Below are 72,089 nucleotides of genomic sequence, written 5' to 3' on the forward strand. Positions count from 1 at the left end.
CCTAAGGCTTGCAGCTTCTTTGGGAGAGAATTAATGCTTCCAACAAATCTGTGGTAACTTAGACCAAAGAAAACAGTACTTTAAAGAAACGTGTGAACTTTTCTCAGCTGTCCTGATGCATATTAACTTTAAAGGCTCATTATAACCACATAAATGCCCCTGTTTATAGTACTTCTTTGAGCTTTTCAGCAAGATATTCAGCCAAATCAGAGATACAATATTTCTGTAGAGGTCCACTTGTGTGCAGATACTCTGTTCAGATAAGGTAGCAATCTGTTAAAATATTAGTTGATTGTAATGAGTAGTTTTAACTGAAGCCTTAGTCATGCTTGTCCAGCAACAAGTTTATTGTTCACTATAATTAAATTCATATAGTTACAAAATTTTATGCATACATTTTTACCAGCCAAAGGTGTTATTTTTAACTTGAAAATAATTTAAATTATGTACTCACATATTTTTTTAAGGAATTGCATATATAATGTAAGAAATTTATAATTAAATAATGAAAAAAACCCCTACGCTTAGTTGGTCAAGCTTTAACCAATGTATCTAAACTATTCACTATTTGTTTTGTCTTCCATAATTCCAGTTTCTGTGTATTGCAGCTGACAAATCTACCTGTACTTTAAGTATTGGCAGATAACTGACATATAAATCTAACAAGTCCAATAAGACTGCATCTTATACAAAATAGTTTTGGAATAATCATTTCTGATCAACTGTTTGTGAAAACCTAAGCAAGTCACAGATCTAAATTAAACTGATTTCTAACAAGAGTATTCTGAAAGTGGCCCACAGACTTAACTGGTAAAAAATTCAGACTAGCTTTTTCCTCCTAGACCTGAATGCATGTATCAATTGATTTTTCTTTCTAATTAATTCTAACTAGTTCTATAAAATAATTTTTTTTTTTTTTTTTTGCCACTGTTGTTTTCCTGTAGATCTTACCTCTCTAATCTTTAGCCCTGTGCAGCTGGCTGGTTGGTTAGGCCCAACTGAGGACATGATTCTGGGTGTGGTAAAAGCAAAAGGGGTGTCAGAGGAAAAGAAGTCAAGGAAGATCTGTGTTAACTTACATAAATTACTACTGCTGGCTTCTTAGTAAAAGAGAGAATGTAAAATTAAATGGAATAACAGTAGGGATACAAAATGAATAAAACTAGACCATATCTGCAGCATTTAAGAGCTACTCAAGAGAAAGAAAATCTTTGCTATGATCTGCTATTTATACCTCAAGTTGTGATCTTTGAGTTCTTCAGGACATGTTTTAGAATTACCTGAAGGGTAGAAGCAGAAAAATCAAAGTACTAAGTGTGGTGAAAGAGATGTGCTAGTTTTGGCTGGGATAAAATTTGTTTTCTTCACAGTAGCTGGAATGGGGCTATGTTTTGCATTTGTGCTGGAAATAGTGTTGATAAAACAAGTATGTTTTAATTACTGCTGATCAGGGCTTACACAGAGTCAATGCTTTTCCTGCTCCTCATCCCACCCCACCAGTGAGGAAGCTGGAGGTGCATAAGGAGGTGGAAGGGAACACAGCCAGGATAGTTGAGCCCAAACGACCATAGGGGTATTTCAGACCATATGGCATCATGCTCAGTATATACTGAGGGGAAAGGATGGATGGTGGGATATGTGATAGGGCACTGTTCCCCTAGGGATGGCTGAGCAACCACCTACCTGCGCGAAGGGCTCAGGTATTTTATTTTTAATTTAAAATTTATTTTCATTTTGACACGCTTCAATTTAAAGTTCAGTCCATTGCTCTTTGCAGCACTCCTATCATAAAATATTCTCCTTTAAGATGGCTTAGGCAAACTTCAGTGCTTCAGTAAGGAACATAGCATAATTATACCCATGTAAACTTTCAAGCTGTTTTCTTCTCCAAGCAATTCCTAGATGCATTTTTCTTAACTCTAGAGGGAATTTTTTTTTCTTTGCCATCTATCACTGATATTTTGTGGTAATTTCCTATACAATGCTTAAGAACTGAGCCAGTGTCTATGTCTCATCTGGCCTCTGCAGCTCCTCAGACAGGGAATTGTTGAGTGTGACAGCCAATGATGCCAATGCCATCATGCTTGGTGCACTGAAGGCTCCTTACTAGGCTCCAGGAAACCTAACCAACTCAGCTGCAGGGTGGTGTGTACATCAGCTGTCCACACGTCACTGAGCACCAAGGCAGCCAGCATTGCTCACCCTGGAAGAGCAACCATGAGTTAAGATAATGGCACCAAGAGGTCTCCAGCTGACTGACTGTGGCTTACATCTGGGTCCTGGCCAACACAACTCTTCAAGCCTGAATTCATTTAACAACTGCTGTGACCATCTTCCTCCCGTATACCCACACGGTGAGTAGCTTCCTTCAGCATCTCCTTCGTTGATGAGAAAACTATGTTTTTCTGCTGATCTGACCTCTTTCACCCTTGCAGGGTGTCCAAAGATCTGGTGCCAGACGTCAGTCAGTAATGTCCGCACAATCCTCTAGCAGAGTAACAGAGCCCTACAGCACAGGTGTGCTTTCCCGGGGAAGAAGGCAGGTAAGCTGCTTCCACTTTCCAGCGCCGTGTTGTGTTGCTTACAGCACACTCTCACTCTGCTGCTACTTTCCGTTACCACTCTGGGAACATTTGGACACGCAAATGACTTTTTTGCTCGTGGTTTGTTGTTTTTTTTTCGGGGTTGGGTTGTTCTTTTTTCAATAACTACCGCGCATCTCCTTAAAACCACGCCGATCACTGGCTAGAAGCGGGCATAAGACCGCGCGTAGATGTTTGCATCCAAGGAGGAAGGCCAGCTCCCTGCCAGGGGATAGTCCAAACCTCCCTAAGTACGCCCCAGGGCCGCTTGTGACCGCGTAAAGTGAGAAACGCCGTCGCGTTTGTTGTCGGGCCGTGATTTTATACCGAAAACCGCCAACAAAACCCCTGCGCACCGCGCAGCGCAGTGCCAGGTGGCCCGCTCCGGGCTGTGACCACGGCGCTCAGCTCATGGCAGAAGAAAGGTAAAGGCGGATGGCGGCAGGAGCTGTGGCCAAGCGCGCCACAGCGCGACCGCACTGCTTCCGCCGCGCGGAGCGAGGCCCGGCGGCGGCGCTGCTGCTGCTCGTCGCCCCCGCCCGAGGCTCCTCCTCCCGCTGCCGGTCGGTCCCAGGGCGCAGGGCTGACATCACGCCCGGGGTTTCCATCCGACCGCGGGAGGGGGAGGCTGAGCGGAGCGGCGGCGTGATGGCGGCGGTCGGCAGGATTTAGGAGTCGGCGGCGGAGCGGCGCCAACTCTGTTCTCCCTGCACCCCTCCCAGCGTGGTCCGGACCCCATTGTTCGAGTGGCGGAGCGACCAAGCCCGTGGCCCGGGCAGCGCGGAGCCGGCAAGAGCAGCGGCGGCCGCCCAGGCCCGCCGCGGCCGCGGGAGCCGCCCGCGACCCGGGGCTGCAGTACGAACGGCAGTACGTCCCGGGGGGCGCAGCGAGGCCTCGGGCCGTGGGGGGGGCCCGGGGAGGACTGGGCCGGCCGGGCCCCACGCACCGCAGGTAGGCAGAGGCCGCCATGGCTCCCTTCGCCGACCGGGAGCCGTGCAGCTGCCGGAGATGGAAGCCAGAAGGGGGGCGGGCGGTGCGGAGGAAATGCGGCCCCGCTGCCGGTCGCGAGGGGGGTGGATGCCCTCCGCCGGGCTGGCTCCTCGGACCCGCTCCCTGTTCTCCGCTGAGAGAGGGAGGGATTCTCCGGGGCCGAGGTGGGCAGTGCGGTTGAGCCGCTCCCGCGCTCTCCTGCGGGGGGAGCCAGTGCGGAGCCGCCCGGGCAGCCCGAGAGCGGCCGCGTCTCCGCTCCGGGCCGTGGGGGGCGCCGGGGGAAGCGATCGTGGAGGGCGGCGGCGGTGGCCTTGGAAGCGCTGCTAGCGAGCGGCGCCCGTGCAGGCCGCGCCGATAGCGGAGCGGGCGGGCGGCCCTGCCCGCACTCCCTGTGGGCGGGCAGCGAGAGAGCGGCGCGGGCGGCAGAGGATGAGAGTCGAGATCGGGTCAGCCTGGAGCAGAGAACGGGCGGCGGGGAGAAAGTTTTGCCGCCGCCCGCGGTGTTTACCGGGTGCCCAAGGCGCGGCCGTTCGTGCCGGCGCGGGATCGCCCGGCGCGCCCCCTGCTCTCCCGCGGGGTCCCCGGTCACGCATCGCGACCCCGCTGTGGCTACGGGGCTCCTTCCGATCGCGACCCCGTCCATCATCGCCATTGTTTGCTGGCCGTAGCAGCCCGGCCGTGTGAGAGCAGGGCAGTGCCCGCCCCAGAGCGAGAGTTCCCTCACCACCGCCTCGATGGCCTCGGGGTTGGGCTGTGGCTTGTTCCTGGGGAGCACCCCGGGGCAGGTAAGACCCTAATCGCCTTCGCTCCGCTAAGTGTTTGGGCGCAAGTTGATCTGATTATCACTGAGCTTACACTTGCGGCCCCTTTACCGTGCGCCTAAACTTTCTCTGGCTGAATCGCATACTGACTGTGTAGTGATCTGGAGTAGGAGACTGATGTATATGGAATAATGATCATTCCATCTTAGGGATCTTGCTGGTTTGATTTAGTGGGAGCTCGTGTTAAACAGTACAGTCTTTTATCTTCCTGCTCCTTCCCACAGCTGCAAGTGGGTAGCATTACGTGTGTTCCTGGAAATGGTTTGTGCATGTTCCACTATGTTTTGTGCATGGAATACATTTCTCTAAGCAGATCTTAGCAGAACATTAATATTACCTATCTTTTCAAGTAAGCATTTTTTCTTTAATATTTAGATCTGTTTTGTCCTAAATTCAATAGTATGCCCAAAGTTAAGACATGACGTACAGTGGAGATAGCCAGTAAGCTGTTCTCACCCTGCAGTACTAAAGAAAATGTAATTTATGTATTTTTTCCTATTCTGCAGCTAGTAGTTCAGCAGAAATTGCCATCTTAATAGCACCATCCATGAAAAGTTGCATAAAGAAGTATGATGGCAAAAAAAATATATGCTAGGGCCCCACTGCAGTCAAAATGCAAGACATTTTCCCTGCATTTTGTGTATTTTATTTAGATCTTCCAGTTTTTTAAAAATAACTAACATGATGACCTGCTGTTCTCTGGACATTATTTTCTGTTGTTTTCACAGAGAGCAGGAATTTATTTTTTTTTGTCTCAGAAAGGGAAATGGTGATAAAATGATCAGCCATGAGCAGGTAACACACACAAAAATGCTATTTTTGAGTTACAGACATGATGTCAAACATAACCCCCTTTCAGTGTTAGTGGAAAAAAACCCATTTTATTTTTGGTATGTCTTTAATTGCACACATGCTTTAGAATTGTGTTAATGTTTTCTTTTCTGATTTTAGGTATTTTGGGAGAAATCTTGAGTACCCACTGAGAACACTAAAGCAAGCACGTACAGCATCTGGAAAACATACAGAGTAGCAAGAAGTGGATTCCTGATATCTACCTTGTAACTTGAGTGGACTTTTATTTATTTTTTTAAACTTTTTAATATTTACAATGAATGGGCACAGTGATGAAGAAAGTGTAAGAAACAGTAGTGGAGAGTCAAGGTAAGCACTTGATTATTTCAGTTATTCTTGGCTGTGTATTTTCTTATATTTTGTTTACTAAAACTAATTTATATTTGAATGCTTATATGTGGTGGTTAGCAGGTAGATCATAGTTAGGAAGACTGACTTTGCTTTCTTACAGGTGCTTAATCTGCTTGTTACTTTCACATCATTTCAGCTAAGAATGGGAGTGATCATGTGTGTGTCTTACATAATAAAGCTAAAGTAGTATTAAAGCCATGTCGATATCCAGCAGAATAGTATCTCTCTTGAGGAAAAAAGTTCTTGAAGTATCAAAAACATTGAATTAAAAGGTTAAAGCTATCCTCTGTAAAGTGCAAGGCACACATGTGTAATAAATGTATAAAACCCTAATTAGGGTGTCTTCTAAGAGGCAGTGGTTCACTCCGGTTTTTGAAATTAAATACTTTATGATTCAGTTGTTCTTCAGAGCTGTCAGACTAGTATAGCTGAAAGTGTTAACTTTGTATTTGTTTTTGGAAGTGAAAGGGCTGTTTTCCAGCCATGTTCTTAACTTAAAAAGAAACCTAAAATCAGTCCTCTAATGTCAAATTATAGTTTCCATCAAGTGTTTGGAAGAGCCTGATTAGAATGTCCTTGCGTCCCTGCAGGGTGACAGCCAGTTTGTAGGGGTGGAATAAAGTTCACTTACTAGAACAGTTCCAAGTTCAAAAAGCCCCTCCTGCACTACAAAGTTTATATTTCTAAAACTGGAAATATGATGAACCTAGATGTTTAATAATCAACTTGGCAATAAAAGGTGAGTCTTAGACTTCTCCTGCAAGAGGTGGTTTGTGACTGTGCTATTTTTCTGCCCCTCTTCCTGTCAGATTATAGCCTGTTGAACTGGTTAGTTAATTCTGTCAGTCAGAGGGCCATAAAGAAGACTGCATTCTGCAGACTATGAAACTTCTAGTTGGGTAGAACGAGATCTGAATGATTGCCTCAAGAGAAGAAATGAAGAGCATATACCTGCCAGCTAATCAGCCAGCATGTGCTGGCCATCAAACTTGTGCAATGTATGATGGACTGGGAAGGCAAGGAAGAGAGAATTGTTTTAGGTGACCCTGGGTGCAGATCACAAAGAAATTTACAAACAGTGAAACTAAAGAGACTTTTTAAATTCTTGTGTATATTTATGTCAAACTTCCTCTTATACATGGAAACAGTAGTTAAACATGGAAAGACAGTAGATTTTCGATTTTGTGAATAATTCATAAGCTCTAGCATACAGTAATTTTTGAAGATTTCTGCTTCCTATAAAGCTGATACTGTTACAGTTAACAAACAAATTTGGATTCTCTTCTGGGGCAAAATATTGCTTGTTACTTAAAAAAGACAAAGCAAAATGTTCCAACAAACATGAACCTACCTGGGACAAGTAGTGTGTGAATTTCCCTACTACTTGAGAGAAACCACCTTGCTAAAGGTCTATGGAGAAACTATTTTGTATTGAGCTATGATTGCCCATAAATATCTGTATATCAAAGTTATTCAAAAGCTGCAGCAGATCATAAGCCTAAAACAATTCAATGTCATAAAGCTCCCATGTATTTAATGAAAAGTAAGTATCAGGAGGATGCACAGTACTCAAAACTTCATATTTGCCTGGGAAGCGAGACTTTATTCTTCATCTTAAATGTCCTGTTGAGCACATCTTAAAATTAAAAAAAAAATTAAAATTGAAACAACTGTTTTTCCTAGGCTTGTATCACTTGATAACCCCATAGTCTAATTCACAGGCAGGCCTTGGAAAATTTGTTTTCATGTTCATTATCAGAAAGCTGTTCATGCAAGTGAAGCGAGAAAACTTGCTATTTTGAATCATGGAACCCTCCTCTGTCTAACCTAGTTCCATTATTAAAATAATGCAGAATATTTTTATATGACTTATCTTTGGGTTATAGCTGAGTTGTTCTTTTTACTTTAATTTGTAGTTTTCCAGTACTCTAGATGATTTTCACTGTGAGGTGAGGTGCCTTAGCAAGCTGCAGTTATGGACAGATAGTTAACTGTAACCTGGGAAGTGTTGCTGTAATTGTCCTTCAGATCTGGAAATGTGAATTTCAGAGAGTGCAGGTAGAAATTTGCAACAGAATAAGTTTACTAATCTTATAGTGATCCCATTCTGTTCAGAATGCTAAGGGTGGAAGTGAAATTAGTGAAGAAAGCAATTGAGAATTGCTGCTGGAGAATAAATTGCATAGGGGATCAAATTCAAGAATTAGTAGGAAAAAAGAAGTGAATAGTAATTATCTACCAGGAGCATTGGTGTTAACTAGGAGAAGTCTTTGAAAATTTGTGTCAGTTTGCAAATTTGATACTTTGCAAGTGCAGTAAAGCCATTTCCTTTGGTGCATGGTGTCAACTTCAATTGCTGTCATTTTGGAGTGATAATAACAATGGGATGTAGGGGAGTCACCATGATTACTTCAGAAAGTTAAGCAGTGGATCATGGCTGCATTTAAAAAAATACAGCACATGGTGTGTTATGGAAACACCATGACTTGAAAAAGTTGTGGAAAGCTTGTGGTATTCTTAGCACTGGGAGGGCTGGAGCAGAGACTGATCATAGACCTTTGACTTGATGCACTGTGGTAAGGGATTGTAGTTGTCTTTTATTCACTGTATCTAGCTGTGGAGGTGATTTTTATTTTTTTTTTTTCGGAAGTGAGAAGAATGAACAGTTTGCCACAGTGCTTCATAGCTTTCGCCACACTGCTTCATACCTTTCCAGAGTTACATCTATTAATCTGTCTGCTAGATCACTAGAAAACTTTCTGTGGTTGCATGTGTTGGTCCTGACATTGTTTTGCTGCAGGTGGAGAAGTGCACAGCCATGCCATTTGGACTTTCCTTGCCTATTCCAGCAACCTTTGAAGCTCTAAATCAGTACTAGAACTGAGCATGATGGAAGTTACTGTAAACATTGTTAACTAGTCTTGTTGCTTGGTGTTCCAATGTCTTTCCAGTAATCACAGTGGAGTCTACTTTCCAGCTTCTTTTTTACTTGAAATAAGTATTCTGTAATGTTTTTGAGTAGCTCAAGCTAAAATATCACAGTTATTGTTCATCTGGATAGCAAGTGAGTGTAGACACCAAGACTTACTGGTAGTACGCTAAGAAGCTTACTCAAGAGGAGCATCTTTGTATAGCGTTCTTGACAGTATTCAGAACAATTCAGGGTACAAACTTCAATATGAATATATACATTTGAATTACATAGTAATAAGAAAGCTTAATCAGCAAGGAAGGGCAGTTGTACCTGAACTGCAAGTCAAGTGCCAGGTAGAACAGGGACTGCAGCAATGAAATGTTGGCACTATTTGAATAACAATCTGATTTCCCATGTATTTGCTCTTACATGTTTCTGCAGAACAAGACATAAAGGACTTGAGCATACCTTCCTTTCCTAGGTAAAAAGGCATGTTCTCACTGTAGCTTGAGTGGAAGGTAACTGGCCATTTTTGCAGTAAGCAGGAAACAGCTGCCTAATACCAAAGACTTCTACAAGTCTTTACACACTTGAAAAGTAATTTTAAGAGAAGATAGTAATTTCAGTGTATTTAATTAGTTTTGTGGATTGTGTTGTTTGTGGACCACGTAATTAAGTAAAGAGTAAGGACTTAGTCAACAGGCTTCATTTACTATATAAATGCATACTTTCCATAGAAAGTAAAAAAAGATTTGTTGAAAGCTTTGACTTTACGTTCTTGCTTTCCTGAAGTCTAAGTGAGAGTTAAAATAGAAATTGATCAAGCATATTTGCAGAATTACTCACATGCACTACTACTTTTTAGTAGGAGTTTCATAGATAATATTAGTTAAAATATATGTATTCAGCAAGAGAGAGCATATATAAAACAATATATATTTAGATACATACTTAATGCACGGGAATTCTCAGATCAACAAAAGTACCTGAATGGTAAAGAAAACTGTTGGTAGCATATAGTATATATATATCTATACACAGATATATATATATAGACACACATACATATATGTACTATATAGTGTATAAAGCAAGCTCTTTACATACGTATATGTACTATATAGTGTATAAAGCAAGCTCTTTGCAGTAGTTTCTCTTTAATTAACAAATTAATAGAAACAAATCTCTTTAATTAACAAATTATTATTTTTATCAGGAATAATCTCTTACAGAATTAAGCATATAAAAGCATGGTAAGGTGTCCAAATCCAAGTTAAAAGCATCTTTTCAATTCTTTTTGGAAGAGTTCAGATAGTGCATGTATCCAGACATGGTTTTTTTCCTAGAAACCTTTCCAACTAGAAGAAAAAAAAAAAAAAATTCATGGTCTGGCTCTTGATCTGCATGTGATCTTAAGTTTGATTTTGAACTTCTGCTGAGTTTTTCCGTGGTTTTTGTCTAACCCAACTGGATACCACATACCTGTGCCACATATTTTAAATTGAATTCCTCTATTCTGAGAGTCTCAAGATTTTAGCTGATGCAAGCTTTTCGTGTTCCTCAAGACAAACTGAAAGTTTTGTGATACCAGCTGTGTATGCATCAGGCCTGTCCAGATGAGGCCCCTCAGCTGGCTTCAACTGGCTTTATTTTATTTTTTTTTTAATTCCATTTAATACTTTTTTGCTGCTGGTCTCTAAGGAGCTTCTGGTAAAGACATCACTGTGTTGCTGCTGGATCCAGCTGTGTGTTAAAGGTTGCTCATATTACACAACAAAGTAGTAGACCCCGGCATAATCATTGATACCTCCTGCCTGTGAAGGGTTCCTGGAACTTCCTTGTGCTCCTAAGAAGTATGACTTGCATTTTTCAAATGAAGACTTGCAGTGTAGCTCATAGGGTCATGAAAGCTGGTAGGTAATCTGTTTAATTTTGGTAACATTGCTTTGTTTACAGTAGTAGCAGCAGATAATTAGTCTGCAGGACAGGAAATGCAATGTGTTAGCCCATACCAAGAAAACTCAGTTGAGTTCATACTCTTTAATAGCTGAGGACAGGAAATAACAATTGGCAGATTGAACATTATATTCTTTGTGCCCTCTGTTCTTTACTGGCAGTGACGAACAAGATAAATCTACCTTATGCATTATAATTAAGTTATATAGTTAAGATTTCTTGAAGAAATAAAACTAGAGAAGTGTACTATTTACAAAGCATTTACCTGTAGAAACTTACTTGCTATTTTACGAGTTTGGCATTTAGTATCTGTTACTTCTGTGCATTTTGAATGGGCTCCTCATATTCCAGTGCTTTTCTTCCTTCAGCTTGTTTTAAAAAAACCCAAAAACCAAGCAGCAAAGGACACAGTCCATTGTCATCTCAGATATGTTTCAAAGACTCTGCAGATAGTAATCTCTTTCTTTTTTAGTGTGTTGAACTTTGTTTTGCTTAAGTTGTACTCTGTCTTGCTGGCCTTGAAACAGAAGATCAGTCAGGTCACGTTGTCTAGTGAATGCACTTGAAATCAGTGATATTAGATTAGCTGTTCTTGGATCAGTTATTATCCTAGACAAGAGTCTAAATTTTCTGTCAGCTTTTTTGAAATGTGACTTGTTTAGCTTTCCATTTTAGGATTTGTATTCCTAGTGCCCAGTTTCTCATTGTATGATCCTCTAAGGGGCACCTGGTTTTGAAACAGCTAAACATGGCTCTGTGGCCGGATACTTGCTTTAAGCCCATCATTTCCCTAAAGCATTCCCTGGTTTCATTACATAGGTATTTATTTGGCGGAGCTGGAAAAAAATACATTTGTTTTAACCTGTTACCTGCTTTGTTATCTTCTTTAACATATGTTGCTTTTATTTCAAAAAAATTGCAAATAAATAGTGCGTTCAGGCATAGAATTGTGAACTTGTAGGGGGAACCCAGAGACAGTGATCATAAAAATAAAACTGACAAATTCCTTCAGTGTGTCTAAATTCCATACCAAATCAGATTTGACATGCCGCTGTACAGATGGAACTATTAAGAGCTAGAGGTAAAAGGTTTCTTAGGGGCATATCCTGGAAATTGCTTTTTCTAGACTTTACACCTCAGTTTGTCAGCATACATGAAACTAATTTTTTCTGTAGAGCTTCCATCCTGAGACCTGCTGTTCGTTTTCAGAGTATGCCGGTGTCCTGCTACTGAAACTTACTGCTGACTGCTGAATTTTTCATTGTTACTGGGGTTTGTTTGCACGGTGAATAAATAGTCTCACTTCAGCAGTACCAAGGAGATTTTCATTTGGGCTTTATCCATCATGTTTGTTTATATTTTCCATATCCTTATGAGGGTCCACTGTTAGGCAGTCTTTTATATTACTGTCTTCGTTTAGTTTGAAGAGGGGAGGCTGGGTTTTTGAGTGTTTGTTTTTTCTATTTCAGTTCAGCAAAGTGAATGCAATGTAAGGTTTTTTATTCAGGAGCACTTTTAAACACATAATGACATTTTCATATTACCAAAAAATAAGTAATACATGTAATTTGCTTGGAGGTGGAGGAGGGAAGAAGGCTTATATGGTACAGAAGACAGACTTAAATTTTGTTTTGGATAATGGAGTTAAGTTCGTAGAAGCATAAATGGACTTTAGTGGTTAATCTTAGTAAATATTCTAATCTTAGTAAATATTCTATTACTGTATCTATTATATTAACACCTCTTTTCTGTAGCATAACTTGTTTTTCCCTGTTTGCATCTGCACTTCCTGTTCTGGTCTTGATAGTGTTTATGATTTCTGTAGCCATTTGGCTCCTTGGAATCCAGTTGTCTGGGAAGAGGGCAAGGAAAAAAGTCAAGTTGGACAATAAGGTAAAATTGGTTAGAAGAGGTCAACAGTATGAGACCAGAGCAAGGAAGGGGTAGAGATAATGTGACATGGTAAAGTAGGGTGAATTTGATTCATGACAAACATTCTCAGTTAACTGAGAACGAAGTCTGTAATGCTAATAGTTTCTCTGATTATGTTAGGTGAAGTGACTGTTCTGCTCGGAGACTTGAGTGAAAAAAATGAGTTCCAACTTTTTACTGTCCTGTAGAGAGACAATCTTGACTAAGTTTGGAAAGGCTGAGGGAGAGGCAGAGGTAGATCCTAATTTGTGCTGCCCTAAAAATAGTGGAGTTTTCTTTTAGTTATCAGTTTTAATCAGGCTTTAATCAGGAAGAAAGAAAAAGTAGATACAGATGCACCTGGAAAGGAAAAGGCTGCTTAAGTTGTATCTAGGCCATCTGTCCTATTCCACCTTAGGAGTGTGGGTAAGGTATCCACTTTTGTGCTTTGCTGAACTGTTTCCAGCAGAGCAACTTAAGCAAAGACCCTGGCTTGTACAGGAAGAATTGTCAAGAAATAACACTTGGCATCCCTTTTTCTGTTAAAGGAACTCTTAAGAGAGGGACCCAGAAGCCCTGTTCCTGAGACAGTATTTTTGTAGCATTATAAAGCAACAGACAGCTAATTATGACAGTATTCCAATCAGTGTTTGAGGAAATACTCAATGTTCCTTGCATTCCCCCTGTAGAGATATGACACCAGAATCTCAGTAATTTTTAATGTCAGTTCAGGTGATGAATTTTGAGAAAGTCAGTGGTGTTACTTTGCCCTAATGGGCATTACTTGTTGCAAGGAAAGTTGGTCAAATTACAGACACTATTTAAACTATGTCAGCTGACAGTTAAAGTTCTTTGGCTAGAAAATAAATTGCTTGTAGACTATGCCTTTGAAGATTCAAAGTTAAAGAATCCCACAGGCAAACATGAAAAAGAAAGCAAGCAGGTATTATGTCTACTTTACTGTTACCTCTCTGTGTTTTTAATACCTTTTTTGCAGAACTTTATTGCATTATTTCTTTAATGCAAGTAAAGTGCCTTTCTGTCAGAAAGATTTTGGTCCTTATTGTAGCAATGATTTTAAAAGTCAAATTTTAGCACAGTATGAAATAGTTTCACTTATCATTTGGTTTGCAGTGGTAGCTTCCATTGAGTATTTTCAGAAAATACATACTTTCTTCTTATTTCACATATCCTTTCCTTTTCCACTTCAAGGAACGTTAAAAAATTTCTGGAATTCCGCTAATACAAGTTGTTTAAATCAGAGATTACTTGTTAAAATACGAGATACCTTGTCTTCATGCTCTGATAATTATTTTTGCCTTGTTATAGCTGGATGTTGGAGTGTCCTATTTCAGATGAAGAAAATGTCAGCTGAGCTACTAAAAATCTGTCTGAAACTTCTGTATGTATTTTCCTATGATCTTCAAAAACTCAAACAATTCCATTTAAAATACTGATAAACAGGCTCTAAATTTGCAGTGGTGCTGGTAGCCACTGCAGTGTGCTACAAGTTCTCTATGTTGTTGCCCATTTTATTAGTCACATCCCTGCCACGTGACGTAGAAAAGGAGAGAGATGGTATTACACCATATAGTAAATGTGCTGAAATTGAATACTGCAAAAGACACCTTTTTCATTTTAAATTGGTTTAGGGTCTTTTCCGAGATTTTATGTTGATTTCCACTGGTTTATGCTTCAGTTTCAGAACAGCTGTCTCAAGAGATACTTCTTGATCATTCTTGCTTGTTTCTTTCCACATCTTCATAGATGCTTAAGAGTGTTTATGATGGCAGAGGCTGTTTAGAAAAGCTCTGTTCATTCTTTCTGTGGATGGTACTGACACCATAGGGGACATTGGATAGGGCAGCAATATCAATGTCAGAAAAAGTTATTTTTATATACCCTCACCATTAGGTGAATGTATTGGTGAGGATTGAATGTGTTTTCAGAGTGTGGCAGTGCATACTGTTACCAGTATGAATTGTGTAAATATTTCTGTAACTCAGAGCAAAGGTAGGAGAAGTTAAAGAGAGATTTTACAGCTCTGTGTTCCTTATTTCTGTGTTCCCCTTTTACTATGAGGACATGACATGTAAATGCTCTCCTTGAATGCTTGTGTGTAAATGTATATCCTTTTCTTAAGTAATTCCATTTTTACTCTTAAGTTTAGCATCTGGCATACTAGGATTTTATCTGAATTACTTCTCATGTGAAAGAGGGTCATAGTTAACTCTGCAAAAGGGATTACAGATTGATGTTCATTTTTAATAATCAAGGCTTGCTTAATATATCTGGGTTAAGGAGATAGGAGGACATCTCTCCTTTACCTTTTTTTTTTATCCCTTAGTGCAGTGGTCTCCAAAATTGTTGGTTGCACACTCCTGTCAATATTTCAGCATGCATTTCAATGTATATATCGTTCTTTCATGATGTATATACATGTAGTAATACTTGCACTAGACAAGAAAAAGAAAATTTAAAAGTATGAGATAAGGATTTAATATCTGAAAATATTAGGTTTTTATTGGTAAAATAACCCTTTTAGCACTTACTAAAAAAATACTAAGAATATTCTTGTTTAGTAATATCTTGGTTTAACATTTTGTGACACAGTGGTTTGAAGGTATGGTTCTTCATTAAGTTTATTTTAGTGACTAGCACATCTGAAGAAGATACCTAGCAAAGATACATGGCTTCAGATGGAAGAAGTGTATTGTTTACTGCACTTACTGAGTCATAGTACTACTTTTTTCAAACCCATCAGCTAATTATGCAAAGGTTTTTCTTAAGTTTTGTTTAGTAAATTTCAAACTACCCTGTCAGTCATTTCGTCATATTAAAGTGAAGGGATTGCAGTTTTCATGTGTTTAACAAACAGGTTCAAAACCCATTGAAATGTTTTGAAAGATTTTTTAAAAGGCTGGAAATTTTTGTCTCCCATCTTTTAATGTGTATAGATACAATAGCTTTTTTTAGGTGATGTGCATTGCATTGGTTTTAGTAATAGGATCACATAATGATGGAAACCTTTCCAAATATCTGTTTTCAAAATCCTATCTCTGTGGCTTGAGTTTCTTTTGAAAAGCAGCTGCTTTTCCACTGTTAGAATGCCACCTTCACTTGGAAGGGTTACATAAAGTCTGTTTATTTTTTCAAAAATATCTGCTAGGTAGCATACTACTGGTAACAAATTGTTTCCACAGAAATGGTCAGTATATTCAAAACACTCTTCTTTATAAAACAAACAAACAACACCCTCAGAACTCACCCAAAACTAATATTCCTGGTCAACAATGCTTCTTAGCAGTTCAATCTCTTATGGTATAAATATTTTTTTATGTTAATTTCCTATCTTGCTACAAAGTTTTGTGAATGTTTTAATATTTAGTGGACTTGTTTTCGTAAAATTAGGAACATTAGTGACTTCAGATTCCTTGCTGCAATAGCTTGCCTATTGTTGATGGAGTGGATGAATTTATTTTGTTACTGCAATCTCTTACCAGTGAAAGCAACCACACATTGCTAGTTTCATTTACAGAGTTTTTTTCATGAAACCTTTTTTTTTTCTTTTTTAATAAAAGTAGTTTACTGTTGATAAAATTATTTCTCTAATGCTTTTGCTTTAGTGATTTAGGAAAAGTAGTTTTTTGCGTACCTCACTATTGAAAGTCCCGAATTTGGGACATGTTAGGAGCATCTGTGTTTTGATCCAACTATACAGCAAACTTCCTGAAATGAATGATTTGTTCTAATATTAATTTGTTTCTTCAAATCTTCAGGAATGTTTTCTATGTTTTCTTTCAACACCATTTGCTGACAAAAAAATGTGCTTCAGTTTGTCACTGTAGTTTTCCATGCATTATTTTAGCTATTTTTAAGCAACAAAATCTCAATTATCTTATGGCATGTAGTTTTTTTCCCCTTGATCTTAAGTAGGATAGCCTTAGTGCAGGCTACTAAACATATATAATTAAATTAAGGGACATTTTTTAAAGTACAGGATTGACTATTGCATTTTTTGAAACATTGCTGGAAAAAAATGAAGGTTTATCTTTGTGTTCTGGATGGTTAGTTTTTAGTTTTCGGATGTCTTGCTAATTTTGATGGTTTTGTGGTACCATTGGCTAATATCTCAAGATAGGGTAAGACTAATTGTTAACTTTGGTAAGTCATATTTTGAATAGTCTTGATAATTGAAATTTTCTTTAATCCAGCTTCTTGTCAGATGTCACTAAATTGTCATTGTTACCTTGGAGTATAGCCTATGAAGAGCTTGTACTGCAGTAGAAGTGTCAGCGTTGTCATTTTCTTTTCACATGCACTCACAGTACCTTCAGTCCATTGTTTCCTTACAGGACTCTTTAAAGTACTTCTCCATTCTGTAAGGGTCAGTTTAGTTAAAACTAAGTAATACTATCCATGAATCCACCTTATCAGGCAGAGACCAGCTGCAGTTTGTCTCACTGCACACAGAAGGAATGGATTGATCACAGCACTCACACCCATCTGGGTTGTGGAGCACATACTTCCCCCAGGGCCCTCAACTGCCTTATGTGACACTGGCCCATCAGACATATGGGCTGAGTGAGCTTACAAGTGTCAAACCACATATGAAATATTTGCAGGTTTGTAGAGTTGAATTTGCGGTTTGGGGTTTGGTGGTTTTTTTGTTTTGTTTTTTTTATTTCATGGGTTGCTCTGTTTTGGGTTTTTTGTTTGTCTTAGATAAAAATAAGTTAAATACCAGTTTCAGTATATTCTTTACATACCCCCACGAGTTGTCTTGCACACCTCCTGTGCGCTCCTCTTTAAAAAACATCATCTTCATGAGCCACTGTTGTCTCCTCAGGGTGTGGTGAGGCTGGGAGAGGGGAAATCTGTTTCTCTTTCAAAGAACGCCTTACAGCAAATACTGCAGCTAAAAGGCTGGCTCCTTAGCACATGATAAAGCCCTTAGGTAACTAGTGGTATTCTTCCCGAGAGTTTGAGGTATGGATTGTCTTTATCACTAGGAAGGCTGCATTTAAGAGATAGTTTCACTGTTAAGTACCAAAGCAGGGTCACTCTGGCTTGTGGGGTAATGTGAAGGAATGACTCATAGTTAAGTTTTGTTTAGGTCAGCACTACATGTGAAACAAAAATAAAAGTACAGATAATGCCCCAGTGATGTTACATCTGCAGAGGCAAAGTGCTAGAAATCGTTGGTCTCTGTGTGTTAAATTGAGACGATACAGTAAACTGCTAATATCTATGCTGAGTAGAAGTTGCAGTGGAAAACTGCTGCTACATTGGGTTTTCAGTAAGATTTCATTTTCACTGCCCCATTTTTTCATTATGGACACTGCTTAAGAGACATGGCTAGAAAACGCCACAGATAGATTTCATTTTTCCATTTGTTGTGGTGCAGGGGAAACCTAGTTCTTTATTCTCCTCTTTATGTAACTTTTCTCCTTTTGTCCCAAGTAAATCTTCGCATATTTTGGTGGATTTCTTAATTTTTAGAAAAAGTTACATAGGTTTATGTTTTTACTTCACTGCTGCTGCTTTCTTGCAGGTATTTTGCAGAAAACTAATTTACATTGGAAATAGATTATTAGCTGGGTGTGATATTGGTCTAAAACTGCTCTGCATGAGGTATGTCAAGAAACAAAAAAAAACACTTCATAATAAAGTGTTCTTTCTGTCTGCCTTGTAGATACAAAGCTTTAGAACTAATTAAGAACTAATTCTTAGGCTGAAAAATTCTATTCAGTTTCTGTTTGAATAGATAGCTAGTCCTGTTAGACAATAGAAGGGTGGTTTTTTTTTTTGGTTGATACAAAAATGTTTTCTTTAAACTGCTGTGTTATACAAAAGATTATCATTGGAAGTGCTAGATATTTTTTTTTTAAGTACAGGAAAAGCAAAGGGACAGTATGCATCCAGGAGTGTATAATATTTTTATCTTTGCATAAACATGTTCTCTTTTGGATCTTTGACTTATAAGATAGAAAGAAAAATATTAATGCTCTCTCTAACATTGAAAATACTTTACACACTGCAAACTGAGCCCTAAACCTGTAGTTCTTACTATAGGTGTGTTTTTTGCCTTATGTGCCCCATCACTGTTACTGTTGGTTTAAATTCTTCATATTTCTGTGGAGGAAAGAAAGTCCTTTGATGTATGGACTGTTGCAGCTATTGGGGATTTGTAGGTGTTATATCTCATGCAGACATTGCTTCTCTATACTGTCTTAAAGATCTGCAATTTGTATTTATTTATTTATTTATTTATTTATTTATTATTCCACTTTCTGCCTCCTTTGCAAACGAGAGCTTTAGATTTCTGATGTACAGTGCTGTCTGTGTGCCTCCAAGTTTCAGGTTGAAACAGTGTATGAAAGTACATGATAAAAGGAACATTGCTTTGATGGCCCTCAGAGCCTGTTAGTTACTTGTCCTGTGGAAAGTTCCCTGGAAACAGGGAAGATTTTTGCTATTCAGTAGAAATGAAGACCTGTTTTTTATTCTTACCTAATTTTTTTAATATGCACTGTAGTTCCATGAAGATATCTGGGAGCATATGGTGCAGAGGCAGAACTTGCAGTTCACACCAGTTTCACACAACTGAATTAATTTGGATGATTATAGTTGAAGTAAGCTCATCACAATAACTTTGTGTATTTGAACTCCTGTAGAGCTTTTTTAAGCTAATTTCAAACATTTTATGCATGTATGTAAACTGACATAGCTTACTAAACTTCGATAAGTGTTCCAGCAAGTCGTTGTCGTTACCTTAGTTGTAAAATGACTTCAGGCTGCTCAGTTTGTCTTTCCCCCTTGTTCTGATTCAACACTGTGGGATAAGAAAGCTTAGTAAGATATTATTGATGCTATAGTCTTTGAATTTCATATGACAGTTTTTTCCTGTTCTGTGTACCATATGTTAATCCCTGGTAGGGACCCTATGTTGTCCTTCATGCATAGTATCATTAGAGCAACTCTAAATCAGTTGTGGTGAACTTTATTATTTGTTTTTTCTTCTTGTAATTGCACTAATTTCTCTCCCCATTCTTTTAACTTCTGAGTATAAGTTTGTTTTGTAGTCTTGCATTTATTAGTAATGTGGTTGAATTAAGATTTTCACTTTGTCAGGTGTTACTTTGAGTTGTGATGCAGTTGTATTAGGCTGCTCTTCTCCAAATCGGGCCAATTTATTTTGAGAAGCAGGGATTATGGAATAGCACTTACTTTGCTGGTCCTTCTCATGGGAATTCATTACCAGACTCAGAGCTTTGATGAGAGCTAGCTGGCAAGATAAGGTGCCTGTGTTTTTTCTTTGAATACTGTGTGATCTGCATCAATATCCACATATTGACATGTTGGTATTGTTTAACAGAGACCTTAGATGATAACTAGCTGATCTCTTAGTAAATAATAAGATTTGGCATTAGCTGTTTTTTCGCATCCAACTCTACAGCAAATAGCATTATCCACTAGAGTTTTATTTTCCCTATTTCAGTCTCTTTGGTTTTGAACTTACACTCAATTCCTGTGAAAAACATTAAACAACTTAAAACTCCCCATCAATTGTTTATCCCTGGAGATGTCCAAGAGGCATTTAGTCTGGTGCTAGGTGATGCGGTTTAGGAGTTACAGTGATAGTGCTGAGTTCACTGGATGATCTTGACAGTCTTCCAATCTTAATGATTCTGTAATTCTATCTAATCCGTGCAATTCTTGCTTACTTATCTAAGTAAACTATTTTGGTTTTCATCTTTTCTCTTATCTCTCCACCATTCTCTTCTATATCTGGTTTAGATATTTCCTATAATGTTAGCAAGTTGGCCAAGGTATCTTACTCCAGTATTGGTTTCCCCAAGCTACCTTAGAAAACAGGCACTTTGTTTTGGTTGCTTCTGTCTCTGTGTGCAATTGAACCTATGGTTAGCACTGTGAAGTTAGTGCTGGTTAGTATGTGTGAACTATTTTACTGCTGTATGGAAAGCTAACTTAATTACCATCTGTATGGCTTAGTGTTTTGCATAAATTTTTGATTTGGTAATCCGCATTATTACTGTCCTCTTCGAGCAAGCCTTGTCCTGCATGAAAGTACTTGATTCCTTTACCCTCTTTCAAGGTTCTGTAGCATTTACATATTTCTGGTAACTTTTTATGAATGGAACTTCAACTGGTATTTTCTTGTGTCTCTCCGTGTTGAGTTTTCTTCTATATATCTTCATTTACAGTTAGTGCTGCCTTCTGTAGTCCCCCTGACATGTACTTAAGGCATTTTGCTTTGCTGAGAAATACGGTTGTTTTATAAAGGTGTGATTCACCCAGTATTTAGAGTAAGGTAATAGTTGTGTGCAAAAACTCTATTACAATGAAAATCTCTTAAGAAGCCAGTCATTAACTGTGTGCCATTAATTTCTGGTGTCATTTAACCTCCGGTCATATATTGTAGTGTCATATTCTGTAACCTGCTTTTTGAGCAAGTGAGGTTAGTGTTATAGCACCATGCCTGAAGTAAGACTTTGATGAAAGAAGTTTGAAATTTCAGAGCAGGCTTGTTGTTTCCCAGTTTTCCTCTCAGCAAGTGCAAGGAACCCAGTAGCAACATGTTTCTCCACATCTTGCCCTGCAGAGCAAGGAAGCTTCACTGTGTTCACTTTGCCCCTCTTTATTTCATGATTGCTGGTTGCAGATGGCTAATAGAGGTGCACTCTGCAGGGGTCAGTTAATGAACAGCTTCATTTCTTTGTTGGCACAGTTTTGTTGGTGGCAGCAAAAGCAGAGGAGTCGTTTTGCTTTGTTTTGCAGTTTTGGAATAGTTAAGTATGTTCTGGGGCAGATGATCAGTCTCCCCTCTCCCCCACCTCACCTCCAGCTGACTGTCAGCCAGATTAATTGCGCTGGCAGAGATTAACTAGGCTTTGATAAAGTTTTGGCTTTAATATTTTCAGTTCAGGCTTCATGTTTGCTCTGATTTTTAAGCATTTGTGTCAGTGTGTACATAATTCAAAATTATTTTGCTCTGTGGTGTTTCTTTCTCAAGATATCTTTGAAATGCAGTATTAATCTAGTGAGGAGTTTTACTAAAGTTTCAAACTCATCTACTCTGTGAAGTTGTTCTAGAAAAAACAATGCTGTGAAGTTTTTGAATGGTCATAAAATATTTAATTACTGTGTGTTCTAACTAAGTTAAATCTGGTATAAAATGAATATACAAATGACATAATTTAGACAGGTCAAGTGTGTGCCAGAGAAAGTGCTTTGGCACAAGTCATACCACCTCTGACAAATTCAGTTGTCTGTGTGGTAGAATTTTGTCTGCTCTTTCAACAGAAGAGGACAGTCTGTGTAGCTTTTTTGTTTTGTTTTAAGGACTGCCACTGATTTATGAAAATTGAAAACAATATTGGATAGGCCTTTGTGAGATAGACTAAACTGCTAGCTAATATGGCATTTGAGCAGTAAGCGGGTATTTTGAAGGGAGTGAAACTCTACAGTTTGTGTGACTACAAAGCATTTCTACCACTTATAATTCCTGTGTGTGACACTGCCGTATCAATTTGAATGGTTTTGCTTTATCTTTATTTTGGCTTCACATAGAGTATCTAATTACACTTTGACTTCTTATTCCGTGTTTATTTTTAGCTTTATTCAACTCAACTTTTTTAGTCGACTGCCTCCATTTGTGTGCTACCCACTTGTTTGTCTGACTTAACAGTTGAGTTATTGGAAAACCTAAGGTGACTTTTTTAATCCTGTTACTTTGGCAGCTGGGTAATATTCTCCTAACTTGTCATTGCAGCCGATCAGATGATGATTCTGGGTCAGCATCAGCTTCTGGATCTGGTTCAAGCTCTGGAAGCAGTAGTGACGGAAGCAGCAGCCAGTCAGGCAGCAGTGACTCTGACTCTGGTTCAGAGTCAGGCACTCAATCAGAATCAGAGTCTGACACATCTAGAGAGAAAAAACAAATTCAATCTAAACCACCAAAAGTTGATGGATCTGAGGTAAGCAGATAAATGAATCCTTTGATGAAGGGTAGCAAGGAAATACTAGATAAATATTTTGAAATTATTTTAAAGAGCAATGTTCCTTTTAAAAATAAAATAAGGTAATGAAGTGTTCTTAATTAGATTTTTTTCTTGAATGGGTTAGTGAAAGCATGTACTTTGCTGCCTTAAACATTGGGCAGGTTTCTCATGTAAGTAATTACATTTGTGCTTTTAAAATTCTCACATTTTTAAGTACTTTGAGTTAAAAGCCTACCTAAATTTCATCATACAGAAGCATGCACTAATTTACTGAAATGTATGGAAGAGAAAAATACATATTATTTCTGAATTCTGTTTTTACATTGTTTCTCTAATGCTTAGTTTCATTGTATCAATAAATAGTTGTATAAAAATTTCAAGTTTACAAACAGTTAGCTTTCTTTATGAATAAATCAGCAAAATCCAGGAAAAAGTAGTGTTGAATAATCTCTTCAATCCAGTGGGCCAGAATTACCTACACTCTCCCATGCTTATGGACTGATGTACCGTATTTATGAAGAATGTTATAGATCAGTTACACCAAGAACTGAAGACTGTTTAGCATTCTCTGTTAATTTTTTTTCCCATGTACTTAAGTATTAATGTGTGAAACAAAATCATAGCAGTTAAGCAATCTGCAAGAATTTATCTGTGTGGATTTAAAAATGTATACTTTATAAAGTTTTGCTTTAACAATTACCTACACGACTATATTAAACAAGTTGCGTTAATTATCCTGGTGATTAGCATATAACATTCTTTTTTGTAGAAATCTTACAACTTTAAAAAGCTGTTTGATATTGTTAGTTAATGCAGTGTTCTGTAGTGAATTTTTTTAATTGATAAGATGCTTAGGAAAGTAGTAAACTGGAGACTTTCAGTATGTTTAACTGACTCTTGCATCTATTCCTGTTTAGTTTTGGAAGTCTAGTCCAAGTATACTTGCTGTGCAAAGATCAGCAGTGCTCAAGAAGCAGCAACAACAACAAAAGGCAGCATCATCAGACAGTGTTTCAGAAGAGGTGATTAGTGTAATTTTTAAAATGTACACATGCCTGTCTCATTGTCTTACACATTGCAATAAAATTACATAGAGCAAATTTATATTCTCTGAGTGCACATAGAAGCCTGGGATGAGTCTATAAAATTAGTGTTCAAATAACTGACATTTTTAAACAGAAAAGTAAAGGTGTCCCTGGTTACTTATTTTCAAGTGAGTTGTCTCAAAATTATGACAGTCTTCTGTGGTAGTTTTATGTTGCTATTCTGTGTTGTCTGGAGAAAATTTTCAAACCACACAGTACTGACTTACATTGTATTACTGCCTTCTTGAGTTTTGAGTAGACAAACAAAAATACTAAACTTTTTTTTCAGTGTGTTATTGTAAAAGGTGTCTGCTGTAATTTTCAGAAATTCCATATGAAGTAGAAAACTAATTTTTACAAGTCTTGTAATATTTACTGCAAAAGAATCCTTATATTTTAAGAATGAGGCCGGTATTCCAGGTACTTCAAAACCTAAATAATAGGCTAAAGAAATGCTGACTTTTTGCAGTAGGAATGTCTTTTAAGAACACTGATTGGAACTATGAAATACAATTTATTTGTAAAGCAGTCTTTTTGTCCTGTATTACAAAGACTTTTCGGTGTAGTGACACTCATTTGGTTGGATTTCTATTTTTGTCTGATTTAACAGCTCATCTTTTAAACAGAAGACTTAATCACATGTCATTAAAACGTTAATTTACAGCTGTTAAGTACTCTCTTCCAGAAAGATACTTTTCAGGTTAAAAGTTATTCTAAACTAAGTTTAAGACAATGAGATTGGCATTAAGAAAATCTAACTTTAAGAGTGTTCTTGTTTTTTCTTCTGTTGTGAAGAGAGAAGGGACATGCTCTTCTCAAAATTTTTTACATTGGTGTTTTAATGTGAAAAAATATGGAAGGTGAAAAAGCTCTTGAGGGTAGGAGATCTCATTAAGATTTTTACAGACACATCATCTTGATTAATGTGGAGCAGTTTACGCCAAGAGTGTTTTTATATGGTACAATGTTAATTTTTTAAGTTGGTGATTTTATGTGGTATTCTCCAGAGTGGTACTGGCACAGTGTACTCATAGATGGATAAATACAAAAACTATAGCAGTATTCTAACAGCTAAACTGCAAGGCATGAAGACGGTAAAATACAAATAATATGCCTTCAGTTTGAAAGTGGATGCGGATGTATTTTTTCAAAATCTACTAGTTAGAGGTACTTAATTCTTTTTGTAATAATGAATTTGCTTTGGTTTATTTCCTTCCCCTGCAGGACTCCTCAAGTAGTGAAGATTCAGCAGATGACTCATCCAGTGAAACCAAGAAGAAAAAACATAAAGAGTAAGATATTTTTCTAAGTAATAGCACACATTTTTTATCATAGAGACAGATGCTTGTAACTTAGGTTTGATTTCCTCACTCCTGAAATGCTTAAATTCTCTTTTACATTTGTCTTTATCTTTCATTTCTAGTTTTGTAATTTTTAAACAAATTCTCAAATTAACATCTCTGTTACACTAGTTTCTCAGCAAAAGAGTCTGTAATACTGTTTGAAAACATTCATCAGTGCTTTTATTTCTAAAATACTTTACTACAGTTCACTTTTGAATTGGAGGCCCTCCATAAGAATTCCTGTGGAGTTGGGAAACTACTTAAACAGGTTGTCTCAAAGCAATTTCAAGTTAGAATCCCTTAGTTGAAGCCAGTTGAAGCGTCTCTTTTCTATTTTTGTGGGGTTGCTTTTGTTTCCTTTATTCCTTTCCTTGGACATGCTTAAAAGTTATAGTTTTGATATTAAAAGCTTTATTAAATTGTTAATTAATCTATTAAGATTGAATTTTCCTGTATAAGGTCAGAGTTAGGATCAAGATACTGTGCATCATCTTTCCTGTCACAAAGTAAAAAATCTCAGTTAAGCAGAAACTAGGGAATCCAGCTACTCAGTCACAATTGTCTTACTTGCAGTACCGTGCCTGGCTATGAAGCACTGATGTGAGAGTTGAGTGGGAGCTTTTGGGAGCCAGTGCCACTCACCAGTTGCTGCAGTTCAAGTTTTTCTGCAGATTTCTCAAATCTGCCTCTGTTATTTTTCGATTCTTGTGTCTAGTTGCTGATTCTTCACATGGGCCACAGTGACCCATACTCACTGTGACTCATAGTAGGCATTAGTATGGGACTCAACAGAATACAGTGTGATAGGACTTTGATTGGAACATGTCTGACTTCTGATGAATATGTATCTGTCCAAGTAGACTTGTTAAGTGCTTTGATTTCTTAATGTCAAGTTATCTCATTTCTTCATGCCAAAATTTATATAGAAATCCAGATTTTTGTTGTTATTTTAGATTTTAAATCTACCTCTTGAGAGCAGAAAACTTAGTCCAAATCCCTCTGATTCCATTAGGCGTTTTTTTATTTACCTGGTGTTCACCAGGGATAATTTTCTGTCTCATCAACTGAAATACCTGTAACAAGATTTTTATTTCTGTGGAGAGTCTTGAAATTACAGCAGATCCCTCATGGATGAGTAACTGTTCTAAAAAAATGCAACAACATGAAATTACTGTTTTGTCTTTCATTGTGTACAGTGAAGACTGGCAAATGTCAGGATCAGGGTCAGTATCAGGAACTGGTTCAGATTCTGAATCGGAGGAAGACAGGGAGAAAAGCAGCTGTGAAGAGAGTGAATCTGACTATGAGCCAAAAAACAAGGTCAGAAGCCGGAAACCTCCAACCAGGTAAGAAGTTAGGCATTTGAATGCTCTGATACAATTTCTAAAAAGCAGTTGAGTATTTACTACTTGTACACATGTAGCTGAAAATAATAATACTGAGGAAAAAAAAAGTAATTTTTTTTAAAATAACATGATAATGTCAAACAAACAAATAAATAAATAACATGCTTTCTAGTGAATACCTTTTCCTGTCTGCTTTAAATGAAAGCAGAGTAATTGAACATTCATTAAATACATGTATTCAGAAAACAATGCAGATGATTTATTGTTGTCCCTTTTGACACATCATTGTTGTGTCATACATTATTGTCTTCAAGAATTAAGCCAAAAAGTGGGAAAAAGAGTGCCGGACTAAAAAAGAGGCAACTTGATTCATCAGAGGATGATGATGAGGAGGAGGATGATGATGATTATGATAAGAGGGGATCTCGTCGCCAGGCAACAGTCAACATTAGTTACAAAGAAGCTGAAGAAACCAAGACAGATTCTGATGATTTGCTAGAAGTTTGTGGAGAAGATGTTCCACAACCCGAAGAAGATGAATTTGAAACTATAGAGAAATTTATGGATAGTCGAATTGGCCGTAAAGGAGGTATTTTTCAAAGTGTTTTGAAGATCCTTGTTAAGCTCATGGTGCAGCTTCAATGCATATTCTCAGCTATAGGTTAAGGAGCAATAGTTCTAAGGTTATGAAGAAGTTATACTGTTTCAGCTTTCATATTCATAAGAATGATCCTATTCCTATCCAAGTATAGCAGAATAAAATTCAGAAAAATTGCACACCTAAGTAGAAAATAAAAGTCAGGTGGAGATAGCTCTGTATTGCATAAATGCATACCATATTGTTAAAATACTGTTCATACACTTCAGTGGTACTTGGTCAGTACAAATTATGTACAATGCAGTGGAGAAGATAGGCTAGATTGGAGAGCTGACTAGTAGTCTAAGCATTGAAAGACAGTATTGGCAGGGCTGCACCACTGAAATTGTGATTTCAGTTACTGCCGTACAAATACAGAACCATGTGTGGAATGGCTACAAAAATGCATCTAAAATTGTGTCTAGATATCCTAGAATATCTAGAATTCTGCTTTGCATTTGAGTCTGCAAGTAAAAATAATAGACTCATAGAATGGTTTTGGTTGGAAAGGAACTTAAAGATTAACTAATTCCAACTCCTCTGCCATTGGCAGGTACACATTCCACTACACCACTTTGGTCAAAGGCCCATCCAACCTGGCCTTGAGCACTTAAGTTCCAGGTGTGGCGAATCCACAGCTTTTCTGGGTGTAACTGGGCAAGCCCCCTCATAGGAAAAGTTCTTGCTAATACCTAATCTAAACCTACTCTCCTTCAGTTTAAGGTCATTACCCCTTGTCCTACTACTACATGCCCTTGACTAAAGTCATTCTCCAGCCTTCTAATAGCCTCCTTTAGGTACTAGAAGGTGCTGTAAGGTGTCTCCAGAGGCTTCTCTTCTCCTGGCATAACAGAGCCAACTCTTAGCCTGTTTTTGTACCATAAGTGTTCCCATCCCTCTTGGTGGCATCCTCTGGATGTGCTCCAGCATGTCCATATCCTTCTTACGGTGGGGGCCCCAGAGTCTGGGGTCTTCTTTTTTTCCCTTTTTCAAAAATGAGGTTTATATTTCTCCTTTCCAGTTAGTATGAACTTCCCTGGACCACCATGGCCTCAAAAATTACAGTAGTGGGTTAGCTATTTCCTCCGCCAGTTCCCTCAGGACCAGTAGATGTATCTGGTGAGGTTCCACCGACATGTGCACTTTCCGTTTCCTTAACTGGTCTCAAATCTGATCTTTTGCTTGAGTGGATGATTCTTTGTTCTCCCATTCCCTCCCTGCCTTTGCTTTCTCTGGTGTGGCTGAGTCACTTGCTGATGAAGCCTGCTCCTTGTCCCGAGTACCCAGTTCCTCCATACTAGGACGGCTAGTTATAAAAACAAACACGTGAAAAAACCCCACCCAAATGCTGAGCCCCTTGTGCTATAGGGCTACCTTTCTCCATTAATTATACCTAGTGTCTAAAGTTATTGACCTCTCTCAGAATTTGTACTATTCTTTCTTTCAAATTCCCTCTCCCGTGCTATCCCATATCCTGCTCCAGTGTATGGTGTTACTGCTGTGGTCAAAGCCTTAGGAGCTAAGCTTCTTTCCTTCTTCCTGCCCAGATGTTGTTGCTGCTTTTTGGCATTGCTTCTCTGTGAATTTATCTGTTCCAGCAGCTTGGTGGTCTCATTTCCTTATCAACACCATGGAGATTAGCTCACTTGGTTTGAGCTGGGTGCTAATAACACCAGGGTAACGGGTTTGATCTCCATACAGGCTTAAGTGTTGGACTCCATGATGCTTGTGAGTCTCTCCCAGCTCAGAATATTCTGTGATTCTGTAAGCTGTCCTCACCAAAATGAGCCCATTTCCTGCTGCTAGTGTGCTGCAGTTACAATAAAGTGTGTACTTAATCTGCACTTTATAATTTTTACCTTGTAAGATAACAGAGGCGGGACAACAAACAAACAAACAAACAAAGATGACAAGCAATGTTAGTGTGGAGCATTCCCTAGTGACTGCTTTAAAAACCAGGAAAACAAATAAAAAATCTCATGAGAAAAGATAGGATATTGCAGGTTAGGTGTAGAAGTTTTGGTTGCTTTTTTGATTCTCTTGTCTACTTGTGTATGTATTAATACATAATCTTTCGAATAATAATAATGACATGAGTGCAGTAGACACTAGCCGAGTATATGCTCATCAAATTACCACCAATTACTTTACTACATTTCTAGCTGGTTAACTTACGATAATGCACACTTACTCAAGGCGTGTGATGTGGTTTCTTTCTCAGCCACAGGTGCTGCAACCACAATATATGCAGTTGAGGCAGATGGTGACCCAAACGCTGGGTTTGAAAAATCAAAGGAGCCAGCAGAAATACAGTATCTTATTAAATGGAAAGGTTGGTCACACATCCATAACACTTGGGAAACGGAGGAAACACTGAAGCAACAAAATGTTAAAGGAATGAAGAAACTTGACAATTACAAGAAAAAGGATCAGGAAACAAAACGATGGTGAATCTTTTTATTTTTATGATAATTATTTTGAAACGTTATAGGTGTTCTATTGTGTTTCTGAGACCTGTTACCTGTTTTGAGAACATAACTTCAAGTGTCTGTGCAGTGTGAAGAAAAAAACTGAGAAAGACAAAGCCCCTTTTAACATGTTCCAATAACATAATCCTCTGAATCTGGTGTGGGGGGGCTGAGTGTGTGTGTATGTGTCTGTGTGGTATAAATGGAGTTTTAACAAGATGAGTAGTGTTGAAAAATGAGTAATAAATTTTTGCTTTTAGTAATTTTTCCATTATACTTTGATTGGAATTCTTCAGGAATTGCTGCAAGGATCAATGTTTTCTTGGTGCATTAGCCATTTCACGTTCCTTTGAAAAATTCAGCTTTCTTCGCTGAAACCTGAGGTTGAACCTTGAGAACAAAAACATGAAGAAATACACACATTTTAAAGTCATGTCTTTGGTGTCCAGTTTTATTAGTATGTTTAATGTAATCAATGAACGCTGGTGGGATTTTTAGCAACTAATCATTAGATGGATTCTTACAGAGTGAGCCACTCTGACTGCTATTCCATGAAAATAACTGTAAAGTGTACTGCTTACCCAGAGACCCAGCTACTACAGGTACCAGTTGTAGTCAAGCAACTAATGGAGAATACTTAATTTCAGCAATAAGTATTTTCAGTCATTAATGATGAGGCACTTAATCCAGACACAGCTGTTTTGTGGTAGGGATTTTTAAGTTGCTCCTTCCAAAAAGTTTTCCAGGAAAGATTCATGGCATGATTACATTCAGAGCTATAGAGCTGCTGAATTTTCTTAGTTTTAGAAGTATATGGTGTAATAAGTGTTGTAAATTTTAATTCTCACTCCAGGCTGAAAAACGCTTCTCCAGAAGATGTGGAATATTACAACTGCCAGCAGGAGCTTACAGATGATCTACATAAACAATACCAGATAGTGGAAAGAATAATTGGTATGTTACAAACTTATGGACAGAAATCAATGTCAGGGATTCTGAATGTTCTCAGTGCTCTTGTATTTGTAGTTAAGAAATGTAAAATATTGATATCACAAACTTTTAAATCCGGAACAAAACTTCAGGTAAAGAGAAGAGCTGTCAGGCTGTCTGTATGGATCTAGCTGTCTAGCTAGGCTGTCTAGCTTCTCTTGTATTTTTACCTAAAATGAATGTTTTTCTACACTGTAGAAGTAAAATGCTGATCAGATATCTGGTGCATTTTTACAGCTCATTCAAATCAGAAATCAGCTGCTGGTTATCCAGACTACTATTGTAAGTGGCAGGGTCTGCCTTACTCTGAATGCAGCTGGGAAGATGGAGCTCTCATTGCCAAAAAGTTTCAGGCACGCATTGACGAGTACTTCAGCAGAAATCAATCCAAGACCACTCCCTTTAAAGATTGCAAGGTGAGTAGGTAATTTGCAGTGGATTTATAATCAGTTGTACCGGGTCTGACTGGGGTAGGGTTAATTTTCTTCATAGCAGCCTCTACAGTCTGTGGTTCAGATTTGTGACCTAAATGGTTTTGGTAACACATATTGGTTGCTGCTGAACACTTGCACAGTGCTTTCTCTGTGTCCTGTTTGTTAGCCCCACCGTGAGTAGGCTGGGAGGGAACACACCAGTAACAGCTGAATCCCAGCTGACCAGAAAGGTACTTGGTGCCATTTAGTGTCTTACTGAACAATAAATTGGGTGGGCTGAGCAGGGGCTGCCTGGAGATTTGCTGGTCATCAGTCTGCTGGTGAATTGATGTGTGGCTCACGTTCTGTCACTTTTGGGTTTTTTTCTATGTGCTTTTTTGTTTTGATTGGGTAGGTGTTTTTCCTTCACCTAGTACACTCCTTATTTTGACTCAAAATTTTTTTCTTTTGCCTTTTCATTTCTCTCTCTTGTCCTTCTAGGGTGGGAAGTGAGTAAGCAGTTGGGTGGCAGCTTGGCTCCTGGCCAAGTTCAAGCTACCGCATCAGTTGCAATAGTAAAAACGTGATTTTATTTATTTATTTATTCACATATCAAATACATATTATGAATTTTTTTTGAAATTGGTATTTTGAAATTACCAATGATGATATGTATAGTGAGATGTATAGGCAATATCACTGCTGAGAGTAGGTTTTGTAGATGCCAGTCCCCTGAATTTTTACTAGCATTCAGAAGTGTGTTTGTTAAGTGTTGTAGTTAAAAGAAAACTTTGAGTGAGTTAATGTCACTCATGTTGTGTCATTTAGATCAGCAATCAAACTAGTTTCAAATTGCAAATTACTTTGGTGGTTTTCTATGGCCTTGATTATATTGATGGATAAAAACTAGAGTTAATGGCCTAGTAAATGCCTCCTATTACCTTTTCTATGGGGGAAGATCTTTTGGCAGTTTCAGTCAGTTACAGTTCAATGATTGACTGATGATCAATTTGCTTTTCTCAGGTTCTAAAGCAAAGGCCACGGTTTGTTGCACTGAAAAAGCAACCATCTTACATTGGAGGACCCGAAAATTTAGAGTTAAGAGATTATCAGTTAAATGGGTTGAATTGGCTTGCTCACTCATGGTGCAAGTAAGTAGTCTCAAATTGCAAGCATTTGTAAAGTATTAAAATGTTTTTTTTCTTTTTTTTTTTTTTGTTTTTTTTTTAAGTTGGAGACTTTCATACAGTAAGCTCAAAATAGAGGTCTTTAGGAACTGGTTTTGATGTAAGTAGTACCAAAAATTACCATTCTGTGGCTGTTCTCAACAAAAACCAGCTAAGCTGTGTCATTACTTTGCTTTTAGTTTCAATGGAGTAAGTCACAGTTTTAAAACAACCAACAAACCCAAACCAGTAAAATGGGAAAATCCAAACAAACATTTTTGGAATGTCAACATTAGTGTTAAACTTTTAAAATTAGTCTAGGGAGGAGACTGCTTACAACCTTTTTGTTGATTTAAGTGCGTAGGAGGAATTGGAAATCTTTTTATGGAAAAACAATGTATATAAGTTTCATCAAAATATATAGTAGCAAAGTCTTGAAAATTTTCATGGGTAGGTTTTGTACTCAAAAGATGATAATTTCTTTTTATCCAAACCTTCCCTATATCCACACCTCCCCTAAATAGCTTGCTTGCTTTTTTTTTTTTCTCTTGTTTTAGAGGGAATAGCTGTATTCTCGCAGATGAAATGGGTCTGGGTAAAACAATACAAACAATTTCTTTTCTGAACTATCTGTTTCACGAGCATCAATTGTATGGGCCTTTCTTGTTGGTTGTACCACTTTCTACCTTGACATCATGGCAAAGAGAGATTCAAACCTGGGCTCCTCAGATGAATGCTGTAGTTTACTTAGGAGACATAACTAGTAGAAATATGGTGAGTATTTCTCCTTGTCTTTGGAAAGGCTTGTACATATTGTACATAATGTGAACAAGACATACTTCATGTTCTTATTGTCTGCATGTCTCAAATATTTTGTTTGGGACTGAGCAAATATTTGCTGAAGCCCTATGTCTTCAAAATGTGAATTGAAAGCTTGGATTTTGATCTCATGTAAATGTGTGTGACAAATTTCCTTTCTGCTTAATAGTGAACAGTATTAAAAATTTTGTCTTGCGTTTGAAAACCAGCTATCTTCTGCCATGTGATTATTTACATGGATATAATTGAAAATAAATATGTAAGAAACCTAGTCATGGTCTTATTTTATTTCCTGAGAAGTTGTTTGTTTGTTAATGTTAGTAGTCTTACCCATTAAAGTAAAAAATTCTTCTATGTTATATATGTGTACGTGTATATATAGTGGGTATATGTATGCATATATATTTATATATTAAATGTATATATTTTAATATGTATATATCTATTAATATATATAAATGTTACATATGTGTGTGTTGTCCTTCTTTTTCATTATCATATTGTTTTGTGCCATTAAATACCTGCATTATTGCAGTATTTAAATTTATTCCAGTCAGCACGAGCTTTTTTCTGCAGCTTATAGTTTACTTGTTTCTTTTCATAGATAAGAACTCACGAATGGATGCATCCACAGACCAAACGATTGAAATTTAACATACTCTTAACAACATATGAAATTTTGCTAAAGGATAAGGTAATTGCCCTTCTGTGGGGAGACAAAAATAATTTCCCCCGTATAGAATTCTCGTTAGACTTGGGTGTGTTTAATTTATGGTCCATTAAATTTATGTAGAGCCTGATAGTTTTTATTCTCAGAAGTGCAGCAGTATGGAGTTTGGGATTTTGGTTTTTTTGGGGGGCTGGGCGGGGCTTTTTTTATTTTAAGCACTTTTGGTTTTTACATATGTGTGGTGAGGCTTTTCAGCCTTTTCCCATTTTGTGAGGTGGGTAACGCTTAATTTTCTGCACTTTGCTTGAGAGTTTCATTACTGTAATGATCATTACAACTTCGTGCTCTACTTCTTTGCAGACTGCCATCAAGGAACTGAAACAGAACCCAGTCCTTAGTCCCAAATATGATTCACAACTAGGATGTCCCATATAGTTTTTCTGTGATACTGTGCATACAGAATATGTGTACATCTATTATTACTCTCTTTGTAGTGATAGCACACAGAGTTACTGTTGATCCTTCTAAGAGTATGTGGAAATTGAGGAAACACTTGACTTTGTTTACTTCATTTGTTTGTATGGGAGGAAGTCAATAATGATTTTTTTTTTCCTTTGCCATGGAAAAAAAATGTGCTTCAGATTTCTGTGCATTTTTTTAAAATAATAAATTTAATTTATGCTATGTTAGGATGACTACACGGCTTTTCATTGAACCTGGCAAATGTAAAAGCCATAATTAGCACTAAAACGTATAGCTATTATTTTATTACAATAAACCAAGCAGTGATTGGGTTTATAGCTTGATTATATAATGTGGGAAATCACTGAATGTGATAATTTGAATCATGTTTCACACCTTCTCCATTTCTTTCCAAGTCATTCCTTGGTGGTCTGAATTGGGCATTCATAGGAGTTGATGAAGCTCATCGTTTAAAAAATGACGACTCTCTCCTGTACAAAACTTTAATAGACTTTAAGTCTAACCATCGTCTTCTTATTACTGGAACCCCTCTGCAAAACTCTCTCAAAGAGCTTTGGTCTTTACTGCACTTCATCATGCCAGATAAGTAAGAAAGAGATTTTTGTTACAGTTTGTTACAGCAAAGTAGAGTAATGATGTGAGAATCAGTAGATGTAGGGAATTGTACTGAAAGATTGCTTAAATATCCTATATAAAGTAAATGCATATGTCTTTTCATGCTGCTTTAGATAAGTAATGCTGGCAGCAAATGTCACCTTTTCCCATTTTAGCAGTGCTCAAAAGTAATGGATTGATGTGTGGGTCAGAACCTGGAAAAAAGATTTTGTCTTAGCCTGAGAGAAAAACCATATAGATTTGCTCTGGGGGAAGAAGAATGGAATCTTTCTTGTATTAGTACTATTAATAAAAACAAATTTGTGTTAAGATTATAAATATTCTGTAATTCAATCAGATAGCTGGTTTTCCTGTGTGTTTTGCATATGGTAAGCTTATTGCATTGACCTGATTTTGTACTGACTTGTTTAAACCTAAGATAAACTGGAGCACGTGTTCGTCTCAGACATCTTGTAAATGCCAAGCACCATAGCTCTATTTAGTTTGAGCTATGATTTTCCTGAGAACATTGCCAGCAAAGCCACTGAGGTTGGGTAGCCATTATTCATTTGTTTGATCATGAACTCCATTATCCAAGTCTGTGAAGACAATAGCTACACATCAGCTAGACCATACAAGCTGCAAGACACGTTTTCAATATATTCTTGTTCTCCTGCACACCCTCTAAACATGGAGATGGCTTTTTATGCTGTCTTGTTAAAATACAATAACAGAATTTTCTGAAATTTCTGCAACCATCTGGACAAGTGGCTTGCAGAAAAAGAAAAACATTGCATTTCCTTTGTGGAATCAGAAGTTTTCATTCTGTATACATTTTTAGAAAACTCCATTCCTCTGTTTACAGGCACAATATCTGGGATTTCTTGGGAGATGAAAATTCAGAAATTTGATAAAAGAGAAGGGAGGTGGGGAAGAAATCTAAACATATATGTATTTCTGTGGTCTTTGTATACATGTTCTGTATATGTGTTACTATTCTTCCTGAGTTTCATCAGGTTGTTCATAGCATGTCACTGTTTTGTGCTTATACTTTATTATGTTGAAGGTTTTCCTCATGGGAAGATTTTGAAGAGGAGCATGGCAAAGGGAGAGAGTATGGTTATGCAAGTCTTCACAAAGAACTTGAACCATTTCTGCTGAGGAGAGTTAAAAAAGATGTAGAAAAGTCTTTACCTGCTAAAGTTGAGCAAATTCTGAGGATGGAAATGAGCGCGTTGCAGAAACAATATTACAAGTATGTACCAGCTCTTTGTGTGTTCTGCTGTTTCAGTGATATGTCTATGTACAATTCGCTGAATTACAGTGGTTTGTATACTGTATGTAAGTTGAGGCTTCTACAGGGTTTCACAGCAATAAAATTTTGTGAAGCAAGGGCTCAGGAATTACATTGGTGTAATGTCTGTTTATGTAGTTTCTTTTGTTTGATGTGTTAAGATGCTTTCTTGGGAAATGCTTTTTTTCTTTAGCTTGTTCCTATTTTGACAGCTTACATATGCCTTACTTACACATATGGTTAAAAGTTACTAATATTGTACATCTTATTTCACAGGTGGATTTTAACCAGGAATTACAAAGCCCTTAGCAAAGGTTCAAAAGGCAGTACCTCAGGCTTTTTGAACATCATGATGGAACTCAAGAAGTGTTGCAACCATTGCTACCTCATTAAACCACCAGATGATAATGAATTCTATAATAAACAGGAGGCCTTACAGGTAATGCCACTTTTTTAATTAAAAAAAGAAAAAAGTTTTCACAGGATTTTATAGTGCCTTGGCAGTTTATTAGTTCTTATTGAAGTGTATCAAGGAAAAACAGATTTTCACAGAATGTGCATAATTGGGTTTTTACAGTGAAGTATTTTCTGATTCTTAATTGGAACTGAATAATTGACAGAGAATAGACTAAATAAATATGCACAGTTTTAATTACCTATTATTGTATGGATGTTTTAAACTGTAAAATTCTTTAGGAATGTCAGAATTTGCCTTTTTTCTGCCCACAGTAATAGAAAGAAAAGGAAGCCTTAGATTAATGTCCAACATATCCCAGTGTGCATTAGTGTTGAGATTAATTTATTTTGCAACGTATGTTTCTTGGATTTTGTAGCATTTAATACGTAGCAGCGGGAAACTAATCCTTCTTGACAAGCTACTGATTCGTCTGAGAGAACGTGGCAACAGAGTCCTGATTTTCTCACAGATGGTAAGGATGCTGGACATCCTGGCAGAATATCTGAAATATCGTCAATTCCCATTTCAGGTAAAAAACTTGCTGGTAATAGCAGCTAAGAAGCTTTGATCTTGAATATTAATCTTTTTTTTTTTCTTTACTGTGAGGGTATGAAAACACTGGATGGAACAGGCTGTCCAGAGGTTATGAAATTTCTGTCTCTTGTTGAGGTCCAGAAGCTACTTGGACATGACCTTGGGCAACATGCTTTAGCTGTCCCTGGCAGAGTAGGGGATTTAGACAAGATGACCCTTGGAAGTCCCTTTCAGTTTTGTTTGTGATTATGTGACTTTTACCCCTTTGATTAAAAAAACGTGGAAGAAAATATCTTCTTTTTCTAGAAAGGGAGTGGCTCTGTGATGAATGTTACTTTGAAGTTAAACAGATGGATTAAAAATTACATGAGCTGTTTTGTTTCCCTTCACACAAAAGTTTTGGCAGCTGACAATCGAAGTTGCTCTGCTATTGAATATAGTATAAAAAATACCTTTTAACTGTATTTCTCAATCTCTTTAGAGACTTGATGGATCGATAAAAGGGGAATTGAGGAAACAAGCACTGGATCATTTTAATGCAGAAGGATCAGAGGTATGGTAATTTTTTTTCCTGAGGAATCTGTTTTATTTCTTCCCAAGAAGTACAAAAAGACACTGCACAAAAAAGGATGACTGAAAAAAGTGAGGATTGTATCAGTAAGGTTGGAAATTCATTGTTGCGGCCTAGTGTATAAGGTTTATATAATCCTTTTTTTAAGAAAAGGTTAAGTAGAAAACACGTAGATCAGGAAAATGGTAGCTGATTGCTCTGTAAATGCTGCAGAATTTTAACCCCAACTTTTTTCCTCTGTAGAATTTAATAACGTTTACAAGAGTGCTGAACTTAAGCAGTTAGCATCCAAAAAGCCATTGGCAATGGGTGGAACTAACTTCATATATCCTTGCATGAACAATCATATTTTACTTGTGTCAAATACAATACCTTTTATCTTCATTTGTTGCCACCTGTTACATGCCATGGAAGAAATAGTAAGGTACTGATTTCTAGCAATTCTTTGTAAGCAACCTGTGAGTATGTAGGCATCTGTTGCATTTCTTTAGATTCTGAACTGGAATATTTATACTTTATTTAGCACTCCTATTATGCAAATCATTGCATATCTTTGGATCAGTTTAAATCTTTTGTCCTACACTCTCATATTTGGGGGATGGGAGGTTGGTTGGTTGGTCAGTCATTGATTTTGAGGTTTAGTTTGTTTGGTTTAATTGGTATTCAAGGATAGCATTTATTGGTTGTTGCTGAGCTTGTTTCTGCTTTGTGGAGGGAGAAGGACTGAACTCCATGTTAAATACAAAAGCTAACTCTCTTTCAAATTTCTTTCATAGCCATTGTTGACATTTTCTGAAATCTTAGCAGTTACACTGTACATTTTTTGAGATGAAGAGGAATTTAAACCATGCATTTCTAAAATTGAGGCAAGCTCTGCATTTGTACAGCAAGAACAAGAATGCTCACAGTTTTCTATTTCCTAAAATTTCATATTATTTTGAGGGGATTTTGTATAGTTTTTGTATTACTGAACTGAGGGCTACCTGGAAATCTTTAACACAATTCTCAGGGCTGTTTCCGTATTGTAATGCTTGCTGTTTCCTGTAACTGTACTGAAAATTTGGTTTGTTTGGGGTTTTTTAACCTGCTTTACTTTAGCTTGGATTTCATACATTGGTTTCTTGCATGTCTCAATATCCTTCTACAGTCTTTCCTAGTTATGAAAGACTGAGTCAATAATTTTATATTGCCTATGGGGTTTTTTCTTCTCGCTGCTTACCCATTTTCATATTGCTTATGAATAAGCTGAACAGCATTGAACTTGGCAGAAGGTTTTTGCCTGTCTCTTAATCAATTAGGTGTAGACTCAAGTGCTTTCCCTGCTCTGACATGAGTGTTTAGTCTTCCAGGTCTTGGGGCAGGGAGGGTGAGAGACAGTTTCTGTTACATTAAAGGCTTTGACAGTAAGATTTGATAGTTTTTAGCCAGTCTGGTTTTGTCAGGATGTCTTGCTCAGTGATCCTCATCTAGCATACTGCTTTCTTTAAAGTGGTGAGAAGTCAGTAACATCATGAAAGAAATTGGTAATCTGTGTTTGCTTTCTATTGAAAGAGGCTTTAAGCATAGCGCAGTTAAGGATTTAGTAGTATATGATTTTGCAGTCTGCACCACAAACTCCATAAAGTATATTGGTTCCTTTAGGAATATTACAAGTATTGTATATAAAACTATTTCCTACTTTATGATTTCAGGACTTCTGCTTTTTACTGTCTACTAGAGCTGGAGGATTAGGTATCAACCTGGCATCTGCTGATACTGTGGTTATATTTGATTCTGACTGGAATCCACAGAACGATCTGCAAGCACAGGCTAGAGCACATAGAATTGGACAGAAGAAACAGGTAAACACACTCAGTTTAAGCTTCAGACCTGAAGGACAGTTCTGTACATCAGCTATCCACTCTCTGTCAGCACCATTCAGTCCTCATGTATTTATGAGAATAACAATACTTTCTGTGTATGTTCAGAAATGTCAGTAATGCTCATTTTTTCCTAAGTCTCCGTACAGGAAGAAATAATATGGCAGCTGTGATACTTGAGTGGGAGTCGGAGAAGAGTTGTGGAGTTGTCTGTCTTACATTCATTGGTATAATGTCATTCTATACAATAACATCAGGCACATGGTGCCTAAATGTTCTAGTTCTCAGCAGGATTGTTTCCTTCTTACAGAAGAGATACAGTAATAGTTAGAAGTATGACATTGCCTCTGGCAACACTTGTGCCAAGAATAACTGAATTTTATAAAGAAAAACGTTTCTCTAAAGACTGTGGTAATGTGATTAAAGTAGTATTTCATATTTGAAGCCCATGAAAAAAATCAAGTAAAGTAATGAAGACTGAGATTTCTACTTTTAATTTTTTTTATTTTTAAATACACATAGGTTAATATTTATCGACTAGTCACAAAAGGATCGGTAGAAGAAGATATTCTTGAACGAGCCAAGAAAAAGATGGTGTTAGATCATTTAGTAATTCAGAGAATGGACACTACAGGGAAAACTGTGTTGCATACAGGCTCTACTCCTTCAAGGTACCTTGTATTTGTTTTTATACCAACTTACCCTTAAGAATATTTCACTTGTAAATGAAAGGCAAAACACAAGATGCAGAGTCTTTGTAGATTTTTATTGGCATATTAAAAATGTATCTCAAATATATGAAGAGTTTAACAGTAAAAACAAAACTTAATTGACCCATGATTATAGAGAACTTTTCCAAGTTAGTAAGTTAAAATGTGTTTCCTGAAACATCATTTATTTCAGCTCAACACCTTTTAATAAGGAGGAGTTGTCAGCAATTTTGAAGTTTGGTGCTGAGGAACTTTTTAAAGAACCTGAAGGAGAAGAACAGGAGCCTCAAGTAAGTAGCACTTCTGGACTAGGTAGATAAAACAGGTGAAAATATGTATGAATTATTTAATTGTAAAGAGAAACTTCTTTTTTTTTATCCTCAGGAAATGGACATAGATGAAATATTGAAGAGGGCTGAAACTCGGGAAAATGAGCCAGGTCCGTTAACTGTAGGAGATGAGTTGCTTTCACAGTTCAAGGTATGGGTCTGCTTCCTGCCATAATTATACTTCCTTTTTAAACAGAAATATTTATCTTCTGTGTAGCTATCTCTTCATTCTTCATAAATAGGTACTTCAGTCAGTCAGCTCTGTATCACTTCATAGTAAAAGGTTTTTTGCTTATACATGGTACTTTACCATCATTATAAAGAATTAAAAATACATTATGTATTTTGATAATAAAATGAGATGTATTTATAAATGTGTAAAATATTAGAATTTTGATTTTGTGTTTTATTTACTGCCTTTGTTATTAAGCAGCTATAGTATCATTAAATGCAATATATTCTTTGTGATTCTTAGCTGATCATTTCTCCAAGTTGCTTATAGCCCCAAAGTAGACTTGGAATGCTAGGTATTTTTAAATGTTATCAGTTAAACATACTATGTGTGGAAAAAAAAAAATAAAAATGCAGAGCATGATATATTTGTTTAGTTCGGGATATTATTAAGTAGCTCTCCTGCTAATCACTCATTCACAACATATTTTGATACCTGAATGGTATTAATGTTTGGTTAGTTTTATGTTAGTATAGTTTCACATTAAATCAGGTGTGAGTGGCATGATTCGCCTTATATCTCATCATATCCCATGCTGAAAGGAGTCTGTCTTTCCTAAATGAATAAAAGTACTTTCATTACAGACTGTTTCATGAAACATTTTGTATTTATAAATTTTATATTTATGAAAGAATGGCATATATATAAATAGGTAAAATATGTGAATATTATACGTATAAACGTATAAAATATGGCGTCTAACTTTGTTTTCCTAAAGTAGTAGTTAAGTCTGTAAGTCTTCTTTGAATTGTTTAAGTATTGACTTGATGAAAGTATTTACATTTCGATGTACAAGGTCGCCAACTTCTCCAATATGGATGAAGATGATATTGAGTTGGAACCAGAAAGAAATTCGAGAAATTGGGAAGAAATCATTCCAGAGGTCCAGAGGCGAAGAATAGAAGAGGAGGAAAGACAAAAAGAACTTGAAGAAATATATATGCTTCCGAGGATGAGAAACTGTGCAAAACAGGTGTCTCTTGTTTCTTACTGACTGTGTTGCTTTTGGGGTTTGGGGTTGTTTTTTTCATTTTCTGGATGCATTTTTTTGGCAGAGCAGGTAAAACTTGATTATATTTGTTACTTACATAGCTTGTTTGCTCTGGAATTCCAGATTAGCTTCAATGGCAGCGAAGGGAGGCGCAGTAGGAGTAGAAGATACTCTGGATCTGATAGTGACTCTATCTCAGAAAGAAAAAGGCCGAAAAAACGTGGAAGACCACGAACTATTCCTCGAGAAAATATTAAAGGATTTAGTGATGCAGAGATCAGGCGGTAAGATATGAGAGGACATGCATATTTAAAGGGGCAAGAAATTACAATTATTTTTATTAATAATGTTTTTATTTGTCTCAAAACTACAGTTGGTAATCTATTTTGCCTGAAGTTGCTTGAAATATTTTTATTCTAGGAATTTAATGTTTTTACCTTGTGGTGCTGACACAGTGAACAAGCAAGAATTTATAACAAGAATTTGAATCCGTTTTAATGAGGTATAAAATTAGGTTTGAAAAATATTTATGATTGGTTTTAAATTTTTTAGTTCCTGCACCCTTTGAAGAGAGTAATTCCACTGGATGATTACTGACAGTGATTTTACAAAGAGACAAGCAGAATAATCTGATTTCCATCAATTTATCTAAAACCTGTGGTGCTGAAAGAAGATCTATTTCGTGACAAATGAAAGCATGTGATTGGATTTTGTTTTCTTTTTAAACTTCTTGGTACTATAATTGAATTTTTATATCCTGCTTTTTTTAAAACTAAGAAGACTAAAAATCCTGTTTGAAGCTTGTGCTATCATTAGTCCCTTCTGTATATGCTAATTATTTGCTGAAGTATTGTTTTGGCAGAAGAAGGAGGAATTATTTTTGGTTGACATTTTTGGGTTGTGAAATGCTACTTTGCTTCTAAAATTTAAGTATGCATGTTTCTCTAAAATGCTGTAAAGTTTCAGAGTATTTTTTTAGAGGAGTTACTTCAAAGATCCTTTTTGGCTTTCTATCTCATCCAACAGCAAGGCAGATGGATACTTTTTTAAAGGCTGTTCTTGTGCTTGCACAAGTAATTTCATTGTTTAGGAAGTTTTGTTTCTTCTTTTTATTTATTTATTTTTACTTTATTTAATTTCCTTTCTCCTCCAAGTATCTATAGTTTCTTTCCATTGCTTAGATATTTCAATAGAAAGTATCTTTCATGTCATTTTCCAAAATGTTCCGATTGCCTGTTGGAGATTGCTCTTTTTAATAACTGTATAACTACACATAACATAATGCCTGAAATCTTAATTTACTGTAAATCCACATTCAGTTTTCATTTCTAGGTACATACAGCTGTGGAATTCTCAGTCTTGTGAAATTAATAAAGTAATTTCTGAAATAAATTGTATCTTTATTGTTTTATTTTTATCAGTTCTTAAACCCATAAAATGATTTTGAGTTATCTGAATATATGAAGCTAATCTGCTCTCTCTACGTTTTTTATTCCCATTGTCCGCATAGCATTATACTAAGATTAACAAGTGTATCAATACAACTTTTAAACAAATGCTGTTTGTTAAGTATATATTTAAATGGCAAAATTATTTTCTGTTACTAGGTTTATCAAGAGTTACAAGAAATTTGGTGGCCCTCTTGAGAGGTAAAGTTGTTTGATTCTTATTTGTGTGGCAACTTGGAATCTCTTTTTTACAAAAATCAGAATGTACCATGAAACTTTAGGCAGTAGGGGAGGTACATCATCTTGAATATAGTGTGACTTCAGTGTAATATCTTCCATTTTTTCATGTATGGTGTGTGTGCAGACAGCCACACAACAGACCTTGCCATTTGGAAGGATGATTCCTTTATATTTATCTGCTGACTTGTTTAATCTTCATTGGTAATAATCATTCACTTGTCACATTTGATAAGCCTATTGAAAGCCTATCAGTTTATCCACTCTGACTGTCAAAGTTAATTTTGCATTTTACCTATTGTCAACTGTCATTTTTAAGCTTCTTTCATTAGTCCTATTTTAAGAAAAACTTCCCATTCTTAAAAATACTAATCCTTAGAAATACTTATAGTGCATATGATCATATGAGAAATATATATATATATATATGTATATATGATTTAATGGTTCCTTTTCTTTTCTAAAGAAATGTGCAATAATGTAACACTAGGGTAGGGTTCTTTACAATTCTTGTTTTATTGTTCTCATACCTGAATCATTTGGGGCTTTTTCTCTTGGATCAAAATTTTACACCAAGTAGAAATCCTGGTGACTGATAAATTATGTGATCTTTTCTTTAGTTTTGAAGTCTGAAGGAATCATTCACAACTGCCAAATTTTCAGAGTTTCAAAAAATGACTATTTTTTTTATTACAGGTTAGATGCTGTAGCTAGAGATGCTGAGCTAGTTGATAAATCAGAGACAGATCTGAGACGTTTGGGAGAGCTTGTACATAACGGATGTATTAAAGCCTTAAAGGATAATTCATCTGGACAAGAGCGAGCAGGTACAGTATTCAGGGGGCTTGAGGGAACAGTGAAAAATGTCAAGAGGAATGAATTACTCTTGCACTCTGGTCATAACAGAAAACAGTTTTGTTGGGAAATACGAACAAAAATGGTGGGGTTGTGTAGTGGATGATTTAAAAAAAACAGGGTTATAGTAAGATTATTTTTTCCTCTTTCTGTATGACTTGCCACTGAAAAGTGCAGTAGGTTTTTTATTTGCTGTTAAATTTAGAAGTACTCCTGTTATGTAGGAGCTTTTTAGTTCTGAAGCATTTAATTCAAGCATTTGGTCAAGAAAAACTGATGTGATATAATTGTTTTCTTTACATTTTTCTGATGTTACTTGTAAAGGTAAATATTTTAATACCTTTGTCATTTATTTTAAGGAGGTAGACTTGGAAAAGTTAAAGGCCCAACATTCCGAATCTCAGGAGTGCAAGTAAATGCAAAGTTAGTCATCTCTCATGAGGAAGAATTGGCGCCATTGCACAAATCCATTCCTTCAGATCCAGAAGAAAGAAAAAGGTACTGATTTTTTATATTTTTTTAAGGAGCAGTAATGCAGAAAACTTTTCAAGTCTTACTAGCTTTTGTAACTCAAACACTCTATTAAAATAAAGCATTGTCCCTCTAGGCCCTTTAAGAGCTAGCAGTGGTAACCTGCTCCACAGCTGTACTTAGGTTTTTTTTCATTTGCCAGAAGTTATGGCTGTTACAGAAGCCAGTGGCAGCTTTAACTTGTTAATTGTATTCAGTTACTACCAATAATTAGGACTAAAACTGAGGCTTGCTGTGGAGCTGAATGTGTCATCTCTGCTTGAGAGGGGTATCAAAGTGCAGTAGTTGTTCCCACTCTCTAAACTTGCCACCTTGTGTATTGCAGTTCCTAAATTATCCACTTAGTTAGAACATTTGGATGATGATTTTTGCTTTTATTCATGGCTAGCCAATTCTGTTACACAGCTCATGGCTACAGACAGATATCTGTTCTTCATATTTTAGTCTTGTATCAGCTTTAAAACACATTCCAGTGCTGATTTCAGTAACTTTTTATAAAAATACTAATAAAATATTATTATAAATATTTGTATTAATTTCTTAAATATACCAGCATCTTAGCAGAGCAAATAAATCTAGTTACATTACTTTTTAGTATGTTCCCTTCCCCCTTTACTAAGTTTCAGATGTAAAAATCATGATTTGTCTTTCTAATATATTTCTTCTAGATATGTCATCCCATGCCACACTAAGGCTGCCCATTTTGATATAGATTGGGGTAAGGAAGATGATTCCAATTTGTTAATAGGCATCTATGAATATGGTTATGGCAGCTGGGAAATGATAAAAATGGATCCTGATCTCAGTTTGACACAGAAGGTATGTCATCTACAATAGTTTATCAAGGACAATTTGCTTAGGTATTGATGCTGCTAAGTAGCATTACTAAAAGAGCTTATTTTATGATAAATGAAATTGCAGAAATGTTATACATCAGTTGTACTTCATACATGCTTCATATTCTTCTCGTGGTATATTACTACATTTTGGGGTCTTGAGTATTTTGAAGCATGCATTCTTGCAATCACTTGTGTTTCCATATTCTCACATGGTTGGCCCTGTGTCATTTGATTTTTTTTCAGTCCTTTTCCTTTATTTCAGATGTTCTGATTTTGTTAATTTTGTATTCTCGATCTTTTGAGAAGGGAAGTTTTTCTAGAGATTTATTTTCTCCATCCCCACTTAATCGACATATTCTTCAGCTGAAGCTGTCTTCCACTCCCAACATTGAGAGTGGCTGTACTAGAATTAGTGCAATAGCTTCTTAGCAATAGCAGCAGCAAATACTGAGAAGTATGAGGTGAGGTAAACTTTGTGACAGTGCCAACAACCTATAGCTTTGGAATTTGAGGAGCTAGGTTTGTGTCCAAATTTTTTTAATAATGATGCCTACTCCTGCCTTTCATTATTTTGTCTGGCTTTTGAAACCACGTGTTTATATTCTTGGCTGCTGCATTTAGAAGATGAATAAGTCAGAACCAGGAGTTACGTGACTGACTGGTACAGGTGCCTGGATTTTCTTAGATGAAATATCAGGGTGGAGACAGAAATCTGAGGCTGGTTTCTTGAGTTCATTTTAAACTCTCAGGCAATTTCTAAGGCTCTGCATTGGTTTCACTGGAGAGAAATGAGAACTTTTAAGAAATTTCCTTTGCTTTAAACATTCTGACATATTTACTAGGTATCATTGCAGTGGATTGTTTACCATGTCCTTTCGCACAGCTTTTTCTGTTCTGTGTGCTCCAGGCTAACTTCTAAAGTTGATAATCTATACTCACAACAGTGATGCTATCATTTTCTCCTCAGATTTTGCCTGATGATCCAGATAAGAAACCCCAGGCAAAGCAGTTACAGACCCGTGCAGACTACCTCATTAAATTACTGAATAAAGACCTTGCAAGGAAGGAAGCACAAAGGCTTGCTGGAGCAGTAAGTAAAATGTGGCATTCATTACAAAGGTAAAACAATATCCTTATGGGCATGTTACCTGATCCTTTTCATTTTTTAGTTCTGCACTTTTTATTTGTGTAGTATTACTCTATTGCTGAAGGCAGTACATAAGACGAATTCTGGACATTAATTGCAAGTTTCATGCTGTACTATTCTCTTACTATTTGTGTGTATTCTCTACTGTTGCACTAAGCTCTGTCTCCAATCCTGAGTAAAGTGGTGGTCATTAGTGGTAATAAATAAAATAAAAGGAACTCTCTCTGATGTAAAACCAAATCTTACTTTGCAAATACAGTTGAAAGATGCTTGTCAGTTGACACGATTAAAGAGATCAATTTGCATTCAGGGCAATTCAAAGAGGAGGAAAACAAGAACTAAGAAGAATAAGGTGCTAAAGGCTGCAAAATTAAAAGAAGAAATAAAAAGTGATTCTTCACCCCAACCCTCAGAAAAATCTGATGAAGATGATGATGAGAATAACAAGGTGAGTATCTTCCACGCAATAAAGATGTCTATTCAGTTCTTCCTGTTAGTGTCAATTTGTATTTAATCTTCTGCTCAGCTTAATAAAGTTAAAACACTTCAATGTTACGCTTTTCCTGTGGCCATTACAGTTGATGTTACATCAGTACAAGCACATGGAAGACCGTATCTATTTCAATTTAATGATAAAGTAGTAAATTTGGAATTATGAGTTTTCCAAATTGTTACAAAAATGTCTAATTACTAGTGATACTGCTCAGTTTCAACAATCTTTTGAGGTCATTAGCACTGTATTTACTTGAAGTGCAAATCACAGTTGTAAAACTGCTGGGTTTTGCTCATTTGTTACAACTGCTGATAATGATTCTTAAGGTAAAGGGTTTTTTATGGAGGCTGAGAAAAAGCTCAATTAGAATGAGCAGCATAAAAAATTACATTTCAAGGTTTGCATATGAAAGCTTGTGCTCTCATTTTTCAGAAAGACTATTTAACCGTGCTGGGTTTTTTTTATTTCACATTATTAATCTTAGTATTATGCTTTTGTTGTGTCTTTTTATTTTTGTCGTGTATCACATAGAAAAATCACTAGACATAAAAATTTGATGAATTTGGATGAAAAAAAATTTGGATGAAGTTTAGGATCATGTCACAGCTAATTTGAAAGCAGTTGAAATAAGTCACTGCAGTTCTATATATATTAATGAACTACTCTCTACTTGGTTTAAAGCAAACACAAGCCATTGTAATTGACAGCTTGTTCTAAAGTAAAAATACTTACAGAAATACATAGTTAAAATTAGCATTAGAAAACCCGTGATAAATGAAAAAATAGTAGGACATACATAGTAGTATATACACCCTTTCAGTGTGTGTATTTAAATTGTACTGTGAAGAATAAAATGTGAAGCCGACAATAAAAATTCAGTGTAGATTTTCTTGTATTTATAGCTACAATAATTTGCCTAGAATGTAAGACTAAGACCTGTAAATGTTGCCACAGTTCCCAGTAAATTAATGGGGACAACTGAACCCTAAACCTAAGCAAATTAATTCAGACTACTTTAAAAATGAATGTTAATTTTCATCTCCACTCAAAAGAGAAGACACTTCCACCAGTTGATTGACAGTTTAACTATGTTTTGGGAAACTGCCTAGGATGCTGTCTTCTCTTTTAACAGCAGGTACTCATCACTTCAGTACTTTCGGACACTGAATAACAATTTCTGAAAACTGGACTGTGTACTACAACCTTCCTAAACAACTGGCTTTAGCTACTTAGATTCCATACTGTCTTCAGTATTTAGAACTTATCTATTTTAGTGCTAGAATTATCAGCAAAGTTTGTAAATCATTGGATTTTTGATAGTTTCTGTGATACCTAAACACTAAAACACAACCCTGGTTGGACTGATAACTTTACACCTCTTTTGAGTAACTTGTACTAGACAGTCTTTCATCTGTTTTTATGCAACAGATAAGCAGTTTCTGTATGTGACTTTCTGGTATGTTCAAATAAACTCAAACATGATAATGATTCTTCCACCTATGTTATAATAATGCTTTATTTATAGTATTTTTCTGTGTCTGAAAGGATATTAGTTTCCATCTCAGATCTTCACAGTGAGTATTTTTAAAGGACAGTGAGTAATACTGTTTTCACCTCCAGACAGTTAAATGGGCACCTAACGGAGAGTCTGTAACTAAATATTTTTTTAAAGCCTAGTAGAACAAACAGTTCTGGAAAAGACAGAGTTGGGATTCTGTTACCTTCTCCTGTGAGTGTTTAATATCGGATTGGGATGAAGCTAATTAGATCAGAGGACTTCTAACGTCTCCCATTACTTACATTGTTTGTTCTGACCAGTCAGGTCAGTTTTGCAAGACGGTATTCCTTTTAGATTTCAGTTCTTCAGTCTAACAGCCTTTAAAGGGACCAAATTCAAACTATTCTAAGTTAAATGGTCAATTTCTCATAACTGCTGCCTCTGCCAAATCAGTACTTGCTTTGTCACATCAAGAAAGTGAGTGCATAGCTCTCATATTTCTTTACCAACTGCATTCAGTTCTGTTTGAGAGGCAATTTGATAAATCTACATCCAGAAATAAAAAAATGCACAGATAAAAAGTGTTCTAATCTGATAGCTGTGAAACTTGTATAGATAGGAACCCAGTTTGATGTGACGTATATGCTTGCATATTGCAGGATGAGATTGTTTCAGTGAAACATCTGCATAAAAAATTTAAAGCAGAAAAAGAAAATGAAGAAATGCCTGAGCCAGATACCGGTATAAAGAAGGAAGCTGAAGAAAAAAGAGAGACAAAGGAGAAGGAAAATAAGAGGGATTTGAAAAGGGAGAAAAAAGAAAAAGAGGATAAGAAAGAATTGAAAGAAAAGGATATTAAGGAAAAGAGAGAAAACAAAGTAAGAGAACCCACACAGAAAGAAAAAGAAGTAAAGGAAGAGAAGGTAACTAGGTTTACTTATGTTATATAGTGCTAGAGAAGGCCAGCAGGTTATGTGAATGATTTTGAGATGAAAAAGTGTTTTAGATCAGATCAGTTGTCATTTAATTAAAAAGTCTTTTATGCCATTTGAAGCTTTATTTTTACTACCTGAAACTACAAGGACAGGCATTTGAAATGGGGAAGTACATCTTCAGTGATATATCTCTTAATTACACTGAATGTATGCAAAACATTTCCCATTTTCCTTTTCCATTTCACAGAGGAAGTAAAATGTACTGTCACTGAATGTCAGCGTAGATTTTATTCTTACATATTGAAGAGAACTAAGTAGTTATGGGGGTTGTCATATATTGTAATTGCAGGACCAAAATAAAATATACTTAAATATTTTTGTATCTTGTTCATAGATAAATGAAATCAAATCAGAAAATAAGGAAAAAACTAAAAAAATACCATTGCTGGATACTCCAGTTCATATTACTGCATCTAGTGAACCAGTTCCTATATCAGAAGAATCTGAAGAGCTAGATCAGAAGACTTTTAGTGTGGTAAGTCCCCTTTTGATAAATTAGTGTGTATACTTAATAGTCTAAATTAGGACAATTGCTGATGTTCTTGATGCTGTTACTTGGCACAGTAACACAGGTGATCTTTTGCTGAGTCTTGGATCAATAAATGTTACTGACAGCGTACTAAAGTAATTTTTGACTCTGTTATAGCAGTTTTGTTTTTTTGCTGTGTTTATGCAGGATAATATAAACACTTATCCAGTAGTTTGTAGGATTAGTAGGTTGAGAATATGAGCTCTAAAGATTTATCCTCAAGAATCACTTGTATATCCTGCTTCTTAAAGAGAAGATGTGAATAAACATAATTGGAATTGATGGAGTCTTTGGCTTCACCATATCAAATATGCTTTTCTTCTTTGAAAGATAGCAAGAAAAACTAGGTTTCAGCACATCCCTTTGGAAGTGTTGCAGGCTTTAGTTGGTAAACACTGGAAGAAACAATGCTAAAGCACTTAGAAATATCTTGCTGAGGTAATGTCTCTGACACCAGAAGAATGCTGTTTAATCACTACTGCTTATAAGAATAGAACTAATATTTGAGAAAAAAAATGCACAAGCACAATTTATATGAAGTTTTATATGTTGGCTGAGGCCTATGGAAAAGTATCAGTGAGTTACTTGGAACAGCTGTGGTTGTTTTGTCATTCAGATTTCAACAGCTGTGTTTTTAACAGCCAGGTATGTCTGGTCTGTTTGTGTGTGCTGGCTGTGACAACACAGTAGGATTCTCATGAGTATGGCAGTACTGTCCATGGGTTTATTCTAAACAGTCCAAGTAACTTACATGTGATTTGCAGCATTGACCTTGAGTGATGCAAGTGGATTTGTCTGTGTGGCTAATGACAGAAAATCATTTGATTTCCATGTGCATATGTTTCTGATCACTTCTTTATTTAAGAATTGCACTCTATAAGCTGTCCTTTTAAAAGCTCCTTTAAAAGGAGCTTTTCAATCTGTGGAGAGTACAATACTTAAACCGGATGCTTAATTGCTTTGTGGCTTGAGATGGCAGTGGGACAGCTTCCCCAGTTTTTCTGAGTTGACCTTAGATGTTTACCTGGTAATAGTGATATTCCATTTCATTCTATTCCAGGTATTTGTTTTTTCTAGGTTTGGTAGTGTGTAGCAGGGAGGAATGGAGGAAGGAGGTGATTCGTGTTCATCATTATGCCATGGTCAGGTGCAGTCTAATTAAACATACTTAACTGCACTTTCAAATGGAAATATTGTTCAGGCTTAACTGATTGTGCCCTTGATGACAAGGAGGGTATGTGTGTCATGCTTACCATGCTATTGGAGTCTGATGTATGACTAAGCAAGCGTCTGCAATTTAAACCATGCCAGTTTGGATTTATTATTAAAACATTGGATTCAAAATACAAAAATTCAAGATTGCACAGCCTTTATCTGTGGCTAGCGTAGGCATTCTCTGTGGCCACATCTCAAGTGCTGTGTTCAGTTCTGGGCCTCTCAGTTCAAAAAGGACATTTTGGTGCAGGAGCAAGTCCAGAGAAGGGAATGGAGCTGGGGAAGGGTCTGGAGCACAGGTCTTAGGAGGAGTGGCTGAGGGAGCTGGGGTTTTTGAGCCCAAAGGAGGATCAGGGAGGACTTCTCTCTCTACAGCTGCCTGATCAGAGGTTGTAGCCACATCGGGGTCAAGTCTTTGCCAGGGAGCCAGTGACAGGACAAGGAGAAACAGCCCCAGGTTGTTTCAGGGGAGGCTTGAAGGAAGCCTCCTAAGGAAGTATGTCTTCAGTGAGAAAATGACTAAGCAGTGAACAGCCTATCTCAGGGAGGAGATAGAGTCACTATGCCTGGAAGTGTTCAAAAGAACAACTGGATGTGGGACTTGAAATAGTTCACTGGGTGTGGTGGTGTTCAGTGAAAGGTTGGGTCTAATGATCCTTGGAGATAGTTTCCAACCTTTATGGTGCTATACTAAAACCAGCTTACTTCTTCTAAGTTACTTACTAACTTCTGCTAGTATCTGCATAGGAGTAAGGTTTAAAAAATGCTCAGGGAAGCAATTTTGATCCTTTGTTGAATGCCAAGTTTAGTGGTTGCAGAAAGTATTTGATTGAAATGTACTGAACACTCTCACATTTAATTTTGACATTGCATTTGTAAAAGTCTAATCTACATGATTGTGCTTAAAGTTTTGATTGTAAAATACAGTAGTAGGAAGTCTGTTTCCGCAGAAATCCTATATATTAAATCAGTGCTTTCTCAAATTCTAGTGTGGTGTTCCACCCTTAAGGGAAAAGCATCACCCTAAATTCTTGGATACTTGTGAGGCAAAGGAACAATAAAAGTGAGAGGGTCTGCAAAAGCTTACAAAGTTTTATTAATAAATTACACACTTGGAATGCAAATCAGCATGTCAGTCCCTGACCTGCCATATAAGCCCACAGCAGTGGCCTCACATGTATTCGGCTGCTAGTGTTTGAGGTACACACATTAGCACCTCGATACATGCATTTTATACAGTCTAATGCTTTCATAGAGAAGTGACTTCCAATTGGATTGATAATCTTCCAAAGAAAACATAAAATGTTTTTAAGACCTGTGAGGAAGTCCTGTGTTTCATTTGACTTCTAACAATATTGTCTTCACCTGTGATTATATATCACAATAAAAGCTGGGTCATGCTTTAGAATAATTTTTTTTTCTTTTAAATGGATGCATTGATTTTTTCCATTTTACAGTGCAAAGAAAGAATGAGACCTGTTAAGGCAGCATTGAAACAGCTGGATCGACCAGAGAAGGGCCTTTCTGAAAGAGAACAGCTGGAACATACTAGACAGTGTCTTATTAAAATTGGGGATCATATTACTGAATGTCTAAAGGAGTACACAAATCCTGAACAAATTAAACAATGGAGAAAGTAAGTTATTTTCTTGTGTTTTACTTGGGAAAGAGAAATTGACAATTGGTTTCATTGAGAAGAATAGGTTTTTGTTATTTCTCCTCTTTATTGTTCTTTCTTTCTTGTATCTTTCCAATGTTTTAAATAGGAGTCTATTAAGAGATGTTGTTCTGACCTGTAATGGGTTGACTTAAAGCATTGATGCAAAGTGCTGCATTTTGTCCAGAGGGTGGAGACATTTCTCTGCTTAACACTGACAGCAAATGATGGGGACTTGTCACTGTCACTGTTCTTAGTTAAAACCATTCTTACCTTTAAAGATCTAATTTTTCACCTTCAGGTCGTTTCTTTTTTTTAATAAAAAAGGTGTTGAAAATACACAGTTCTGAAATTGTGTTGTATGTATGATTCCAAGTTGCAGAATTCTTTATTTTTTTAAATGTACTTTAGAATTAAATGACATATTATGTCTTAACCATGACTTGATAAATGTATTTATCATAATGTACTCAGATGGACTTTAAAAGTGAGGGAATATATCAGGTGGCACTATAAAATGAACCAAAAAGAATACATAATCTTGTATTTCATTAATAAGTTCTTAAAGCAATTTGACTTTTGTCAGAATGTTCACCTAATGTCTTTATGCTTGAGGGTACATCCTGTGATTACATGTATCAAATTCTTAAGTACTGCATTTTCTTGAAGAATTCTGTTAGTGTAATATGCTTCTGCTGATTTTACTTCCTTTACTTGAAGATAAAGTGATCTGAGATACAAAAACAAGATCCATGATATTTACAATATTTTGGCAAATCTTCTACTATTTTAAGCGGAAACTTGTAATAGAGCTGTTAGTATAATAATGCTGTGGTATTACGTGTAGATAAATAAAATTTCAGCTATATTTGATAAGAAGTAATGTAGTTTATATTAAGTTAAAATGGTTTCATTAGACACACCATTGACTGGTTGCCTACTCGTGCAGACTTCTGGACAGAAATTACCATGTTTAAATAACCACAGTGAAGAAGCACACTGTTGCTTCCTGAGCCTCCACACTTCAAATCTTTTTGAACACTGTTATTCTGTAGGCTCTTTTAAGCATTCCACCTCTAATTTTCACAAAAATAGAAAAATCAGTATCTGTTGAAAAAACTTCACCTGTGATCATGGAAGGAAGAATTTTCTTCAGAATTTTGGCATCTTGACAGCAAAAGACTTAATTTGTTCTTCTTTGGTTCCTTCACGCACAGATTAGGCACAGATTTATTTCCCTATGACTTCATTCTCTTCCACAGTTCTTACTTGGTTTCAAAAGCCTTGACCAGATTTTCAAAGTCTGTGGAAAATTTCTCTTGCTGTTGGTTTAATATAATGGGTTTTGTTGGTCAAATGTCTCATGCTGTAAGAGATTTCAAGTTTGAAAGAATTTTTACTTCCTTTATGTACTTAATTTTTTTAGTTACAGACTTGTAAATACTCAGAATTCAAGCAAATTTTTATAAAAATTATAAAAAACAATGTTTTTACAATATGTATAAACTGATAGCTATGTTTTTAATAAAAATTTCACAAAAATTTAACAGTTCTTATTAGTACTACTGACTATGCACTTCACACTCTGATGTGAAGAAATTTAAAGAAGAATTACAGCTTCTCTTTTCTTCTTCTTCAGAAATTTGTGGATTTTTGTCTCTAAGTTTACAGAATTTGATGCCAGAAAGCTTCACAAACTGTATAAACATGCAATCAAAAAACGTCAAGAGTCTCAGGTAATATTTTCAAATCCTTCCAAAATACACAAATATATATTTTAATTATTATAACTTTTATTAGATTTAGAGGACTATAAAGAACATGGAAATACACTTCAAGTAGTATTTGTATTTGCAGTATATGTTAGTGTATTTTTCCAATGTATTCAAATGAACTTTGGGATTTACCAGTAAGTACATTTACCAATGTATTTGTCTTTTTTAGCAGCACAACGATCAGAATATTAGCAGCAATGTGAATACACATGTAACTAGAAATCCAGGTAAGAAACTTTCAAGTATATTCTTGTGTTAAATACCTTAAGTATTCATGTTTATTTCAGTTCATGTGTCTCCTGGGTCTGTTGTCCACACTGCTAATCACCACACTATCACCACAGAGACAGGCTAATTTGAAAAGCTTCACTAATTTGCTGGTGAAATCCAGCAGAATGAAGCTGGTACTTACCAGGTTGAGTGTCCTTTAAAAAAATAAAGAAACAGTTTTTGTTTTAAATTTTGGAGAGGGCAAGAGGTCTACTTAAAACCTGTAAACTTCTTGGAAATTCCATGACTGTTCATAGCTGTTGTAGTATTACTGGGGTGTAAGAAAGCACTTTATTAGTCAGTCACAGTCTGTTATTGGTTACAGGGGCTGTTTTTTTCCCCACATGTTCCCACACCTGCCTTTTGGAATGTAGTGATTTTTTTTCATTTTGTGTTACTGATTTTTTTTCATTTTGTGTTACTGATTGTCATGGACTTAAAATCAGCAATCATGGTATTTAGGAGCACCACTGCAGTTCTTTTGCTAACAAGGTGTATCTTTAGCACTGTTACTCATACTAAGTCCATCCCTTCTTAGAGAGGCAGTTGCTGCCATTCTGTCAAAAATTGCTCTACTCAAAGAACCCTCTACTTACTGCTCATTTGGACACTTAGCTTCATAGACTGGATTGAGAGGTTGAGAAGTTCAGTTTCCAGGTCCTATGCATCTACATTCTAGCTTGCTTTCCACTTAATTCTGAGGTTTTCTTCTGTTCACTGGCATTACTGCATTTGATTTTCAGCTATTTAGATCTTGTTTCTTTTAAACACTGGTTTACAGCTGACAGGTAGAAGTTGTGTTTCAATTAGGTGAACTGTTATGATGCTTCCTTTTATAACCTCTGCTTTATTAAACAGATGTGGAAAGACTGAAGGAGAATACAAACCATGATGACAGTAGCAGGGACAGCTACTCCTCTGATAGACATTTGTCACAATACCATGATCACCATAAGGACAGGCATCAGGGAGATGCTTACAAGAAAAGTGACTCCAGGAAAAGGCCCTATTCAGCCTTCAGCAATGGAAAAGATCACAGAGACTGGGATCATTACAAACAAGAGAGTAGGTGAGTTTCTTGAGGAATTTTGAAATCTGGTCAGAATTCCCTTTGTGTTTTTGTAGTTATGCTTGTAGGAAGCACCAAACAATATTTTCTGAGTGACACAGGATTGCAACAAGTGATCTTTCTCTAATACAGATCTGACAACTTAACATAATTGTGGCTCTTGATGTGTTACTAGTAACTCCAATACAAATAAGTTCTTATTTTTTAGATACCACAGTGACAGTAAACATAGGAAGTTGGATGACTACAGGAGCAGAGACCACAGGTCAAGCCTGGAAGGGAGTCTAAAAGACAGCCGGGTTCATTCAGATCACCGTTCCCACTCAGACCACAGGATACATTCAGACCACCGTTCCTATTCTGAGTACAGCCATCATAAATCTCCCAGAGATTATAGATACCACTCAGACTGGCAAATGGACCACAGAGCTTCAGGCAGTGGCCCAAGGTCACCACTGGATCAGAGGTCTCCTTACGGTTCAAGATCTCCCCTAGGTCACAGATCTCCATTTGAACATTCATCAGATCACAAAAGTACACCTGAACATACATGGAGTAGCCGGAAAACATAACAAAGACTGATATTTTCTGGACCTTCTTTTAGCCATATACAGTAAATTAACACAGTAATTGCCTTACATGACTTGAAAGATACAGACGGGATATTCTATCAGTAGCAGTATTGTTACTTCTTTACAGGATGCAAGGTCTATTATCCCAACAGAAGAAAAATATTTTTGTATTTAAAGTTTATGCTGCACTGTGCTGCAAATGCTGTGGCACTTTTTTTTAAGAAATGGAAGATGTTTACTTTTATGGGGACCTCAACACTGCCCATTTCAGACTGGATCTTACTATAAAACTTCATGTCAAAGTGGTTTGAGGCTGATAATGTTTTAAGTTATGTTTGTAAACGAACTTTTAAACACTGACCTGTGCTCATATTTCAGGAGGGAATGGGGAGAATATTTTTTTTTTCTTAGTAAAGAACTCTCAAGGACTTTATTCACTTTCCAAAGCTACTTGTTTACATTGTACACTGCGACCACCTTGCCGCTTTTCATCACAAGCTTGAATATTTAAATTCTGTACCTATAACTGTAAAATAGTCAGGATTTCTCCTGTTTGTGATCAGTTACAATGCCTTTTTACAAAACAAACAAATAATAATAAAAAAAGCAAAACACAAACAATGGCTGTAAATTGTTGTAAATTTATTAAATGAGCTTTCCCCCCCCCCTCAGGCTTTTTTTTGACTGTTCCTTTCCCCCCCATCTCAGGACTTCCTGTCACAGTTATGAAACAAAATTGGTGTACTTATATGTTTCAATAAAAGATTTGGATGGAGTCACTGCTCAGAATGTAAAAATGGGGAAAGGGAACTTTATTCCATTTAGTACTCCCTTTTTTGGATACTTTAGATACACGTTTTGGTTTGTAGTTCTGGTTTTTTTTGTTGTTGGTGGGGTTTGTGTGTGGGGTTTATTTTTGTTTTTTCAGGTTTTTATTTGTTTGTTTGGGGTTTTCTTTTGTTTTGTTTTTTTGTTGGTTTTTTTTTTTTTTTGAGGGGGCCTTTTTTCTGTATTAAACTGTTGGTGTTGTGATTGTTTGTAATGAAATGGTAAGAACTATCTAGCTAAACTGTGCTCTGGAAAGCTTTTCAGGTGCATTGGTTTTAAAGGAGGTGTGACAAATACCTGAACACTTCAGTATCCAAATCAATCAAAATTAATTGTAAATTCATATGTTCCCTCTACAACATGGGCAATAATGTCAAATGTGCTATGCAGGTAGTTAATATTTTAGAAGATTTGAATTATGACTTTATTGACAGAATTGTTACAATGCACACTGATTGTACATAAATAACTTCTATCTGACAAATTAAATTTAAACTAAAAGGATACACGGGTCTTGTAGTTTTCTGCTGTGTTTTTCTATACAGTGTTATTTTCCCCCAGGTTTACCATAAAAACATTAAAAGTACTGAATTTTAATCCTGGTGATAATTAGAGGAGGTACCTAGTCTGGCATCATGTGGCAGGAGCTGCATCTGCTGCTCCAGTTTTTCTCTGCTCCTGCAATGTGGAGTATTTTTTCTAATTAAGCAGGTTTATATGAAAGCATTACCATAGAGCCATGATCTGTCCACAGAGTATCCCTCAGGATCTTACTGTAGGCAGAGTTGCTGCACATTAGGTATTAAGCTCATTTAGTGTAGGCTGCGACTTGGTTAATTAATGCTGCTTCATTTTGTAACTTTTCATCTTGACAGGATCTGAGGGGTTTGAGTGGTTCTGCTTTCAAGCTTGATTGTTGAACAGTGTTGAGGTAGCAGATAAGGTTATTTGTGTGTACCATGCACATTCCACTTCCAAAGGTGGAAACAGAAGTTGGAGCATCTCCAGCCAAGGACACAATTCTTCCTGGCTGGGAAGCACACAGATGCACCCTAGAGCATAGACAGGGTGTTCCCACGGAGCCTTGTTCTCCACCAGTGTGGCTGTGATACAGCACTGGCCTCACATGACATGACATGGCTGGTCTGTGGTACCTCAGGTCTCTGAAATAGACGATGGCTTTCATGATGCGGATCTTTAGTCTACTTATGCTTTGTAACTGTAACTTTTATTCAATCATATTTACAGATACACAAATCACATTTGCAATAGTTCAGTCTTTTCCCCTCTGGTTTCCATTATGTTGTAAATATTTCAAGTTCGATGATGGAAATTACCTTCATCAACTGGTAACACCTGTTACGGTGTATCTTACTTTTCAATTCCATATCCTCTGCAAATGAGCCATCTGTCATTCAGTCAAAATGGAGATTTGAGCATTCCTTGGCTCATTTGTAATGAAAAGTCTTCGGGGAGCGTATCCAGTTCTAAAGCATCCATCAGATACTATCACTGTCTGTCTAGCAAAGATTTTTGGAAGTAAGAATTCTGAGGACTGCAAGTATAAAGGATTAGGCATTTCCGTCTACCATGCATGGGAGTCTAAGGCTTCCATCTTAATCCTTTTACGTATTTCTAGTGTACCATTCTGGTCCTACCCAAAAACATTAGACTGTTGTTAAGTATGAAAAAGCAGTTTATAAACCATATTACTGCTCTTAAAGTTTTAAGGACAGAGAAATGCATATTCTGGCTGCTGTTAGTTGTCAAGGGTGATGATGTGTTCATCATTTACCATTTCACGGTTGCTCTGTGTTTTCCCCCATTTTTGATCCTCTGTGCAGATGTGGTGGTGTCTGAGCAGCATTCAGATAGTTGCTGGTTTCTGAGAGTCACCATACACAACAGGACTTGCAAAAGACTCAGGCAGCAATGATGGCAGTTCCTGCGGTGGTAACATGACACTCCTACGGAAGGAGTGTACCCTGGTCTCCCTTTGAGACATTGACTAGAGAGTAGTCAATTCTGTTAGAGAGTAGTAAATAATATTAAAACCAGTAATACCTGGTGTGAGTTATCCGTTTGTAGCAAACAAGGTTTCTTTTAGTATTGGGACAGGCATGTAGTGCTGTCACTTTGTCTTCATTCTTCCAACACTATAGTGTAGCCACACCTTAAACTTCAGTTCTTAAAGTTTTACGCTGAATCTTTTATTTCTGAAACAGTCCAGAAGTAGTAGCTAATGAATATAATTGTGTGGGACACTGATGGGAGCAGAATGAAGATAAGGTTCATGGAATTGTTTGTTTCTTTCTATTTTCCTCCATTCCAATTACCTATCTTAAGATATAAGTTGAGAACACCAGAGTAATGGTAAGTACCTTTTGTTCCACCTTTTCCTTAAACTCCTATGGTATATCTGGATATGGCCAACACAAAACCAGTATTTCTAGCATGTATTTTCCAGGCCCATAGCCCTTCCAATTTATTAGTAATTATTTTATTTTTTCATATTTTTAAAGCTTTTAGCAAGTGAAAAATTGCTTTGGGATAAAAGATGAAATTTAGTGGTAATTATTAATTTGCATAAAGACATAAGAATTGCTGTTGTCCTGTTGAAAAGAAAATAACTATTTCCGAACCTTGCATAACAAAATAATTCTGCTTTTTAAATAATTGGTAGCATTTTCATAAACCTATTCAAAAACTCCTCTTGGGATTGAGGCATTACCACAGTTGAGCCCGTGTTTGCACTAGCAAAAAGAAGGGCATTGCTGGAAGGCTACAGCCTCAGCTGTGTAGGGTGCCTGTGAAGGGAGTCAGTTAAATATTAATTGGATGCCAGATTGGTGACTGTGAAGGAAATGGTGCCCCAGGGTGCTGAAAGTCCCTCTGATCCCTGCTATTCAAACCAGAATAGCCCAGCCTGGTACAGAGTGCAGCCCCCAAATTCCCACCCCACAGCTTCACCCTCAGTGTTTCTTGAAGACTTTGGAAATTGCTACTGCAAGACATTTCAACATATTACTTTAGATCTATATTGAATTCAAGCAGTAAGGCTGAAGCCTGAATAACACACTTGGACATTACATATTATTTACTTGATACAGGTTTTTCATCAGGCCAGTTTCTTCTCTGAAAAAAACCACCCAGAAATCACAGCAGAAAATCGTGTGACATTGATCACATGAGAGAAAATAATCAGCTTTTACTACTGCAGTACTCTTAGGTTTCCACTGTGTTTTATTTGCAACAGAGCTAGTATTTGCTGAAGTAATTGAAGCATTTGGAAAGTAATCTCACTAATCACTTAAAATTAGCTACTGGATTTGGGTTTCCCTAATTCTAGCACTAGTAAGTTGCTACCTATATTGTATAAACCAAAGGACACTTAGACATTCTTTTTAATCACTAAGGAGCGCGGCAAACTTGAAAGCTCTGATTTGTATAAGCATACTGAATCATCATCCTTTTGCAGTCTTGGAACTGTGAGATGTAGTAGACGACTGAGCAACACATGAAACTACCATGGCACCAACTCTCCATAACAAAGCTGTTATAGATCCTCAGTCCTAAAGAAGTTGTTAATATGACAGACGGCGGCAGAGGTCCCCTCCTGTCACCTCACCTGGCCTGGGTCAGGATAAAGGAGATGTGCTGCTTCACAGCACTACTGTGGGGAGGCTGGTAAGGCTTCTCTACTTGGCCAGTTTGAGAACCATACAGCCAGATGTTCCAGTTCCTTAAGATGAGGGGAGGTGAGTTTTGCTTTGACCCACAACTGAGCAAAGGAATGAGGTTCTAGACATATCTGAAAGCAAGATTAAAACACAAATGAGGTTGGATGTTTGGATCCAAAGTGATAACTCACTTATTTTTTCATGAAGGAAGGAGAGAAAGGAGATAGAAAAATAGGAAATGTCCAAGAATAATTATGAAAACCACAGGAAAGTGGTTGTCCAGCACGGCTTGCAGAGTGCATGGGGAAGATCTTTATCAAGCATGATAGGCCTTTCCCTGGTGAAGTTCCTCCAAGAACTGGCCAGCAATCCAGCAGAAGAGCTGAGCCAGGCGGCCAGACTAGCAGGGGTGGGGAGGGGGAGGGATGAACAGCTTTGTAGGAGTAGCCAGGACAGTGAAGGACAGCAAAGACTACGACACTTTGTTGAGAATTTAGACAAGGGGGCAGGTTGGTCACATCCATCATGACTTTATTTGCTCCCATGAAGGTGGCTTCATTGGTGTGCAGGATGGTGTGATGTTTTAAAGCTTATTACTTGCTCTTGATGTATCAACTACAGGTTCTTTGAATGACTTGAAACAGAATGCCTAGTTTTCTAAAATAAAGCAGTTTCTAAAGTTTTTGTTAGAGGCAGTTCAACACTTCAACTTTCAAACCTTCATTTTCTAAGAGGCAAAAGATAAGAAACATTCCTTATTTTTTACTCCTTCCCTATACCAGGGGAGACCTGGAGCAGAGCAGGAATGAGTGTGTAGCTCTGGAAGTGAGGACCAGGGATGCCAGGGCCCAGAGGTATCACTTGCCAGTGAAAGGAGGAGACTGAGGAGGAGCTGATAGATGGTACAGGTCAACAACCACTGTTGGTCTTGATTAAAGCTTCAGTTTTTTTGAGTACAGGCCCATTTTGAAATCAAGTTGGGTAGTTGGTCCAATGTGACTGAGTATGCCAAAACAGCTTCTCATGTCCGTCAGGTCTGCGCAAACTGGTAAGAAGAGCTTTGAACTAGAAACAGCAAGTGGGGAGATGATGATCCACCATGTGAGAGATAAAATAATATTTTGCTTCAGCCATAAGAATGTATATTTATGTCATTTAGACAAAGATGTAGCTAGCAGGAGCCTAGGCTGCTTAAGCGGGGTGGGAGGCAAGGAAAAGGGGAGTTAATCAGTGCTTGTTACTTAGAGGAACAGAAGGGGAAGGGAGGTATAAGTTTGAGCACTGTGGGCAGTCAGAAATTAAATCAGCAATTTCCCCGACAGGAAAAAAGGACAGGGACACCACCGGTTGAGGAAGGATACAGACCTTTGTGCATTTTAGAGAGAGGTGTGCCTCCTCAGTGAGATGCATCTGACTCAGGTGACTTGTTTGCATCAATAAATGTTTCTTTGATGACTTTGTCCTCCTTCAACTTTATCAGCAAGAGAGTACTTCTCACAAGGATCAAGAGAGGAAGCTGTGACCTGGACTGATGTGTGAAGGGCTCAAGCTGACATGGACAGTAGAAACCTTGTGCCAACAAAACAGGGCAGAAGGGGGCCCAGCCCACACAAACAAGGATGTGCAAAGAGGACTTTGTGCATTATGGTGAAGGTTATCACATCTTAACACAAAATCATCATAACTGGGTGCCTCTCTACATGCATGGAGCATGTAGCCACTACAGACTTCACCTGACAGCCATGGCTCTTCAAATACAAAAGATGAGGATCTTGAGATGCAACTCACTAGGTCCCAGGATTTGTGGATATCCAAAATTAAAGCGCATCTGCAAGAACTGGAGTTTGTTAATTTGCAGGGATAATAGCCTTTTGTAATGTTATTCTTGACATAATCCCAGAAATGGGTTTATCCATGTGTAGAAGGTTATGTTGTGGATTTTTTCTGTCTAGGAAGAAAATCAATATAAGAAAAGTGAGAACACAAGGCTCTGTTGACTTCACATGTGAAATTCCTCTTGTAGGATGCTTATTTGCTTGCTAAAATTACATTTGTGGGTGCAGAGTGGGAAGCCCACTGCTGGATACCTAGAAAGGAAATGGTAACTTCGACTCAGTTGCCCCTTGGTAGCATAAGACAATCAGTGTAATGAAGTGACAAGCATTGCTGTGTCCCTTTGTAGAAAAATGCAGCTAACGGTGAGTGCTGTGAGTTTGAAACAAAGCTTTGGAAGTCACATGCAGGGGAAAGAGCTTGTCTGAGATTCATGGGTGCAGTGCTTTAAAGGTGATACACAATAATCCCATGTTCAAAGTTATGTGTAAGGGTCAAATAAATGAAGAATGGAAGAATTGTACTCCCGGTTTAGGAGTGGAATACTGAAGGCTGACTCTGTATAAGCACCAGAGATGAAAAGGCAAGATGGAGAAATTCCCAATTTTCTTAGTCTCTAAACCACTGAACACTCTGGCACAAAAGAAAATTGTATCCACAAACTAAAAATTAAGGAGACTCTCTATGTACATAGTGGTCCATATACATTATGTAATAAAGAACTCCACTGAGAGGAAATCAGTGGTAAAAAGCCCTGCTTAAATTGTTACCTCAGGAAGCTTCACTAATGTCTGTCAAGGTAACATAACACATGACATAATCCTATTGCCCACAATTACACTGCAATTAGAAGCCCTTGCTTTAAGGCCTCCACCAGAAGCCTTAAACCAATTGCCATTTAACTACTGGCACTTTAACTAGCCAGTAAAAATATCTAAGCAAAGTTGAAACTGGGAGGAGATTTTTTATCATTTGACTAATGAACTGCTTTTAGATTGCAGGGTTCTGGTGGTTATTTTTTACCCACAGGGATAGTACACAGAATATTGATTTTAAAGGTTTGCATTATAATTACCAGACAACTGATCTTTTCTAAATACTGAAAGAGCTGGGAAGATTTTCACTTTTGAAGTGAACCTCCTTACTTCATTCTCCCTCTAACCCTGCTTTTGGTTCACATCTTTCAATGGAGGAAATGAATCCTTCCTGGTAGAACTAAATGGGAAGAAATATTCAGAAGATCATGTAACGCACTCCAGCTGCTGACAGCTGTTTGCTGTGAGCTAGAGAAAACTCAGAGCAAAATCCTGTCATATGTGGACAACTAGATTTCCCTACACAATCTGCTCTCAGCAGACAATGTAGAAGCAACATCCTAACACATTTTTGGAAAGAACTCTATTTGGCTTTGTTTTCATAATTATGAAATTTGGATTTTTATCTGAGTCTAAACTCTGAAGTAGAAAGTGTTTCCACTTTCAGGGGTCTTCTCTTTCTGTCCGCGAAACAGCAACATCAGGATTGTGAGATTTTATGATCAGAGTAAACCAGAAAACAATGCATCCAGAGAAAGTCAGAAAGTCATCCATTGTCTTAAAAATAGTTAGCTGATGGTCCAGCACTTCTGTCAATGAACAGAGAGGCCTGCTTGTGGAAAGCTCTCAAAGACTCAAACACAGAGGGTCATCTTTACAGGATTTTTTGGCCAAGAAGCCTTGACTAGTTGCTGAGAAAGGGCAGAAGACTGTAATTTCCGTAGACACAGGCACATCTGATTTTTTACCAATTATTCTTATTATAAAGGAATAGGTGTTTGTGCTTTCCCAACGGGACTATTTATTGATCTCTTTAACACACATAAAGTTCATCTCATTTGCAAGAAGGTGAGACTTTGACTTTTTTACATGCACATTAAAAAAAAAAATCATTCTGAAATGGTAGCATTCCAAAGAATCCCAAACACTACTGCGCAAGGCACAATTTAATGATTAAGGCCTTTTTATGGGATTTATAATTGCAAAAGCATTCTAATTTTTCTTCCCCCCTAAAAAGCCTATTCTGGTAACAGTTCTCTCTCGTGGCTGGGTATCAACTTACTTATTTTTACAGAGAATTAGTTGATGGTGTTTTAAGCAAGTGATGCCTGGCAGCACCTGAAGGAGCAAAAATTAGATGAAGGCAGGTCATGCCAAACCACTGGCACAACAAAGGTCAGAAGTAAGGGATTAGAGATGGTATCACAGATGGTGGTGTACCACTTTTTAACTTGACCTGCCCACAAGGGTTTGCCACCACTGAGATGTCTGTACAGTGTTACAGAAAGTTATTCCTCTGACATACCCCACCTATAGAGTGGTTTCAATTCCAATACACTCTTTGAAGTCAGGTCTCATACACTTCCAAGAGATTTTTCCTGAGAAAGGACAGCAACTTGCTCTTTTATCACTGCCAGATAAAAATGGTAAGCCAAGCAGGGTAACTATTGCAGTCACCCAAGCAGGTAAAAAAACCCCTTTGTTTACACATCTCATTCACACAGTTTGTCTCTTTCTAGTCAAATGCATTAATATTATGCCAGCAGCGTATGTAAGGGTTTTGCCAGCCTCAGCTGTTGAAACTGTTCTGCTTTCTGTAAAACACTTCTATGGTAATGGCAGCAAGGACACATCCAAGAAAAGCCTAAAAGATGAAATACTCTAATTAGAATATGCAGCCCTTGTTCCTCTGCACACTTGTTATACATGTTACATCATACACTGGAAAATGTAAACAGCCTGGGATTTAAAGACCAAAATTACAATTAGAAGCACTACCACTAAGACATTACCCATGTGGTCTCCTCTTCACCCACTTCAGCTTCTTCATTTCTCTTTTCCACCCTTCACCTAACCCACATGGAGTGCTTTGGGAGAAGGGGCCAATACAGCAAGGATGAGGTGGTGTCATTGCCTTCTTCAGTCCTACTTGTAAGAGAAATCAAACATCGTAGGTTTCAGACTACTGGCAAGACCTAGTTTTGGTGTGAGACTTTCCCAGGCCAAGATGATACCATCAGCCAGGTCTGGGAGACATGGAGCTGTGCAGGAAGTGCTAGATCAGGCAGCTTGTCTCTAGTGAACATATGTTGCCCCTGGGTATGAACCTAGGCTGGAATTTAAGATCATCATCTTAACATCAGGGCTGGACCAGTTTCACCTGACTTCAGCTGTTAAAATAGCTGTTTCCTCCTTTCCTGGACAATAGCAATACGCATTTCCAGAAGATAACTCAATCCAATCTAAAATGTTGCCATTCACTCCAACAACTACAGAGGCAGACTGCAGGCTTAGTTTGCTGAATTTAGGTGAAATACCTCTCAAGCATTGAAGTATGCCTCCAGCCTCTTTTGAGGCGCCTAAGGCCTCTGGACCTAAGTCTGGATAAAGCTATCCCCCTGTACTGCCACTAAATGGTGTTTATTCAATAACAGCTCCCAGCTGTTACTCTCACAAGATGTGAAAGACCGAGGCAGAAAGAGGAATTTCAACTTGCCTCTCGCAAACTCCAGCAGAATGCTCACACCACTATACTCTAAACAACTCCACCATCACCTGCCAAACATGAGTGAGCAAGTCAAGAACCTGCCCAAAAAGCCCAGCAAGTAAACCAGGCAGATGACCAACATATGACTCTGGCTGGGGTAGAGGTACAACCCTCAGAACTGCTTTCATTTTCTCTGCTCAGTAGTAAAATACAGATTCTTTAAGCGGGCTTACTGGACTAAGAAGAGAATTAGAGATCCTAGAGAAACATCTGGGCTCAAGCTGAAAAGGCCTTACTGTGTGTCTCAGTTTTGGATTTGGATACCTCACACACAAACTAGGCATACAGAACTTTTGTGGATCCAGCCCTCAGCATGTGCTAAATCAACGACATGTACATATTTTGTGTATATAAAGGAGTATTCTTCTATTGTTACAGCGTAGACGGAACTGGAAATGAAGCTTTAAAACAAGTGTAAAATAATTCCTATAAATAATTGACACACTCCATATGACATAGTTTTTTATATATAGAGTTCTGATATATACCCCTGCACAAAGACTATAATCAATCTTACTGTTTGTTCACAGTTAATTTACTAATAGCAGCTTTTAATTTCAACAAAGTTTAGTTACAAACAAAAATAATTCTGAATCAGATCAGATGCAATTCTTTACATCAGCATCACAAATTTACCTTTGTACTTGATCTGTGGCTGTGTTGCTCTCCAGAGCAAGGACTATAAAAACTAATGGACAACACTGATCCCTGCAATCCGTTTGTTTTGAATACAGTGAAGTAGCAGCACAATACAGAGAATGCTTATCTTGTAAAAAACACGGAATACCTGCTTAAAAAAATGGAATCATTACTAGTCCTGTTCGACCATTGTATAGATGGCAGTTTCCAACAGCTGGCAGGGCATGACAGAAAAGAATTTATATCAGTCAAGACATAGATGGGCATTAAATAACCAAAGCATGATAACTTCAGTGTAAAAAACCACAGCTGTACTTACATGAAGAAAATGAATGCAAGATTTTAAATTGCACTGTGTGTCTCTTCAGAAGAGAAGAAAGCCATGAGACTCCTGGGCTTTTTTTCAAAATATGTCCACTAATGAAACTTCCATTAGGCTGCACAAAGCTTGCAGAATTGCTTGCTTTACTTTGGAGCATATATAAGTAAACAGACACTTGCACAGCCTCAAAACTCATAAAACAAATGCATGGTAGTAATAATAATTTTCTATTTTCTGGCAGTATAGCAGCAATCTGAAAGGAAATGCAATACTGAAGGTCTGTAGCTTGACCGTAAGAACAAAAGGTTGTACTCTCCGGTTATGTTCCACTTAACAGATGCTCTATCCAGGTTTTTCTTCCAGATAGGTTTTCCAGGAAGAAAAAAAGAATTTTTGGTTTGACAGGCAATTGAGCTTACTATTTCTTTTTATAATATCCTTACTTAGGAGCCTTCTGTATACACAAAATAAAAGATTAGGCATACAGTCTCTGCCAGTCCTGCAACATGCTTACTAAGGAAGTTGTCAGACTCCACAACCACAGAGAACTATCATCATCTGTTAGAAGCTGTTACCATATCGTTAGGCGTGCTCTAGCAGATACTTAAAAAACCCTTTTATGTAAGCCACTAATATCCAAAGGCAGCTTAAGACAAAGGCCAGCAAACAGACAGCATGAGTAATGGCTGTGAATACATTACACAGCCTTCTGCAGAGCATGTAGTGTGAGACTGACACTTTTGAGTAAGCTCCCACAGGTACTGTGCACAGCTGCCTTCTGTGCACAGTAAACATAAACATTTAAAGCTCCTTTTACTTTCTACAGCCATTTCCACAACTTATTTCACTGATACATCTTCCAGGTAAGATTATTTCTCACACACTTCAACTTCTAGCTGTAACACAAGCTTAGTGAAGCAACATTCACAGTTGTGATTAGGTTTATTAGGTCTGAATTTCTTTGTATGTATCTGACATAACTTCTTTTAAGTTTTGGCACTTTCAATTTACCTTCACACTGTGTGATTAACCTTGCAGCTGAAATACTCCATATGTACTTAGCAGATCATCTTGTTACACTAAGTTCTGTAATCTTGTGGACTCTTCTGTATCATTTATTCCAATTTCACCACCTCTTCTTTAGTTTTACAGAAAAAAAAAAAATCTGTTCCAGGCAGATTCTGGTCTGAGAGTTCTCCAATAACATGAAAAGAGGATTTTTATAATGCCTCTCAGGAGGGATGCAGCAGGAACACAAACCCCTGTGTTGAAGTTCTTGCAAGTATCTCTGCAAACACTACAAAGGAAATGCACAACTGGGATCCTGAGGGATTCCTCCTCTTAGTTTCCCACACACAGTCTTTTCAATAAACTGGCCTGGTTTGCAGCTGCTGGTCAAAAATTTACACGTCTTATTTAGCAGAAGTAAACTAGCATCTTCAAGAAGTGTAGCAACTGTATGCAGCACATTCCTATCCAATATCCTATCCATCTTATTTGGCTAGGAGACAAACTGAGAATTTATTTATAGATTACCTGCCCAATACGTGGTCTACATCCCCAATTTCTGTGCACCCCACCAGGGGTCACTTATACCACCTTACTGACATTCCTTGGCAGGGGGTGGCAACTATTCTTCTATTATAACAATTTAAAATATTTACACACTACACATCCATTCTTTTACATACACACAAATACTTACTGGTATACTGATGAACCACATCTAAAACATTTTGCAAAGAATGATACATTGTGGGGTTTCCAACCATGAAAAAAATATAAATCTGTAGCCTTCTATAACAGACAACTGGAGGGCCTGTGAAGAGAGGGAAAAAAAAATAAAAACAAAAAAAACCACCCAAAAACAAAACAAAAAAAAAGGTGTTTTCCCTCTAAGTTTAAGTTCTCTCCACTCTCTTCAGAGACCATTCACTAGCTTCAAAATATATACATTTGACATTACCTGAAGGTCTCTTGGGAAAACCCACAAGCTAATTCAGTTAAAAAAAAATGTGTTAAATCAAGTAGTACTTAGAGAAGAGAGAGCACTGAGTATTTCATGTATAATACACAGTTACTCAGATACACACTTAGATATTTAATATGTAAAAAATAAAGTGCTTTTTATCAAGTCCCAGTGCAGGGACATTATAATAACTTCTCAACAACTGTAAAACAAATAGATACAGAGAATACTGAATCAAACATACATGAAAACAATTAACATCCAATCTGGAGGATGCCCAAAGATAAAACATCCCTTCATATACATGGTATATACATATATATTCATCTTTACTCAATATATTATGACTATATATATTTCAAAATTTTGTTACAGTCTAAAAAAGAAAAATCCTACAAATACACAACAACAATCAAGCACAGAAGTCCAAGACTGATGAAGAATTTGCTATCCCTGCCCACACTACCACCTCCACTCCTGGGAAAGATATGCCAGTGCTCTTTGCTGGGGTGCAGTGCCTCCACATCCTGCAAGGCACTGTGAGCAGCAGTTGTGAAGTTGGCATCACCTGTGGTGAGTAGATCAAATACACAGGAATAAAAATAGATGTCCTTCACAAGCATCTTCTCATGGCATTTCGTGGTGGCTGTTTCCAGTGTGTACCCTGACCGGGGATGAGCTGCAGCACCCCAAGGAAGCAGCTTTCCCATCACAGGCAATGGCAGGTGGCCACTCTGATCAATAAGCTCACTGGAAGGGCAGCCATTCACACACAGCTGCAGATCCTGGCTCTCCTCGTAGGCCATGACCAGCTCCTGGGGCATGCGAATGGCCAGGGTCAGGTAGTGCCCAAGCTGGCGGATATACACCATGGTCCCAATGTACCTAGCATGAATCTCAATATATTTGCCACTGACTTTCTCCACAATGTGCAAGCTCCTGGTGTTCCCATCTCCTCCACTTGTACCATCAACAAAAGCTGCAGGCAAGTCATCAGTCATTGCTTGATATACTTTCTGGTCTGTACAGTCTTGGTATGATTTGAAGATAACAGTTATCTGTGGGGGAGAGGAAAAAGCAGTAAAGTTAGTGGAAAGAAATCATCATCTCAATCCCTTTTCCATTTTGTAACTGAATACATCTGGAACTACCTTAAAACCTGATAGCTGTCCACAACTCATGCCTACAGAAAACAGACTGTGCACACGCTTAAAGCAGTATTTTACCGGACAGCAAATGTTCAATTTGTTCTCATGTTGATATGGAAGCAAGACTATTAGCATGTGGCAACAGCCTTGAGGTCAGGAAAGGAAAACACTCTATATTTTATTAGGCATCACAACTGCCTCCTGCCCAACAGCTTCTTAACCCTTTGGCATGCATCCTGCAATGACATAGAAGCCTAAGGACAGAGTAATTCCTACAATGCTGGTAACTAAGGCAAAACCAGAATGAGACCATGCAAAATCAGTGGAAGGTATAATCAGGACCAAGAACAACAACTAGGAAAGCAACAGCATACTGGATACATCAGTCCTAGGAACTGGGAGATTTGACACTTCAAGTTCACGCTGTTAGAAATGTGTCCACAGAGAAACAAGGCAAGACTGAAAGATACCCAAAGATGTGCATTTGAAGAATGAGCGACTTTCAACATCAAAATCATTAGCATAAAGCAATTAATATTTTTTTTTAAATTAGAACTAGTCTATTAAACCTTTCTACTTATTGGAGTAAGTGACAACAAAACAAAAACACGGTCCTCCAGTCTTACTTGAAGGGAATAATTAAGGCTGTAAGGCAGACCAAGTTTGGAGTGTCTAGCAGCTTTTCCTAAAACAAAAATCAGAATGAGAATTCACATCTAAATATTACAAACAGATATGCTACTTCCTTTAGAAGAAGGATGACTAGAGGAGAATGACTTTTTGAAACGGTCAAAAGACATTTTGCACCAAGAATAGATACTTTAATAATTATTTTCATCATTGATTGATTATATCAAATTAGCTACAGTCTATGATTTAAGTAGTCTCTTAAAACACTCAGATTACTTCAAAACATATCAGAAGGGATTTTTAAACCAATGTTAAGCATAAAATCAGCAGCCTCAGATTTTAGTTTCAGTTAACCATCATACTTCTGCACAACAACTTTTATTTCTGCCTGTTTTAAAGTAAGAGTGAGAGGTTAAATCAGGAGGCAGTTACAAACAATTTGAATTAAACCTCTGCCCTCACTAGCCTCACATCTCTATACCACTTGTATAAGGCACGAGTCTTCCCACCTCTCTCCTCCCACTGCAACAATTTCTTCTTTGGCGTACGCAGACATACCCTAAACAATATTACATTTATTTTGAATACTTGGTTCATCCCAGATGGCTGAGGCTCTGTCAGTGTTTGTCTCACAACACAGACAATACTTACTATTTTGACTTCATATGTTCTCACTACTGCTGATTTTTCAATGTTTTTTCTTTAATTAATCAGTTATACAGCATGAGATGTATCAGCTATACAGCTTGAAACCATCTGTAGTCAAGTAATTCAGTAAAGTGATGTCTGTGAACCAGAGCTAAGCTGGAATGCTTATGCCCAAAATCCAGAAAAAGCACAAGTGCCCTGGTTGCTGTAAAGATCACCCCACAGCTTTGTGATTACTAAAGTAAGCTCTGCAATGTACAGAAGAGAAACTTGAGGTCTCTCAAATG

The 72,089-nt window shown here is 37.3% G+C and overlaps 2 protein-coding genes across 11 annotated transcripts in view; one reads left to right on the plus strand and one right to left on the minus strand.

The window, feature by feature from the left end:
* Positions 1–3,152: 3,152 nt before the first annotated feature.
* CHD1 (chromodomain helicase DNA binding protein 1) lies at positions 3,153–57,880 on the plus strand. Of its 10 annotated transcripts, none has more exons than XM_058825989.1 (37): positions 3,153–3,533; positions 5,345–5,554; positions 22,174–22,378; positions 23,320–23,424; positions 24,712–24,779; positions 26,027–26,176; positions 26,491–26,765; positions 29,035–29,260; positions 30,135–30,235; positions 30,509–30,687; positions 31,708–31,835; positions 32,408–32,624; positions 33,274–33,363; positions 34,218–34,408; positions 35,483–35,671; positions 35,987–36,149; positions 36,544–36,696; positions 37,183–37,254; positions 38,964–39,113; positions 39,654–39,802; positions 40,035–40,131; positions 40,226–40,321; positions 41,199–41,375; positions 41,517–41,677; positions 43,001–43,042; positions 43,775–43,905; positions 44,293–44,431; positions 45,133–45,283; positions 46,271–46,393; positions 46,761–46,898; positions 49,101–49,364; positions 49,771–49,911; positions 52,638–52,816; positions 54,477–54,573; positions 54,782–54,839; positions 55,741–55,951; positions 56,160–57,879. In XM_058825989.1, exons 2-37 carry the CDS (start codon positions 5,502–5,504, stop codon positions 56,521–56,523), a joined length of 5,433 nt encoding a protein of 1,810 aa, XP_058681972.1. In that variant the 5' UTR covers positions 3,153–3,533; positions 5,345–5,501; the 3' UTR covers positions 56,524–57,879. The 10 variants fall into 10 exon arrangements, with proteins under 10 accessions (XP_058681972.1, XP_058681975.1, XP_058681977.1 ...); XM_058825992.1 differs by having other exon boundaries at positions 54,785–54,839; XM_058825994.1 differs by having other exon boundaries at positions 36,544–36,639.
* A 9,015-nt stretch (positions 57,881–66,895) lies between these two features.
* RGMB (repulsive guidance molecule BMP co-receptor b) overlaps positions 66,896–72,089 on the minus strand; it is a 14,119-nt gene continuing 8,925 nt past the window's right edge. Inside the window, exon 3 of the mRNA XM_058826002.1 lies at positions 66,896–70,434. Within this exon, the coding sequence (XP_058681985.1) occupies positions 69,769–70,434 (666 nt within the window). The 3' untranslated portion in view covers positions 66,896–69,768. The remainder of the gene's footprint in view (positions 70,435–72,089) is intronic.

This window comes from Poecile atricapillus, chromosome Z (genome assembly GCF_030490865.1).
Source record: "Poecile atricapillus isolate bPoeAtr1 chromosome Z, bPoeAtr1.hap1, whole genome shotgun sequence".
NCBI lineage: Eukaryota > Metazoa > Chordata > Aves > Passeriformes > Paridae > Poecile > Poecile atricapillus.

What these genes read in the sequence shown, in the direction of transcription:
- CHD1 (XM_058825989.1), top strand. Translation starts at nt 5,502, where the DNA reads ATGAATGGGCACAGTGATGAAGAAAGTGTAAGAAACAGTAGTGGAGAG. An exon ending in AAGAAGAAAAAACATAAAGA is followed by an intron (nt 24,780 to 26,026) that starts GTAAGATATTTT and finishes CATTGTGTACAG; the next exon opens with TGAAGACTGGCAAATGTCAG. An exon ending in TGAGAAACTGTGCAAAACAG is followed by an intron (nt 41,376 to 41,516) that starts GTGTCTCTTGTT and finishes CTGGAATTCCAG; the next exon opens with ATTAGCTTCAATGGCAGCGA.